Consider the following 63119-nt stretch of genomic DNA (forward strand, 5'->3'; position numbering starts at 1 on the left):
CTCACCCCTGCTTCTAGGAGCAGGCTGGGATTTCCATAACCATTAAAAACAAGCCTTTGTTATTAGCCCTGTGAATTATTTATCCTGTCATAATTAATGCAGGACTGTGAAGGGCCGTGGCAGAGCTCCCCTGGCAGCAAACACCAGCCCTGCTCACCACTGGGGCATTAAATATGCATTGGGGCTGAGAGATGGCTCCAGCTCCTGATCCCTGCCAGGCTGGCATCCAGCAAAGTGCCCTGGGCATGGACACTTCCCTTGGGAAGGGCTGGATGAGCTGGGGGTGGCAGGGGAGGGAGGCAGCACCAGGGAGCCCAGCTCATCTCCCCCTGCAGCTCACCCATGAGCAGAGACACCTTCCTGGGGTGGGATCTGAGCCATCCTCAGACACATCCCTGCCCTCAGGCTCTGCATTCGTCCTGGCCCCTCTGTTTTCAGGCCAGGTTTGGGGAGGATGAGCCCCTGCACCACTCCTTGCTGTTCAGAGATGTCAGCTGGGCTGCAGGGCTCCAGGGACACTGAGCCCAGAGGGAGATGCTCACCCTGCCTGGGCTCCCAGGGCCCTGCAGAGAAGGGGTGGGATCCTCTACCTTGGTGGCTTCACAGGTTTTAATCAATTGCCTGCAAAGGAGGGAGATGGGGAATAGCCTGCCTGATTAATAAAATAAGAGGAAATCAACAGCTGCTATGAAGCTGCTGAAGTCTTTTGCTCATTGCTCAGACCAGCCCTTAAGAAGCAAAGCAATTCCAGAGTCTGAGGTTTCTCAAACTCAGCAGGCTTTTAGGCAGAGAGCTGTGCTGGGAGCCTGGGGAGCAGATTCCATAGGCACAGGCATTACAGGACACCACAGGCACTCTGTAACAAACTCACTGCTCAGCAGGGTGGTGAAAAACAAACCAAATCCAGGCCTGGTGCAACAAGTCAAGGGATCAACACGTGGATGCTGATATTCCTTACCCCACCAAGAACCTCTCCCCTTAACTTCCCTCTGTCAGGCTGGGTCCTCCAGGGCACTCTCAGCACCCCAATCCTGCTTGGTTTACACTTTCTTTCCCTTTTTTCCCTTTTAGTTTAGAAAAAAGTTTACACTTTTTTTTCCTTTTTTCCCAAAACTGGATGACAGTGGCAGGGTCCAGAGAAAAGCTGGTCCCAAGTACAGCTAAATTGATTTAAATCCAATCTATGATACAGAGCACATAGATTTGATCAAGATGTATATATAATATAATATAATATAATATAATATAATATAATATAATATAATATAATATAATATAATATAATATAATATAATTAATATAATTAATATAATATAATTAATATAATATAAATATGATACAGAGCACATAGATTTGATCAAGATATATATATGTCTGTGCTCAGACATATATAACTGTAAGAGCAGCAGTTTTGCAGCCTGGCCCCATAAAATTGCTGCAAGCAGCCTTTCCCTGGTGCCTGAGACAGGATTATTCCAAAATATTCAATTAACTGACTCTGCCACACAGGTCTGAACCCACTGGCATGACTGGAGCTGCTCCCATCCCACCACTTAGGAGGTTTAAACCTAGGAGAGGAAAAAAGAAGCATTAAAACGTATTGTGTGGGCTAATCCTGGCCCAGCAGTGAAGTGCACTTAAAATGACCCTTCTCTCATTTGATGTTTCTCTTATTCGAGGATCTCTCTGGCTCCAACATCCATTTCTCTGTCAACAGCCCTCAGTGCATCTCTCCTGCTATCTTTAGGCTCAGTTTATTGATCCCTCATTCCTATCTATCCATCTCATTCTTTTGTGCTCATTCCTGCCTGTCACTCCATTTACTGCAGGACGCCTGTCCTGGTTTACAATGTGCAGCTCTTTTCAGCCCCTTTTTTCCACATTTCTCCTTTCCTGGTGAGGAGATCCATGAGGCAGGGACCTGCTGGGCAGCCTGCAGTGCCCACCCAGCTGGGAGATGAGCAGACAGAGCTGTTTGGTTTTGGTTTTTGTTTTCTGGGGGGTTTTTGTACTATTGCATTTGTATTTTTTTTTATTTTTCCTAGTAAAGAACTGTGCAGGAGCAACCCACTTTGGCAGGGCTGGAACATCCCCTCGACCTCTCCTGGGAGGGAGTTAAATATAAACCAAGCACCAGAGCTGTGGTGTCAGACCTTCTGGCCTGCAACTCCTGCTGTGACACTCCTTATCTGAGGAGATTAGTCAGAACTCTGTCCTAAAGCTGCCTCTGAATCCCAAACACCAGCCATAGCCTTGGAGATAAGGGCATCAGTGTCAGCAGCCTCAGTGCTGGATCACAGCAGAGCAAGGAGCAGGGAAAGGCAGGGGAATGGAAGGCAGAAAAAGGCTGAGAAAAGGGGGAGGATGAAGGTGCGCCCTCAGAGCTGCTCTGGTTTTGTTTTCACCTTTCATGTCTGGAAAGGTGAACTGGGGAAAAGAGAGGCCAAGAACAAAGCCCTGTCACTTAGCCTGGCTGGTTAACTCATTATCCCTAATGTGTGCCATGCTGTGGCAGGCAGGACAAGGTGAAGGAGAAGGGTTTTCTGTTTTCTGTCTCAGAGCAGGGAAATGAAGTCCCTCCCTGCTCAGCAGACAGCCTCCTTTCAGAGGGGTTGAGCTGAGGGATGTCCAGACTGTGCAGAGACCCCTCCCCAGGGCTTGGCAGGGCTGAGACCCTCGCAGAGGAAACCCAGCTTCCCTAAGGATGGTTTGTAACTGAAAAACACCCTGCTCTGCAAGCAGGGACACACACAGAGGGTGTGAAAACCAGCTGGGAGCCCAGTGCCCCAGTCTGAATGAGACTGAGGCCTCAGAAAATGTCAGGGAATCCCCAAATCCTGAAGTCACCAAGAGTACAACGAGGAGCAGTGAGAAGGGCTGAGGAGGAACAGGCAGCTCCATGAAAATGTGGCCATGGAAATAATGGAATTGCCAAACCTGACCCCCCTCTCAGTGGGAACAGGGCAATCATTACTGTTGAGAAGGATGAAAGTTTGACAAGAAAGTCTCACAGATATGTATGACTGGCAGAAAGATTTTTAAATGTTGAGTCTGATGAAGGAATAGAGATGGAATCAAGTTTTGATATAGAAGAAAAGAATTGCTGAGCCAGTCTCACTGGATAACCAAGGGTGTGCTAGTTAGAAGGGGTTTTTATGGCTTAGAGCAAAGGATAAACCCACCCCAAACAAGAAGATATTTTTACCAAGCAGAAAGAGAGCACAGGCAAACAAGGCAGCAAATGTTGCAAGTAGAAAAAAGGTCTCAGAATTTTCCACTGCAAGAAAACTGAAAAACAACTTCCAGCTTCAACTGTAATGTTCTGACTGTTAGTGATTGGAGAACAGTAAAATGAATATGGTAATTACAGTAGTTATGATAGGCTATAGATAATAGTTAAGGTATAGATTGGTTCTACTGTATGAAGATGCTCAGCAAAGGAAAGTATAAAATGCACTGTAACCTAAACCAAAGGGTGCCCAGGCCTGCCTGCAGCTGGAGCTGGCAGCTGTGGGCACAGCTCTGTCACCCACAACCCTGGATGCTGTAACATCTCAGATACAATAAACTGCATTTTGGAGAGCCCCTGGAGTCCCACATCCCTCATTCAGGCTCTTACACGTCCATCAGAGCTCAGGGGTTTGTTTGCACTGAGGACTGCCCTGAGGGATGTTATCCACCAGGGCACAGCACTGCAGCTGATCCTGAGTCCCAAAAGCTTTGTGCTGTACAAATCTCAGGGCTGAACCTCATGGCCCAAAGCAGCTGAGGGGCAGAAAAGCTGCTCCCTCCATTTCTCTGCCTGAACCACCACATTGCCCCCGTTTGGGCAAGCAACATGCAAAGACACTGATGCAAAAACCAGCTTCTGTCCTCCTGAAAAAGCCACAAAGGAGAGAGATGAGGGAACAGCCATCCATGGCAGACAGACACTGAAGAAGATTCATGCCCCCAGTAAAACCTCTTTCCACATTGTAGTCCCAGCAATTCAAATGGAAATTGTTTTTTACAGGAAAAGGACAAGAACAGGGAGGCTGCAAGGGCACATCCTTATTTAAGAAGTCCTGTTGGGTTCTGGGGAAGAGAAGGAAAAAGGGATGGGATGCTCTGGGTAAAACTGCAGTCCAGAGCTTCACAACCAGGAGTTCAGATTGCTCCCATGTTCTTGGCAAGCTGGTGGCATTTGAAGGTGCATGCTTGTACTTCCCAAGCAAGAGTATCCCCTCAGTGTTGAGTTTGTGAGGTCCCCAGGACGAGGTGAGAGATGAGGAACTAACTCCATGGTCTCAGAAGGCTGATATATTATATTATATTATATTATATTATATTATATTATATTATATTATATTATATTATATTATATTATATTATATTATATTATATTTATTACATTATATTTTATTACATTATATTACATTACATTATATTATATTACATTATATTATATTACATTATATTATTAAGAACACTATACTAAAACTATACTAAAGAAAGAGAAAGAATGCAGACAAGGCTTAACAAGAATGAATAATAAAAACTCCTGACTGACTCCTCAGAGTCTGACACAGCTGATGGTGATTGGTCATTCAGTAAAAACAATTGACATGAAACCAATCAAACATGCACCTGTTGGGAAAACAACCTCCAGACCACATTCCAAAGCAGCAAAACACAGGAGCAGCAATCTGATAATTATTGTTTTCATTTCTCTCTGAGGTTTCTCAGCTTCCCAGGAGAAGAATCCTGGCAAAGGGATTTTTCAGAGGATGTGACAGTGACACCCAGCCCTGCTTGGTGCTCTCTGACTGGCTCCCAGCCCCGAGGAACTGAGGCAGGGGGGTGATGGTGCCTGGGCCCAGTCCCTGTCCTGCAGGGATGCTCCAGCAGCCTGCACAGCCCTGGGCACTCCCCAGACCCCTCTCCCAGTGTCTCCCTGTCCCATCTCCAGCAGCAGCACAGGGCACAGGAGCCAGGTCCTGTCACAGACACATTTTCTGAAAAATCCTTTTGCCAGAATCTTTTCTCCTGAGAAGCTGGGAAGCTTCAGCTTCTCCATGTTTTGCTGCTTTGGAATTGGAGAATTGTTTACCCAGCATGTGAAATTGTTTCTACTTGATGACCAATGACAGGTCCAGCTGTGTTGGAACTCTGGTCAGTCACAAGATTTTATTATCATTCCATTCCTTTCCTTTCTAGCCTTCTGATGAAATCCTTTCTCTTTCTCTAGTGTAGTCATTTTCATATAATATATATCATAAAATAATAAATCAGCCTTCTGAAGCATGGAGTCAAGATTCTCATCTCTTCCCTCGTCCTGGGACCCCTGTGAGCACCACCAGAAGATCCTGCCTGACTCTGCAGACCCTGCTCCCTCCCCAGCCAGCACACAGCTCATTATTGCATTTCCCATTCCGAGCCTCTTGGCGCCTCCAGTGCTGCCATGGAAGGATCCACAGCCCCAGGAGTCTCACTTTCCCAGACATATGGGGGTTTTTGAAGGAGTTTTGAATGAGTTAGAGACAGGACCTCTGAGGTTTTTTGATGATGTGATTTATTTTCTTATCCTCTACATAGGCAGGAAGGGGTTTTTTTGTTGTTGTTGTTTGTACTATTGCATTTGTATTTTTTTTTATTTTTCCTAGTAAGGAACTGTTATTCCTATTCCCATATCTTTGCCTGAGAGCCACTTAATTTCAAAATTATAATAATTTGGAGGGAGGGGGTTTTCATTTTCCATTTCAAGGGAAGCTCCTGCCTTCCTTGGCAGGAGTGAGTTTGGCTCACATTGTTACAGCATGGTTCAGAGGGCCACAAGACCCTCAGTTACAAGACCTTTTAAGGAGTTATTGACTAATAACGCACTGCTAACAAGGATATTTATGTTTTTAACCTAATCCTTAAATATTTTGTTTTATGGAGCCATGCTACAAGTGTAAGCTTTCTTAGCCAATCATGTTCTGACACACAAACCTACAGAACTGCATTCTAAACTCCTTGTTTACCTCTGTCACTATTATTTTTTCTATACCTTAAACTCTAAAACTCTAAACTTTCCTTTACTTATCTTAACATGTCTCTGCTTGGAACTGTAAATCCACATTCTCACGTCTAGTACCTAAGTTTGGAAGACTTTTCCAAGGCTTCAGATCAAATCCTGTGTTTAAGTCCAAGGTTTGGCTTAAAAGTTCTGAGAGTTCCTTGCATTTCAGATTCCCACACAGCCCCAAAGTTCTGAGTTCCTTGCATTTTGAATTCCAACACAGACAGCTGTTTTGTGACCACCAGGAGACATGGGGACAGTCGGGAAGGGAAGGGAAGGGAAGGGAAGGGAAGGGAAGGGAAGGGAAGGGAAGGGAAGGGAAGGGAAGGGAAGGGAAGGGAAGGGAAGGGAAGGGAAGGGAAGGGAAGGGAAGGGAAGGGAAGGGAAGGGAAGGGAAGGGGACTCAGCCTTAATTCATCTGGTAATTTCTCTGAATTCACAGAGAACGTTAGCAGCATCAATGCAACTCATTTGCTGCACAGCCCAGTCATGGGCTGCCATGGCAGGAGGCAGTGCAGAGCATCCTGTGCTGGAGCCAGAGGGTGAGTCCAGTGGGTCAGTGCACAGAGCTCCACCAGCCCCTGGGGCACTCCCCAGTCCAGGTCAGAGCTGAGTTTGGAGCTGGCAGCTGAGAAATTTTCTGTGCTCAGGAGACAGCCCCACCTGTGCTGGTGAGCAGGGGGAGCACCTCAGCCTGAGGGGTGCCAGCAGCAGAGCCCCACCATGCTCCTGTCCAAGCCTGAGGCTGGGGAAGGGAACAGGAACAGCCTCCATGCAAACAGGTCTGTCAGGCTGAGCACCAGCTCTCTGTGTCTGACAGAAAGCAATCAAGCCAAGGCCAGCTTACAGGCAACCTTTGCCACTGCTTTGCAGTAGAAAGATTTCCATAAACTGCTGGTTTGGTTGTTCTTTTCATGAGCCATTTTGTCTCAATTTGTCTTTCCCTAAAGGTCATTCTCACAGACAGCAGCCCACTGGCACCCATCAGTCAGAGGCTCTGACAAGCCAGAGGATCTGTCAGACCACAGTTTGCCTCCCAGCTACATTCAAGGTTTTACATTCAACATTTTTAATTCCCCTAATGGAGCTTTCCCTCCAAGGCTAGCACACTGTCAGAAGGCAGGGAGGCAGGAGCTGGCACAGGAGAACTCTTAAAATGCACATTACTGCCAGGGAAATGCAGGCTGCCACAGCAGCAGAGCTCAAAGAAGCCATTGGGTAAGAGGGCACAGAACAGCCCCAAATTTGGGAGCATCCAGGTAAAGGTGAGATGCACAGGGATCCCAGCAGCTTGAAGAGGAGTCAGACTCTCTGTGTCCCAGGTGAGCAGGTTGGGAAAGCATCAGGAGATGGCAAAGCCTTGTCTGGAGCAGGACCTGTCTCTGTGTCACCTGCAGAGCTGGCAGAGACCCTGCCACAGGGTGTGGGCTCCTCCTCCTGCCCTGAGAATGGTGAAGGAACTCCACAAGAGACCTGTCCTGCTCCTGCCAGTCCCTCTGGAGGGCAGCACCCCAGCAGGGGCTGCAGCTGGATGGCCAAAAACCACACACATGGCAGCACCTGCTCCAAGAAGAGCTGTGTCAGCACACAGCATTAAATGTAATCATCATTTCCACTCCCTTTTGGTGAGGTGCTCTGTGGTACTTGCAGGGGTCCCCAGGACAGGGTGAGAGATGAGTGAATCTGACTCCATGTTCTTAGAAGGCTGACATAACATAACATAAACCTAACATAACATATATATCACATTACATTATAATTAGATTATATATTATATTATATTACATTATATTATATTATTAATACTATACTAAAACTATACTGTAGAATACAAAAACTATAGAATACAGAAAGGATACATACAGAAGTCTTAACAAGAATGATAATAAAAAGCTTGTGTCTCTCCAGAGACTTGACACAGCTGGCTGTGATTGGTCATTCAGTAAAAACAATTCACATTAAACCAATCAAACAATGACCAGTTGGTAAACAACCTCCAGACCACATTCCAAAGCAGCAAAACACAGGAGAAGCAATCTGATAATTATTGTTTTCATTTCTCTCTGAGGCTTCTGAACTTCCCAGGAGACGAAATCCTGGCAAAGGGATTTTTCAGAAAATGTGACAGTGCTGGAGGCAGGTGTGAGCCATGCCAGGGCTCAGGCAGCCCAGATTTATTTCACTGAGGGTGGGAAGGTGGCTCTGGGTACCTCAGGACAGCGACTTGGACCTGGTGGGAGGGACAATGGTCCCATAGTGGAGTTCAGCACATGCAGCTCAAAACCATGATATAAATAAATTATCTAAAAGCTGGGGTAGGGGGAACCCCCTAAGCCCCAGAAAAAGCTGCAGAGGCAGCATTGTGAGCTGAGTCTTGAAGATGTGGGCAGAGATGGTGCAGGACCCCCACATCTCAGGGATGCCGTGCACACCTGTGAGCTGAGCAGAATTCAGGGTACCAGGAGCATGGGGCAGGAACTGTCCCCTAGATGTGCAGGGAACAGGTTCAGTCCTGTGGCATCTGAACCTGCAGATCAGTGAAGAGTGAGATGAGCACAAATCCTGTTGAAGAATACATCAAACCTGTCCCAAGTGGATTCCAGGAGGAAGCAGAAGCCCCCATGGGGAGTGACACAGTGCTCCTGGCAAAGAGCTGAGGAGGGGGATGGCTTCTGGTCCCTTCTGCACCCCAGGGCACCTGGGGGAGCCCAGTGCCAGGGGCACAGGGGAAATCCTGGCTCTGACTGCAGCACTGCTGCTGGCATTTGTTAGGCATTGATTGCACAATCAATGGGCTGTCAGTGTTAGTAGCATTTTAACTGGAATTATAATAACAACGACTGTTTATTGCATTTTTGGTTATATTGTTAAAACTTTTAATTAGACTAACAATGAATTTTGGGCTTGGCATAAGACAGTGTGTTTGGGCTGACACATCTCTGTGCTGCCCTGCCTCAGGGGGATGAGCTCAGGGTCTCTGGCTGCAAGGAAAAGCTCAGCCCCACACCCACCTGGTGCAGGGTCCATCCCTGTCTGCTTCACCCCCTGCAGCCTTCCCCAGGCTGCTCCTGGGGACAGATGTGCCAGGCACCATCCTGAAAATGGGCACGAGCCTGACAGCCCCAAATTCTGCCCCAGTGTGGGGCTGCCCAGCCCTGGCAAAGCCCCTCTGAGTGCCCATGACAGCTTCACCTTCTCAGTCCAGAGGGTTTCCCAGCATGGAGGCACACAGGAGATTGGCCAACCAGCACAGAGCTGCTGAGCCCCAGGTCCCTCATCTCAAGGGGAGACTTCATCCAGCTTCCCCCAGCAGCCCAGATAAGCCAGGCATGTCTCTGTCTCCCAGATAGGCCAGGTATTTCTCCATCTCCCAAATAATCCAGGCATTTCCCCATCTCCCAAATAAACCAGGCATTTCCCCATCTCCCAAATAAGCCAGGCATTTCTCCATCTCCCAAATAATCCAGGCATTTCTCCATTCTCCCAAATAATCCAGGCATTTCTCCATTTCCCAAATAAACCAGGCATTTCTCCATCTCCCCTGCATGCCCTCCCTTGCCACTCCTCTGAGGCCCTGTCCCAGTGACTGGCAGCATCTCAGGGCTCCCAGGGTAAGAAGCAGCCGGTGCTCACAGCCCACCCAAGGGAGCAGCTCACCACAGCGTGCTCCCTTTTAATTTGCTTGTCCAAGCAATAAAGCAGAAATGAGGAATGGCAGCTAATTAAAAGTATCGATCCATGTGGCATTCAAAGCACCCGGACCAAGCCAGGGTGGGGCAGGGAAGGAGGGATGAGGAGCCTGGAGCAGAACTGGGCACAGCAGGGCTGCAGTCAGGTCTATCCCTGCTCCCTGGGATTTCCTACATGGGGAAAACTCTGCTCGAACAACCCTCTCCTACAGGGCTCCATCCCTGAGACACTGAGCCTTTTCCTTACCAGAGTGTAGGACTGTATCCCCTGTTGATGGAGTGACAAAATTATCCTTTGTCTCCTCAAAAAGGAAAAGAGCCCAGGAGTTTCTCTCCTCAATTAGGTGAAAAGACACCTCATAGCACCTGGGGGACTTCACCTCAAACTTAAGGACAGCCAGTTGGACAGGAGCCAAAAAAGTCCCACCTGAGCAATTCACTAGAAAAAGAAGAGAACAAAGGAACTGATTGCTGTGAGGTGTTTTACCAGCAGCAAAGACCTTTTGCACCTGGCTCGGTTTTTCCCTGTAAAGAGTTTTGTTATTTTGCCTTTTATTAAAACTTTCTGTTTCCAACACTACCACAGAAGCCATCCTGCTGATTTTATGCCTTCTAAGGTAGCTGAGCTATCTTGGGTGTGAAACAGATCTCCAAGAGCTTGTGAGACCTGGCTGGAGGAGACCCCTATTTCCCCAGAGGAATCTCCAAGGTTCCCACTCCCTCAGCTCCCTGTGCATGCTCATTTGACTTGCCCCATGTATTTTTAAGGCTGGCTGACAGCAGACCCAGAAATGGGGGGGAAGCACAGTCAGGATGTGTTTCTGCAGCGAGGCTCTCAAAGGTCACTGCCTGCAGAGCCCTCTGCCCTTCACATCAGGACAGAGCACACAGGAGATGTTTGTCTCTGTGGCTCAGGTATAGGCAGGACTCACAGCGTGCCTGGGGCCAGAAAATCCAGACAACTTCCAGCCCACCTGCTCTGCTCTGCTCACCATTGCACAAGGTGGTTTTTAAAACCAGTGTCTGTCACTCACACGGGAATGGGAGTGGGAAGATGGGGCCAGCACCAGGGTCTCAGGTGTCTGCTGTGCCCAGGTGTCTCTTAGCAGAGAGCTGGTGGGAATGGATTCAAACTGAGAGTAGGTTTAGATTAGCTATTAGCAAGAAATTTTTTTTGTGAGGGTGGTGAGGAACTGGCACCAGCGAAATTGTGGCTGCCCCATCCCTGGAAGTGCTCGAGTCCAGGCTGGATGGAGCTCTGAGCAACCTGGTCTAAGGGAAGGTGTCCCTGTTGGGTTGGAACCAGGTAATCTTGAAGGTCAATTCTACAGTTCTGTGAAGAGGAAGCTGCTGATGACAAGACAGGAGCTGGGGTTGACTAAGCCTGGCCAGCCTGGGTCTGTCTGGAGGGGAAGGTGGCGGCTGAATCCTCACTTCCCAAAGAGTAAAAACTTTGCATCTCAAGAGATGAGCCAAGTGAGGAGCATCCAGAGGGTGCTGTGCCAGAGACAGAGCTGGGAACAGGCTCAGGAGCATCCACAGCCACCCATGAGGTAAGAAACTGTCACTCTCTTCCTGCTCTGCATCACCCATCCCATTGTCTCCCCATCCCTCTGTGGGGCACAGCTACCAACAGCTCTGCTCATGGGATCATCAAAGAGCCAGAAACTCTGCCTGAAAGCTTCCTCCCTGTCCCCCTGACCTCACACAGCAAGCAGATGCCACCATGGTGTGGAAGATTGCAATGCAAGTTGTGTTCTATATCCATCTCTATGGCAGATTACCTTTGTCAAGTGGGCAGTTTGCCTTATCTCTCTCTCTGAATGACCACAATCACTCCTCCCTCAGGGGGACACCTGCTGATAACAGCTATGGAATGTCCCTGCATGGCTGATAAGAGCTGCAGCATCCCATTGGGAGATGTGAGCCCAGGGGGAGGAGCCAAGCATTCCTACCTGGATATAATCTGGAGATTCTGGAACACCAGCACAGCTTCTGCACTGGATTCCCCAGAGGAACAGCAGCTGCCTCTCCTTCCCCTGGATCTTCAGAGGCAGAATCCATCCTTCTCTACAGGATCCCTGCTCCAGCAGAGCCACCCTGACACTGCAGGAGGGCTGAGCCACAATTCCAATGGGACTGTGCCAACACCCTGACCCACAGGGTGTCAGGCTGGGTTCTGACTCTGGCAGTGTTGTTCTAGTGTGCTGCATAGTTTATTTTATCCTTTTGTTTTTCCCTTCCCTAATAAAGAACTGTTATTCCTGCTCCCATATTTTTGCCTGAGAGCCCCTTAATTTAAAATTTACAGCAATTCAGAGGGGTGGGGAGGGTTTACATTCTCCATTTCAGGGGAGGCTCCTGCCTTCCTTAGCAGACTCCTGTCTTTCCAAACCAAGACACATGGCCTGGAGTGCGAGGGGAGCAGAGTCCCCAAGTGCATCATCCCCATCCCAGGACTTAGAAGCAAAGAGGAACCTGCAGGAAAGGACTCCTGCTCTGAATATGCTCCAAAAGCTTCTCAGAGAAGTGACAAAGTACCTTCTCATTTTCAAAACTGCCCTGGCAGCCTCCTCGGTGAGGTTTGCACCCAGATTGTGGGCAGGGACCCTGGGGGGGTCTCCATCCCCTGCCTGTGGTGTTTTCAGTGCTCCCTCTGAGCTCTGGGGACTGCAGGCACAGCTCAGGCTCCTGCTCTGCTTCCTCTCCTGCATTCCCCAGCCAGCAGCCTGCTCCACCAGGCCATGGCACATCCTCCTGCCTTGCCAAGCACCCAGGCAGCTCTTCCCAGAGCACAGCTGTCACCCTGATCTTTTAAGATTTTCTAAGCCTTCTGATGTTTACATTCTTGTAACAAACTTCCTCACACACTTTCTGTAAATAACTCATTGTTTTGCTTTCTTTTCTGGAGGAGGAGAAATTTGATGGACTGTTGGTTGTCCAGTGTCATTGGAGAGGTGGCACTGTCACCCTCCAATCCGCTGTCTCTTTTGAAAATCTATAAGTCAGAAAATGAACTTCCCTTTTCTTCACCTTGAGAGCAGCAGTGTGTGCACTTATGTTGTTTTGTGTCCTACAGTGACAGCCAGACACAGAGAGGGCCAGTGGCCACTTCACAGCTGCCTGCCCCCATCCCACCCCACACCTGGGCATCACAGCACTGCAGGGGATCAAAGATCCTGCTGAGGAACCCACCCAGGCAAGCAGGAGAGGGATTCACTCTCTGTGACAGGCTTTATCTGGCTCCCAGAAGGATAAACCTAAATCCTCTCCTGTGTTTCCCCTCCACTCTCCAGCCCAGAAGATGAAATGTGACCAAGACCAAAAGGCAATGTTTAGGACCAGGCAGAGCTGGGCTGAGGAGAGCACCAGGGAGAGCTCCATGATGGGCCAAGGAAACCTTCACCCTCAGGAGCCCCAGACTGGTGGGTCAGGGGGAGATGGGCTCTTGGGAAGGCACCCCAGGATCTTCCATTCCATCCCTCTAAGGGAGGTGGTTGAGATGGCTTCACCTCCTGCTCACCCATCACCCTGAGCTGCTGTCATGGCAACACATGCTTGGATTCAGGAAGGAACAGGTACTTCAGCTTGTTTACCCAAGAAGGAGGCAGCATCCTGGTATTGAGAGCAGGAGAGAAGGAGGGGAGTGAGCCAGCAGGGAGCTCACAGAGCTGGGCCTGCTTGGTGTGCAGGCTGCAGCCTCCTGCCTCCCACAGGAGGGGTGCAGCTCCATCCACTCTGCTCCTGCTGCTCATGGCTGGCAGATGTGCTCATGGGGGTGGTGACAGTGCCCACCCCTCACTGGGACCCCGCATGGACAGGGGCTGATAGAGGGTTTAACTGCACAGGGCAAAACTGGGACGTGCTGGGCACTCAGCACCAGCCTTGCCCTCCAGAGGACACCACACCTCAGAAAGGTCCTTTAGTGCTCAAAGAAAAGCCAGATTGCAGCCCCCCCAGGGCTCTGCAGGGGCTCCTGCTTCTCCAGGCATTCCTTTCCCAAGAGCAGCCCCAGCACATGGCACATCCAGCACCACCCAAGGACCACGAGAACAAGCTGAGGGCAGAGCCTCTCCTTTGGAGCCTCCCTCTCCCTGCAGGAGAAGCAGGCAGTGCTTTGATCTCAGAGCTCCTGAGCCCAGAGGAGCCTGAGCAGGATATTTCCCTTGCAGGAACCAGCTGCACGGGGGGCTGGTGACCACCTCCACGTGCCAGCCCCTTGGGAAGGGGTGGAATCTCACTTGCAGCAGCCTCTGCATTCAGAGCCTCGCTCCTGGGAGAGCAGCTCCAGCACCAGCAGCAGTGCTGGCTCCCCTGGGTGCAGAGGAGGCAGGAGCTGCAGGAAGAAAAGCTGTCTAGGAAGCTCTAAAAGAAGCCCATGCTGGAGTTGCCTCCAAACTTTCCTGATTTTCAAGAGATTTGGGTGCAACCAGCCCATAGGAAAGCCACAGCATGGTCAGGATGACAGAGCAAGATGGGAGCTTGCCCCTGAGCTTCACACCATCCCCCTGGCACACGGATCTTCTCACCAGGCTGGGCCTGCTGTGCTTCAGGCTTCAGGCCAGACCCTCTTTGCAATCCCCAAATCCACTGCTCCAAGCCTGGTTTGCAGCTGCTGACCTCACTGAGCTCTGGAGAAGGGGCAAAGCCAGATGGCCTCTGGTGCTGCAGCCCTGCTGCCCACAGCCTAAGCAGAGATTATTGTGGGGTTTGCTCACTGTCACCAAGGGGCCTCCTCATGAACACCTTAAGAACAACAAGCAGGCAGCTGGGAGGCAGCAGTTATCACTGTGGTGTCCTGGCAGGCTCCCTCCTTTTCCCCAGCTGTGAAATGGGCACCTGCACGCCCAGAGGGCAGTGAGAGCTTTTTCTGGTATCATCCAGTGACATCCATTTAATTCCTGGAAGTGATGCTCACCCCAGTATGTCACAATGCAGTTATGGGTGATCCACCTGAGCATCCCAGGCCTTTTCCTGCAGCTCTGGTGCAGGCAGGCCAGTCTGAAGATGCATCCTTTGATAGGAAACATCTGCTGCAGATGTCAGGGGGTGGATGGGTGGCTGCCTGGTGAAGTACATGTTTTCCCCTGGCATGACCTCTCCCAAAGCCAATATATTTGCTCCATATTTGATGTCTCCCATCCACAACACACAGCTGAGAAACCCCCCTATACAACAGAAGCTGTCTTTGGAGAGAGCCAAAAGGAGGAAATGATTAATAATATATGGACAAGGCAGCTCAGAGCTCTGTGTCTCTGCAGGGAGCTGAGCAGACCCTTCCAGTGGGCTTTTCCTCCTGGATGCCTTTGCCAGCTCTCTGCTCCCCATCTCCAGGAGAGCCTTAGGGAAACCACCTGTAAAATGGGCAGCAGCCAAAGCTGGATCTCAAAGCTGAGCCCCATGTCTGCTCTGCTGGGAATTGAGGCAGCCTGCAAGTGCAGCTGTGCCACTGTGTGCTTCCCTCCAACATCTGCCTGTCCTGCTCACTGAAAAAAACCATGGAGCTGCTGCTAATTTCATTAGCAGGCCCGTCAAGCGGTTCATCAATCCATGATTTCCTGGCTTGCCGCCCTGAGGAAACAAGCGGGATCTGCTCTGAATTCACAAAGCCATCCCCTGGGGTCATTTGTCTGAAGGCTTAAAATTTCCCGAGTGCATTATTATCTCGGATTAAAACTGGGGGAGGGAGGGGCCTTGATTGGTTTTTCTGCCCATCCCCGGGGGTAAAGCAGAGCTCCCTCAGCCTCCAGCAGCTCCCGAGCCGCGGCAGGAGCTGCTCTGCTCCATCCGTGCCCCTGCTCCTACCCGGGCGGGGGTAAAGATGGGGCAGAGCCCAGGGGCAGGGGCATGGACGGGACAGAGCCCAGGGGCAGGGGCATGGACGGGACAGAGCCCAGGGGCAGGGGCACACACGGGACAGAGCCACTGGCGCAGGGCAGTGGAGGGGACATCGAGAAACAGCCGTAGTGGCATTGCCAAAGGCTTCGCTCTCCGCCCCCTGGCTCTCTGCGAGCCCGCACCGAGGGTGCCGCAGGCAGGGTCCCGCACAGGGCGTCCCCTCGCCCGCATGGAGCGTCCCGCCCGCAAGGACGGTCCCGCCTGGACGGTCCTGCTGCCCGCAAGGAGAGTCCCGCACAGAGTCCCCCCTCCCGCCCGAGGATGTCGCACTGAGGATGCCCCATCCTGCACGGGGATGTCGCACTGATGAGGGTCCCTTGTGTCGCACTGAAGGCTCCCTGTGTCGCACTGAGCGTCCCCCCATCCCGCCCTGAGGATGTCGCACTGAGGGTCCCCCCTCCCGCACGGGGATGTCGCACTGAGGGTTCCCCCCATCCCTCCCTGAGGATGTCGCACTGAAGGTCCCCCCCATCCCGCACGGCGATGTCATACTGAGGGTCCCCTCTGTCGTACTGAAGGTCCCCTATCCCGCACGGGGATGTAGCACTGAGGGTCCCCCCGCTCCTGGACTAGGCTGTCTCACTCAGGGTCCCCTCTGTTACACTGAGGATCCCCCCCTATTCCGCCCGGCGATGTCGCACTCAGTGTCCCCTCTGTGCCACTCCGTGTCCCCTCTGTCGCACTCAGTGTCCCCTCTGTGCCACTCCGTGTCCCCTCTGTCGCACTCCGTGTCCCCATCCCGCACGGTCGGGGCCCGGAGGTTCCCGCGCGGGCGCGGCGGTTCCGCGGCCCACAGCGCCCTCTGCCGCCCGCCCGCGGCACCGCAGCGCCGGCTGGGGAATGGGGAACGGGGAACGGGGAACGGAGAGCGGGGAACGGGGAACGGGGAACGGGAAACGAGAAATGGAGAGCGGGGAACGGGCGGTGCGGGAGGGAACAGGTGGAGAGGGAGGGAGAACGGGCGGTGCGGGGTAAAGGGCGGGCGCTGCAAAGTTCCAGCTGCAAATCCATGAGCGATCCTCCCAGGAAAGGGGAATTTGGAAGCCGTGGCTCATGGCATTATAAGGAGTAGGAACTGCAACTACCCCGATTTTAGCCAAGAGCATCTTGATCATAAAAGAAAAAAAAAAAAAAAACAACAACAAACCCAGAAATGCTATCGTTTAATTCAGAGATGATGAAAAACGTTTTTTCTTACTCCAACTTCTAATTTTGGTAATGTAACCATTCCTAATGCCACAATCCCAAAAAGCAAAGCTGTTTTGTTTTTTTTTTAATGGAAAACATTAATATGAAATTCAGAGAGGCAGTCTTATATTGGAGGGAAAGAAAGAACAAAGGAAACACCCTCCATTTTCCACTATGAACCCTTCTGGGTTGATATTTCCCTGTGTGTCCTCCCATCATTTTAACCAAACTCTTGGCTCAATTTGACCCAGAACACAAATTCCCTTCTGCACCAAATATTTCCCTGCTTGGAAACCAGCCCAAGTTCACAGGTCCATAACCAAGAACTGAGGTGTCACCCTCCAGTCCCAGCACTGCCCCATGCCCTGAGGCAGGGATGACACTGCTGCTTGCACTGGTGCTGCTGCTGCTTGCAGGGGTTTGGGGCTGTTCTTGCACTGTCTCCCTCTCCATCAATCTGCTCACACCATGGAGCACCCATGGCTGCAGCAGAGCCTGGCAGAGCTTTGCTGGCTCTCACAGTGGTGCCACATTTCCACCCTCACACATGTCCCTCTGGCTCTGCCACTCATCTCTCCTCCAGAAGGCAGGGGCCTCTGCAGCCTGCAAAGCCCCAAAACTCCCACTGAGTACAAGAAAACCCCCTGCCTAAGAAAATAAATGTGTTCTGTGCTCTCTCTGAGCTACCCACAGCCAAGCAAATATGGGCACAGTTGGCTCCCACCATGGCTTTATTCCTTAAAAACATGTCCCTTCAGTCAGACCTGTCCTGTCTGTCATTAGACAGAGAAGAGAGACACTCTCAGCCTGAGCCCTGCTCTCTGTGTGACTCTAGCACTGCCAGCACTGCTCCTCTGCATTGCACTGGTCATGCAAGGCACCCACAGCCCCAGTGGGACCCACGCTGCTTCCACAGCAGGAGGCTTGGGAACGCTGTCTGCAGGCAGGTGCAGTGCTCAGGGCACCAAACCACCTGCACCAGTGCCCCCTGGCAGCACCAAGCAACAGAAGAGAGAGGCAGCAGCTGCAGGCCCTGCCAGCTACACGACCAGGGCAGTGGCAGTGACCCAGATGAGCCTCTCTGTCTGCAGATGTCAGAGGCACAGTTTGGCCTGTCTCAGCTGAGTTTGGGAACCTTGTGGGTAAAGTTTCTAGGCAGTGTTTGCAGACACTCACTGAGGACTGATGACCTGGAGTGAGTTATAAAGGCTGAACCCAAAAGGCAATGAAAAAAGTGACAGGACAGAGGAGGAGCTGGGACAATGCCCTGATTTGGAGCCACCTCAGGGGCTGGCACCAAGGCAGTGCCACAGCAGCAGTGCTAAGGACCCGAGAAAAGGCCCTGGCAAGGCAGCCACAGGGTCTGTCTTGTGAAACAGCAAACACTGCCTCAGCACCAGGTCAGACATCATCCAGCTGACTCTGTTCCCCCTCACTGCATCCCACCACCAGGTGAAGCTTTCTCCTCATCCTCAAACAGACTGTCTGAGCTGTCAGAGAAGAAATCCTCCAGTTCCTCCTGCCTCATCCTGGACTCCAGAGCAGTGATGCGCTGCTTGAGCTTCATCTGGGCATCGTTGTACTCGGTCAGGAGCCGGCCAAAGCGGGTGTGCAGCGTGTCCAGGTTTGAGGCCACCCTGTCCAGCCTCTCCTCCACGCTCTTCCCTTCTGTGCTTTCCTCTGCAGCTGACTCATCCAGCAGCCCTTCCTTCATTAGGATCTCCCTGCCACGCTCCTCCAAGATCCTTTTGGCATCAGGGTACTCTGTGACTGCTTCCATGAGATCTTCCTTAGACAGGCAGAAGAGATCAGAGTAGCCCAAGCTGATGATGTTGGCCGTGCGCCTGTTGCCCATCTTGCTGCCTTTGATGTTGAGGATGCTGATCTCACCAAAGCAGCCCCCTGCAGTGAGCAGAGCATACTGTGTCGTGCCATCGTCCCCCACCACGGCCAGCTTGCCCTCCTTGATGATGTACATCTCCTTCCCAATGTCCCCCTTCCGGCACACGAAATCCCCCGGGCTGAACACCTGAGGGCGAAGCTTCAGCACCAGCTCCACCAGCAGCCCCGCCTCACAATTCTGGAAAATCCTCACCTTCTTCAGCGTCTCCAGGTGAACATTGATGGCAATCTCTGCCCTTAACTTATCAGGGAGGTTCTTGAGGACCTCCCGTTCGTCCACCGCCTTCTTGTTGGTCCACAGGTAGTCGAACCACTTGATGACTTTGGTTTCCAGCTCTTTGCTCACCTTGCGGAACTGCATGTAGTGTTTGACGGCATCGATCCTGGCCTGGAACTCCGCCCTGGTGGCGTTCATGTTGGAGATCATGGAGCCCACATTGCCCACGATGGTGGCGAAGATGAGGACGCCGATGAGGAAGTCGAAGATCACAAAGAGGTACTCTTCATCCCTCACAGGAGGAGGGGTCTCCCCAATGGTGGTCAGCGTCAGCGTGGACCAGTAGAGACAGTAGACGTACTCCCGGGTCAGAGAGCCGTACTCAGGCTCTGTGACGTTGGGGTACACCCAGCTGTCCTCCCCGAAGCCAATGGCCTTGGAGATGGCGTAGTAAATGCAGGCGTTCCAGTGGATGATGACCAGGATGTAGAGAACCAGGTTGCTGATGCGGAAGATGTTGGGGTGGCTGGTTCTGGTCTCGGTCCTGTCGAAGAACTCGAACATGCGGGAGAAGCGCAGCAGCCTGTTGAAACGCAGCTCAGGGCAGTGCAACCCCACCCAAAAATAGGCCAGGTCTGTGGGCAGGCTGGAGAGAACATCCAGCTTGAACTGCAGCGTGGGGATGTAGTTAGCCCGTAACTTCTTCAGGTCCTTGACCAGGAGGCCCTGTTCCAAGAACCCTAAAGAGAAGCAAATCATAGGATTATCTCGGTTGAAGTTTAATTTTTCTGCAGGTTTTGTGAGCACCTGAGCAATAGTATGCCATGGATTTGTATGCATAAATTCACAGGGTCACCCAAACATTACCAGTTCCTGCTCTACTCAGTTTGTTATCACTCAAGACCTTCATCTGGCAAAAGCCACCCAAAGATATGACTCAGGGATTTAGTCTCTTGCCACGAAGAAAAAGGAGCACAAAGGTTTTCATCCTCCAGATCATGAATTATTGCAGTTCTGACAGAAAATGTAGAGCCAAGTGCTGCCTTCCGAGAACATTAAATTCTACCATTTTTCCATGCAGATAATTCATTAGCTGAGCTGATGCAAAATCAGAGATACAGACCTTCAACTATGCCCGAATACTAATAGTAATGCAGGTAATTTTGTACAATTATTCAAAGGTGAAGTTGAAAGCTGGGAAGATTAATCTTTCATATTGAAACTTGCTCCATTTCTCAGATCTTCTAATTAGATTCTTTCTCTGGAGTCTGTTTCCTACTAGCGAACACCGAGGTAGGCAAAACCCTCCTTCTAATGGAGGTGTGGATTGGGCCTGTCCCTTGCAGCTCATCTGCACTTGTAAGGGATTAAAGGAAAGCTCCTGCTCACCTGTGTGCAGGCGGATCACTGTGTCCCCGAGGTAGAGAGCATCTGAGATGTAATCCAACACCAGCCACAGCACAAAATAGGTCTGTTGCAGGTCAGTGAAGCAAGCCCTGGTGGAGAAAGGTAATCAAACAGGGTGTGAGACCACAAATCCCCACATCTTCTCTATTACAGCTGAATGTTGGCTGATCCTGAAGTGCCCAACTCTGCAGCAGAGCTTGGCCACTGGACACCCCTCTTTTAGGAATTAAAACTCCCTGCTCTGAAAAATCTGCCCTCCCTTGATGGAGGTAAAGCAGCATCTTGAAACCACCTCCCAAATGACCCTGAAACCAAGGCCCTTTCCAGCTGGGCCAGAATTGACAGTGATGGGAAGAGTCTCTTTCCTTTCAGTGCCCAGCAGGGTCAGGTTGGTCCTGGTTGAGCCACAACCAGCAGGTGATCAGGAGGGTGAGAGGAGGCAGGAACCCTACAACCTCCCAGCTCACCTGGCCACGAGCAGGCACCAGTTGTAGAGGACAGGAACTGCAATCACAGCCAGCCAGTGGTAATAGCAGTCCCCCGCAGGGTCCACCACAAAGAACAGCCATTTCCTCCTGGAAATGTGGAAAACAGGGTGGGAACAAACCATGTGAGCCCCGTCCTTCATCCCCTGCACCACACTGCCTCCAGCAGAGCTGCAGCTTGGGGGCCAGCCTGTGAGCCAGGACCAGTCCCAGCAGTGCCAAATCCCAGCACTGTTCAGGTTCCTTTATTCCTAAAACTGAGCTGAGAATGCAGCAGAAGAGGAACCTGTGGGATGGTGAGGCAAAGCAGGTGGCCCACATGCCACAGCACCCCTGTGGCAGAGCCAGGAACAGATGTGTGGAAGGGGGGGGATCAGAAAAGTTCTCCTGATGTACATGACATTGCTTCTCCCAGGTGAGGCAGGGACCCGTGCCAGGCACATCTGAAGAGAAGAGTAATTGGAACAGGGAGCAAAGTGTGCTGCAGATCAGTGGCAGCTCCAGGAGGGGCTGCCCAAGCCCCAGAGCAGTGGCCCCGGGGGCAGCTGGCACGGCAGGGCTGCTCCTGTGCCTCCTGCAGGCTGCACAGCCCGGCCTGCAGCCTTTGAACTGCTCCCAAGTGTTTGATCCTGCTCGCCCTGGGACTCTGAGATAAGGAGCGTGCGCTCCACTTGCCAGATTCAATGGAGAAGCTGGGGAAGAGAAACTCTGTGGCTGGGTTGATAGGTTTGTAGCAGCCTGGTGGGGCAAAACAGCCTCTCCCTCCTTCCCTCTCTCCCAGCTTTTGAACACAAAACTCCCTCCAGTGATAGGAAAAAAACTCAACCCACTTGCCAACAGATTCCCCATGCCCACCCCGTTACTCTGGCAGCTTCAAAGGCAGAACCCCTGCTTGAAAGTCTCCTTTTCCTGGAGTACAGGCAGTGCCCAGAGTGTGGGCCCTGGCACTCAGCTCAAAGCCAGCCCCAGTCCCTCATGTTCACCCTCTGTGCACCCACAGACAAGTGGTGATCCAGCCTCCCCATTGAAAGGGCTTATTTTTAACCAGAAAGTGCAGCTTGAACATTTGCTTTTTGAGAAAGGGGCTCTGCTCCCTAGGACAGACAGCAGTGCCACAGGGGAAGGACTCACCTGCAGCCAGCACCCACAGCCACCAAAACCTCAGCAATGCTGTTCATGGTGTTGGTAGTTTCAGCTTTAAATCACCAGGCTGCCATGGCAGGGGGCCAGAATCACTTACTCTAGGCAGCAGAGCCAGGACTGGAAAAACAGAGTTAACCCAGGAAGATGGAATAATCATCTGCCTGTCCCCAAAGGCTTCGGAGCCATGGAGCTGCCACAGCCATGAGCAGCTCATGTGTGGCATTACCAGACTAGGGGCTCTTCTTACCTGTGGAAATGAGGGCCTAGAAAACCCCAGCAGCTCCCACGGGGTCCCCAGAACCCAGTGGCACTGAGCAGCCCTTTCCCAGCACACCTCAGCTCCTTCTGGGCATGAACAAGCTCCCTTCAGCCTCACAGGGCAGAACAGCCTTTTCTTCCATTACTGGTAAAGACCCATATACAAGGCTCAGGTTATTTTTCTCCTACAGAAAACAATTATTTCTTGGTGTTTTAATTACCATGTATAATGGTAGGGTCCAGGGCAGTCTGTGAGCTTTGCCCTCTAATTAGCCAGCAGAAGAAAAGCCAGGTTATTGCTTCTCACCAGGAGTGTGAGCTGAGGAGATGAAAGGGCTGGATTTGAAAGAGCTTTTTCACAAAGCTGCTCTTTGTGGGGACACAGGCAGCAAACACACTGCCTTCATGCTGCAGATGATGAATGAGACTGGCAAATCCCAGGTTTGTGGCTCCTGGCTGGGATGCAGTGGCTGCTGGGTGGAGCCCAGCCCCTCACATGCACAAGGTGCATCTTATTACAGACCCAGGGCTGGCTCCAAAAACAACCCTAGTGTGGGACTGGTATGAACTGGGGAGGTCTGATGTGTTTCCCACCAGGGCATGGACGAGGAGAGAGAAGATCCCATGGCTGAAGGACAGGCCAGGTCTGAAATTTTCACAGGGACAGTCCACCAGCTCCTGTGTGTCAGCAAAACAGCCCAGCAGAGCCAGGCTGGCTGCCAAGACAGGGGCTGGAGAGGGCAGGAGGGACCCTTCCCACCACCCCACCCCAGATCCTTCTTTCCCACCCCCATGGGAGCCCTGAGCTCCACACACAACTGATCCCCAGCCAAGGATGGCAGGGACCACAGCAAAGGGACCCTACTTTTTGTTTAACTTCTCAGTCTCCTCATCCTCAAGCTCATCAGCAGCTCCTGCAGGCACTGTCAGGAGCTCAGGGCCTTGGAAACGCTCCAGGAAGGGGTCTGGCCTCTGCTGCTCCTCGTGCAGGCTCTTGTTGGCCCAGTCCCTGAGCACCAGCACCAGCCGGACTATCCTGCACGGGGAGACAGGCACACCAGGGGTTAACACACAGCAAGGACAGAGAAAAGCTTCAACAGAGGCTTCATCAGGGGAGCTGCAGCTGGGGAGAAAACACTCACAGCTCCCTCCCAGTGTGGTGGTGCTCACAGGGGTCCAGGGAAGAGATGAGAATCTTGACTCCATGGTTCAGAGGGCTGATTTATTATTTTATGATATATATTATATTAAAATAAAATTATATACTAAAACTATACTAAAAGAATAGAAGAAAGGATTTCATCAGAAGGCTAGCAAGGAATAGAAAAGAATAATAATAAAATCTTGTGACTGACCAGAGAGTCCGAGACAGCTGACTGTGATTGGCCATTAATTAGAAACAACCACATGAGCCCAATCCCAGATGCACCTGTTGCATTCCACAGCAGCAGATAATTGTTAGTTACATTTTGTTCCTGAGGCTTCTCAGCTTCTCAGGAGAAAAAATCCTAACAAAAGGATTTTTCATAAAACATGTCTGTGACACTCAAGCACTAGAATTTGTGGTTTATCCCTTTTAGTGATGATGTGGGACCAAAAATATACAAGCAATAGAGGCCACCCTGATAGAGTCCCACGACTTCTACCCCACTCCCACAGTAATGTGAGGGATCTGTGGGGCACTGAGGCAGAGGGAGGCTGCCTGCAGGGACAGGAGCCTCTGAGCCCTGTGGGGGTGAAGCCATCCCACACCAAAACCCTCTCCGGGGCACAAAGAGCAGCATTCACAGATGCTCATCCATCAATTCCAGACAGCAGAAGAGGATCCTCACCCCACAGAGCAAAGGGCTGTGCACAAAGGGCTCACCCACCCCAGGGGCACACGCCAGTACCTGGCCAAGGCTCCCTGGCCCTGGAAAGCATGGTCAGCCCTCTGCTCCCCCCCATGCAGGCTGGCTCCTCTCTGCAGCTCCGAGCTGGTGCCATCCTGGGTTGAGCAGGTCCTGCTGTGGGAAAAAGGGGATTATTGTACTAATGAACCCCAGGATAATGAGTATTGACTCCACGATTGTGGAAGGCTGGGTAAATGTTTCATTAAGTTATACTATATTAACACCATACTATACCATAGAGAGAAAAACCTGTGACCCTTACAGACAGTCACGACACAGTTTTGACCTAATTGGTTAATAAATTAAAACAATATCACTAATTAAGAAATCCCTTTTTAAATAATCTCCATAACACATTCCACATGTGTCAAACAACAGATGTAGCAAGTGAAGATAAGAATTGTTTTTCTTATGAGTTTTCCCACATCCTTCCCCAGGAAATCCTGGTCAAGTCTGTGTCTCTGTCTCTGTTATGTGATCCCACAGGGGATCACACCCACTCTGTGCCACCACACACAGAGGCTCACTGGAGGAAACTGGCAGCAGGGATTGGGCACCACAGCCCTGCCCTGTGCAGGTGTTCACAGGGGTCCCAGGATGAGGGAAGAGATGAGGATCTTGACTCCATGTTTCAAAAGGATGATATATTATATTATATTATATTATATTATATTATATTATATTATATTATATTATATTATATTATATTATATTATATTATATTATATTATATTATATTATATCTATACTAAAAGAAGAGAAGAAAGGATTTCATCAGAAGGCTAGCTAAGAATAGAAAGGAATGATAATAAAATCTTGTGACTGACCAGAGAGTCCGAGCTAGCTGACTGTGATTGGCCATTAATTAGAAACAACCACATGAGCCCAATCCCAGATGCACCTGTTGCATTCCACAGCAGCAGATAATCATTGTTTACATTTTGTTCCTGAGGCCTCTCAGCTTCTCAGGAGAAAAAATCCTAAGGAAAGGCTTTTTCAGAGAATGTGTCTGTGCCAGTACCCATGCCAGGCCTTTCCCTCCCCTCCCCAAAGCAGGGAGCAGCTGACCTGGTGCTGAGCCCTGTCCCCTCCGTGCCACCCTCGGGCTGGTGGTTGGCTGGGGAGCTGTGCACACCATTGCTCCTGGCTGGCATCCTCAGGGAGAGGGCACCAGGGGCACACACCCTGCCCCAGAGACCTGCAACAAGCACAGAACAGCAACAGGAAACACATGCAGGACACATCACGGGTTTGAACACAGGAATCCAGCACAGAGTGGGAAGAGAGGGTCCCACACCATGGCAGGGTCCCACACCATCTTCCCCAGGAGTCCTCCAAGCGATCCCACAGCTGCCTGGAGCCATGAGAGATGCTCTCCTCATCGTTCAGGCTCCTCATTCATTGCCAGAGGAACACCTCTGTTTCCTTCTCTTCCCTGGTTCTGCCCACCTCTCCTTTGCCTTTCCTGCTCTCCTTGCCCTCTGTTACCTGGCCTTGCCTGCCCCTCCCCTTCCCATTCCTTGCCTTGTGCACTCCTCCTTTTCCCCACCCTGCCTGCCCCTCCTTTGCCTCGCCTTTCCCACTCCAACCCCTCCTTTTACCCTGCTTGCTTTCCCCTCCCTTGCCTTGCCTTTACTTGCCTTGTGCTTCCTACCCCTCCCTTGCCTTGCCTGCCTCCTCCTCCTTTGCCTTGCTTTGGGTTGCCTTGCCTGGCTTCTCTATGCTTTGCCTTGTCTTGTCTTTCCTTTGTTTGTCTTGTCTCCTTTCCTTTCCTTGTCTTTTCTTTCCTTTCCTCTCCTTGTCTCCTTTCCTTGCCTTTCCTTTCCTTTCCTCTCCTTGTCTACTTTCCTTATCTCCTTTCCTTTCCCTTCCCTAGGGCACCAGTGCCACCACCACCATCTGTTTATGAGCCTGGTGTCCCCCGGAGCCTGGAGCGCTGCTGCCTCAGGAGGGCTGGCAGGGTCACATCCCTGCCCCAGGAGCTCCCTCGGGCTTTTCAGACACGAAGGCAGGGCAGGAGCAGCAGAGGTACGGGCACGGTGACAGGGGGACAGTGCCCACCCCGTGTGGCTGTCACCGCCCCGCAGCAGCCCCCGTGCCCTGAGCAGCAAGGCACACTGTGAGGAGCTGGCAGCCGTGTCTGGGGATGGAAGGGGAGGAGGGAAATGTGCTGCTCGGGGATGTTCCATTCCCTATGCACGTGTTCCCTTCTCCCCCCAGCCATCACCTCCTGAGGGCTGGAGGGACCCCAACAACTCCAGGACAGTGCCCACTGGAGATCCAGCCATGCTGAGCTGCTGTGTGTCCTGGACATCCCAGCCATGCTGAGCTGCTCTGTGGTCCTGGACATCCCAGCCATGCTGAGCTGCTCTGTGTCCTGGACATCCCAGCCATGCTGAGCTGCTCTGTGTCCTGGACATCCCAGCCATGCTGAGCTGCTCTGTGTCCCAGAGATCCCAGCCATGCTGAGCTGCTGTGTGTCCCAGAGATCCCAGCCATGCTGAGCTGCTCTGTGTCCTGGCTCTCAGTGCAGCCAGGGACAGGCACAGGCAGCAGCCCCAGCTGGGCTCAGGTGCTGCCACACCAGGGGATGCACCCAGATTGCTGCCCAGGGTTCTGCTCCCACTCCCCTCCCAGCCCCTGCCCTGGGGAAGAGCAAACTGCTGATTCTATCCCTGCTTCAGAGGTGTGCCACAGCTGCTGCTAGGATGGAAAACTGGGAAAAGCAGACATATTTAACACACTCACACCCACTTACCTCTTCACCTGCTGGCAGAGCAGAGGACCAAAGTGCTGCTCTGGAGTCCCAGCAAAGAGCTGCAGAGTTTGAAGGTGATCATGAACTGCACCTTTCACCAATTTCTGCCCTCTTATTTTGCTCAGGAAGTCATTCTAGTGCCCAGTTAGCAAGAAATCTGCATCCCCAAGGCAGTCAGGAAGAGGTCAGCTTTTCTCCTCTCTCTCAGGATGTAACCATTAGCAGTGGCTGAGGATCCATCCCTGACAGGCACACGGAGTCCTGCACCTTGTGCAGGGCTGATCTGAAAGCACCAGCACCTGGAGTCTCTTTTATCTTTGCTATCAAAGGTTTACCTTTTCCTTTCCCCTTCAAAGCCTTGAATTCCACTTGTTCTGATCTCCCTGAGCACCCACGCAGCAGGCAGTCCAAAGGAACAAACAGAATTTCCCAGCCTTGGCTGGGGCTCCTGGGCGAGCACCCAGCAGCACAGGATGTCACCCTGCTCTTGTCCCCACATCACAGACTCCAGGTGACAGCCCACCAGGAGCACTGGCAGCAACGTGCCTCTATTCCAATTCTCTTTTTGCTCCCTGCCTGCAGCTGCCTCCAAAAGGAACCTGGGAGCTCCAGAGCTGCTCCCTCGAGCACCATCGTGCACAAAACACTTTATTTGCTGTGCAGTTGTCGTGGCAGTGGCCCTTGGGGACACCCAGCCCTGCCACGTGTGCTGCCTTGGGACAAAGCAGCCAGGAGGAGGAGGAAAGGAAGAGAAAAAAAGGAAATAAAAGCATCACTCTCCAACAGGGACAGCATTAACCAGAAGCTTTTCTACTCAGGACTCCCCCTCAGCCAGGGCAGCTGAGACACCCCTGAGGAGGTGACAGTCCTGCTGCCAAGGGAATAAACTTTACCTGTTCCCACTGACTGGGACATCAGCACCAGACTCCACAGAAAATAAACACATCCAGAACACAAAGAGTTTATTAAAATATGCATTTTGGGGTCAGTGTTTCCAGAATTACACCAGCATTTATGCCTTACATAGAAGTCATATTTTCCCACAACCTGCCCATGAGAACACATCCAGCTTGGCCACCTCTCCTCCAAACACCTTCCAGCCACACTTTGAAGGTGGTGTGCCTTCCCAAAGTCATCCCTCCCCAGCCCAAAATAAACCCCAAACGCAAGCTTCCTCCACAACACATTAACACCTCTCAAAGGAGAGAAAACAGACAATTCACCCCATCTCCTGGCCCCACTCACACCCCCTTACACAGAACAGCTGTGCAAGGTCCTCTGGTGACCCTGCCACAGGAGCCACCCACCCTGCACATCCCCCTGCCACAGCACAGCACCCAGCACACCACCCTGGCTCTGGTGTGCAGTGAATGCCAGCACTGTCCTGTCCTCAGCTCAGCAATCAGCCCCAGGTGCAGAGCTGCCATTTCTTGGGGACAGATATTCATCAGTCCCTGCCAGATTCACAGTCACGGCCGCTTGGTGCGGTGTCAAGCAGAAAACACCTGAGCACTGATGTCTGTAAATAAGCTATTGGGACATCTGGATGACATGGAGATCCAGCTATAATTAGGTACAGGTGACACAGAGAGGTCCTGTTAAGCCTTGCCAAAACCTGCCCCCAGGGCCTGCGTGCACAACTCCAGCAGATGTGCTGGATGAATGACCAAAAACATCTCAAAGTCACCTCAGAACCAAGTGTTAATAAACTCTGGAGAAGGGAACAAACAGGAAAGCTGTTAAACTGAGCTTGTTCACAGCTAAAGAGCATCTGGGTCAGGAATTTCCCTCACCATGTTCTTCCATCATGACCAAAGTTGCAGGTTGGCAGCAAGACCTGGGAGAGACACTCCTCCACTCCTCTCTGCCATGGGAGCCTAACAAATATCTATTTTCCCTGCCCTGTTTGGTGCTATTGCTGTTTGCTCTGAGGTTTTATAATCCAGAGAGTCACCATGGGTAGGTTTCCCATGTAAATCTCTCTGGGAAAGAGCCAAGCCCCTGGATAAGCCCAGATGTCAGCAAGGCTCTCACATGTGAACATCTGCAAACCTGCAGTGGCTGCAGGGATGGGAGCTCCTGGCCCCTCCACTCCAGTCCTGCAAGGGGGGCTGTGGCACAGGAGAGACTGGCAGCATCACCTCCACCAACCAGCAGTTGCACAAGGAAGAAAAGAAAACCCAGCAGAAGTTTAGAAACCCTCAGTCACTCCACAGAAGGTGAGGAATAGACCACAGCAGTTAGCTGAGAACTTTTATGGGGTCAGGGTTGAGATCCCCAAGGTGGGACATGGCCAGGCTGTGACTGTAACTGGACTCCACACCCACAAACACCCAGCTCCTCAGGGTTGCATCTCCTCTGGCAGCCTGAGGGCAACTGCACAGGGCAGACACCTCCTGTGCCAGCCACCAGCTCTTCTGAGACCTCAGCTCTTCACAGCAGCTTCTCACACCCTCACTGTCACCAAGGCCTGAAGGACACACATTCTTGAGGGCCCACAGTGCAGAAAGCAGTCCTAAGCAAGAAAAATGAGTTTCACTGCTGGCAGAGTACACGAGAAATGCTCCTCTGCCTGCCCTCACCCACCCTGCCAGGCGAGCAGGAGAGGTTGGGCATGGGCTGTCATCTTCTGAGCCAGAGCCAGGTGTTGATGAGGCAAGCAGAGATCATCACCGAGTACACCAGGGCCTCCTTCTGCCTCCAGGCGTGGCACTGCTCCTCCAGCACACGCAGCCTCCCCGAGATCCTGGCCAGCTGCAAGGGAAGCAGAGGGCACTGTCAGCACCCAGAGGGGCACTGTCACCTCCCCTGGCACAGCAAGGGAGGCACAGGGGGAGCTCTGCTCCTTCAGTGTAGGAGTGGCAGGGCTAGGACGGTCAGGATGGACAGAGGCAGGGATCTCTGTAGCCAGGACTTGGAATTTGGGGTTCATTGCAAAGGGCCTGGGTGCAGGGCCCTGCTGGGAGCTCCAGCCACAGCTCAGAGCAGGACTGAGAGGAGAGAGAGGGAAAGAGAGTGGGAAAGAGAAAGAAGGCAGGAGCGTGGTAAAGAGGATGAGAGAGAGCAAAAGAGTAAAAGAGAGAGAAGTTCCCATTCCAAAACCATAAATCTTCTTCTGTGTTGAATATTCCAATTCTCACTAACCAATCTAGTACAATATACAAATCCTATAGTGTTTACATACAGCCTATAAGAATCATTACATTACCATACTGTGTTACATTTTAAACCCTAAAAACTCCTCTTTGGGCCCCTTCTGCCAAGCTGGCAGGGTCTGCTCTGACCCTTGGGCCTGTCTGCAAGCAGAGGGTGTTGTTCCATCAAAAGGGGATCACCTTCAGCTGGCCATGCCATTGTTTTCCAGGTGTTCAGTAGCTGAGGTATCTCAAACCTTGCTTTCATTTCAATCTCACTTATAGTTTCCATATTCTCAAAATCTTTTGCCAGGCAATCATATCTATAAGGCTTTCCTCTTTCATCTTCCCCAACACTTCAGGTCCTCCTTCTCTAAAGCAGAAGCTCCCTTTGTGTGGGAGGAGAGGCAGCAGCACCTCGGGTCTGCAGCAGATGCTTCAGGAGGATTCTTCCCCACCAGAGAGCATCTGAGCCCCTCTCAGTGCCACCAGATGGGTCTGGCTGGGTCCTGCAGCCCCTCGGGGTAGGAGCTCCATGGATAACACACATGTGAGCTCTCTCCTGAAGGCAGGACCAGGCTGACAGCAGCAGCCCACAAGGACTGAGCAGCTGCCCCAGCAGCCTCCTCACCCTTCCCCTGTGGCTTTCCCAGCAAGCATTTGCAGCCCTTTCCCCCATCTCACCTGCCTTCTCATTGCTGCCACCTCTGTCACCCCCGCCTCCTCCGAGGTGCTCTCTGCAGCTGGGACAGGCTCCTGGGAGCTGGGAAGGAAAGCAGAGATGCAGGGGGGCCAGAACTGCTCGTGGGGTGCAGCTGACCCCCACAAATGCAGTGCTGCCACAGGAAGCTGAGCCATGCAGTGTCACTGTGATATTTTCTGAAAAATCCCTTTGCCAGGATTTCTTCTCCTGGGAAGCTGAGAGGCCTCAGAAAAGAATGAAAACAGTAATTATCTGATTGCTTGGGAATGTGGTCTGGAGATGGTTTCCCAGCAAGTGCATTTTCGATTAATTCCATGTGAATTGTTTTTAATTAAGACCAATCACAGCCAGCTGTGTCAGACTCTGAGGAGTCAGTCACGAGCTTTCATTACCATTCTTTTCTAACCTTCTGATGTATCCTTTTCTCTTTCTTTAGTATAGTTTTAGTATATAATTTCTAATACAATATATAATATAATATAATATAATATAATATAATATAATATAATATAATATAATATAATATAATATAATATAATATAATAATGATTGTATGATATGATACATGATATAATAAATTATATAAGAATATAATAAATTATATATTATAATATATAGTATAATAATATATTATAATATAATGAATAGTATAATAAATATATAATAATGAATATAATATCATATCATATATCAGCCTTCTGAGAACTTGGAGTCAAATTCTCATCTCTCATCTCACAACACCACAATGCAGGGAGTGTGTGCCCAGGCTGGGCTGCACCAGGAGAAGGCAAACAGCCCCTGCACAGCATGCACCCATCTCTCCTGAACCCCCCCATGCACATTAGTACCCCTCCAGCATGCACCCAAAGGGGCCAGACGGACAGACAGACAGACAGCACGTGCCAGGACAGGTAACAGGAAACACAGGTTTGTATTTCTTTAGAGGTGCAACAGAGAGAGAACATTTCTACTAAGCATCCATCCTCTGTAGTGCCAGGAGTTCACTGGGGGCTGGATAAAACATCTTTAGAGCCAGCCAGGTAAGCAGGTGTGACAGGACAGTGCTGAAATGGAGGGGTGATCCTGTCTGCATCAGCAGGTGAGGAAGCTGCCATCAGCTGGAGGGAACTATCACTTTTTGCTCTTGTAGCACATTTTACCTGCAATTTGAAACATAAACAAGCAACCCAAATGTTCAGCACTTTCTTCCCTCCCTGGAAACACAGGGGCCCCCACTGGAATGAGCTGCTGCACTGGCAGAGGCAGCACAGACCACTGATTTCCAGGGCAGCCCCTGGAGGCACAGCCTCACTGCAGGGTCCACACCACTGATTCATAAAATAAAGCAGATCCAAAGTGAGAAAAATATAAATTCCTGTCATCCTAGGCTAGCCAGGATGACAGGAAGTCAGCTATTCTATCACCAAAACTCCCCTGTGCACACCAATAACTCACACAGGCACTCAGTGATCCCCTAGGGGTTACCAAGCCCCTAACCCCACTCCTTGGAGCCCTGGGGAGGAAAGGGTGTTTATCTCTGCAACATGATGCTGATCTCGCTGAAGACAAGCCAGAAGAGCATGTGGAGATCCACTGAATCCCTGTCTGAAACTCCATTTGTGAGATAATACCTGCACAAAATGTAGCTGCAGTGTAAAATGACAGTCACAACAGAAAGAAAATGCAATTTTCCCCAGTGGAGAACCATGAAAAAAGGACACATCCTGCAGCTTTTCACTCAAAATCCCAGTTGATACAGGTAGACACCCTTTAAAGTAGAGACTAGAAATTGCCTTCTGGTGACTCATACCCTTCAAGAGGTCACTGTCAGCCAGATATTCCAGCTCTGTCTGAGACCAGACTTTGCTAAAATTTCAGGACAAACAAGTCAGCAGAGTCTTGTTGGTTTTTTTACTGTTGCACAGGGGTACAAAGCTGTCATACTGAAGGGATGTAAAGCACTAAGAAGAGGTGTTTGAGGGTGGCTGCTTTCAAAGGGAGATCAGTGCCTGGGGAGAAGCCCCAGAGCGACCCCACTGCATCACAGCAGCTCTGCAGGCCACCATGGCCTGCATGCCCTCCACTGCCACAGGGAGGAGGGAAAAGGTCTTTTGCAGCCACTAACCAGATCTCTTGGCCATTAAGAAATTAAAATGATGTTTGAAGACAGCCTCAGCCTCCAGTTTTGAAGAGCAGACACATTGCTTTGGATGCTCAGCAAGCAGCAGGGGAGGGAAGGCAGGATGTGCCCCCGATGATGGATGTGATGATGGATGCTGCTTCTCCTCCCTTTCTGCCTGGAGGCTTTGCTCAAGGAGAATGAGGAGTATTTAGATGTTCCTCCAGGTGCTCAGCAGCCTTAGAGCAGTGGGGACACCTTAAGGCTGCAAGGATGTCTTTGAGCAAAGAGAATTCACTGCAGCAGCACAGATGAGGGTGGTGGAGATGGTTCCTCCAGCACATCTGCAGGGACTGAGGCCACTGCACACCTGCTCCAGGGAGCACAGAGGGACACCACAGCCTGGCCAGGGCACTGGCTGGGGGATGAGTGCAGCCAGTTCAGGGAAAGGCTAATTAAGAGTGACCAAGACACAGCCAAAGGTGTGTCTTGTCTCAGAGACAGCACCTGGGTCAGGCCATCTGCTCTGGGTTTTCATTCCCTTCACACACCCCTCTCCAACAAGCTATAAAAGCACACAGAAAAATCAGTCCTTGCTTAGCAGCAACCCCCCAGCAATGCCAGAGCAGCACAGGGCACTCAGGGTGCCCAGGGACTGGTGTTAAGCTGAGCAGCAGAGTCAAGGCTGGGTTAGTGAGGCTCACCAAGGCCTGGCACCCAAGGCAGTCCAAGGCAGCCATGCAGGAGCATCCTGCAGCCCAGAGCTTACAGAGCTCGTGCCCCAGCAAGGCCCAGGCCAGTCCTTGCAGGGTGACACAGAGCTGGCTCAGGACACGTCACCTGCACGGCGCCGGGTCCCGCAGAGAGTCCTGGACACGCTGGAAGAGCACCTGGCCCAGCAGGTACATGGTCTGGAAGATGTTCTGCATGGAGTAGATCCTGCCTGCCTCTGTGAAGAGGGGCACTGGGGCACTGGGAGCAGGCAGGGGACAGGAGCCTGGCCTGGGTGCACAGAGAATCGTTGCTGTTACTCCCTGTCTCACACAGGGGGGCACAGCCTGGCACGAGGCACTGCCCCTCATCCCTTCAGCAGCTCTGGGCCATGCCACTGGCACCCAGATGGCATCAGCTGGGAGAACCCTCTCCAGCAGCCCTCAGGCCCAGAGGGACACTGGATCCCTCCAAAGCCAAGCACAGCTGTGTGCCTGCCATGCTGCTCTCCTGCCACCCAGGGCAGCTCTGGGCTTCAAGGGGGACAGCAGTCCCTGCTCCAGCACTAGCTCAGAGACAAATTCCCCACTGCAGAGACTCATGGCAGAGGCCTGGGGAGCAACACAGCTGCCTTCAAAGCTGCCCAGCACAAACATCTCTGGCAGCAAAGACCACATTCCTCTCATGGATGAGCAGGACCTGCCAGGCACTGCATTGCTCTGATTTGGATCCCCCCGGCCCCTCCCAGAACACCAAAACAGCCCCAAAACAGCCCAGTGAGAGGAGATGCTGCTCCCCACCCACCCTGGGTGCTCTGGGCCCGTGCTCACCCCTCGTGGTGCTGTCCTGGGCTGTGCAAGGCCAGCTGGGCACTGTCACTCGGGGCCCTGTCCCTCCGTGCCCTGCTGCTGTGGTGGCCCTGTGGGAATGGAACAGAACCACGTCAGCACAGGGCTGAGCCCAGCCTGGAGCCCAGCCTGGAGCCCCCATCAGCCCGGGGAGAGCACTCAGGGGCAGCTCTGCAGGAGCCCCAGCCTGGTGATGCCACTGCAGGTGGGGAGATGTGCCCAGAGCAGACAGAGGGTCCCCAGCAGGAGCCTGCTGAGCTGAACTCTAGCCAGATCCAAACCCCTGAACCTAACCCACCCAGGATCAGCTCTCCAGATTCAGGGAGGGTGAAGCACTTGAAGAGGCAGAACAGCAGCTCCAGCAGCCAAATAAATCAAGCCTTTGCCTGCCCATGCCTGGGACTTCTCTTTGAAAGGTTCGCACACAAGGTTAAAATCTGCTTTTGGCTCTGACCCCAGAACCCTTTACACTGCTGTAATGAACCAGCTCTGCCACATACTTCATCAAGAAGGAAAACAGGACTTAAAAAGCAGCAGCAGCAGCCAGTGGTGGGACTGCAGCTACCTTAGCCTGCCCCCTGCCCACAAAATGCAGCAGGAGATGTGGCTGGATCAAGGCCCCAGCACACAGGTGTGCACTGGCTCTGGGTCAGAAAGAGACCCCACCATCCCTACCCCCTCACTCCTAGGGCCTCCTGGAAGATGAATCCTGCCTTGGGGTGATAGCAGCTATCTGGAGAACCCCGAATTTGGGATTGCTCCCCTTCCCCTCCCCAGCAGCCCGGCCCTGCCCACACGGTACCGCTCGCTTGCGTCGCTGGGCGCTGGCTCTGCTGGCTGGGGGCAGGAAAGGGACGTCCCCAGAGGGCTCTGGGGACACGTGCACCACCACAGAGGGCACCTTCCTTGGCTGGGTCAGCAGCACTGGCCTCAAACCGGTGTCTGGTATCTCTGCAGGAAGGAGAGAGGGAAGAATTAAGCCAACATGAATGGCCTCAGGAGAAGGAAGAGAGATGCACCCAGTGGAGAGTCAAGCCTGTGTTTGGTGCCAGATGAACACCATGCCCTGGGGTTTTTGGGCAGCCCAGAGAGGAAGAGCCACTGCTTCAGGACAGCAAGGTTTCAGAGCTGTTTGTCAAAGACAGGGCCAAACACCCTGCATCCCAAAGCAGGGACCCTACCAAAGGCCAAGAGAGAACTGCAAGGGACGTGGAGGGAGATGCCTCCACATTTTGCTCCTCACCTACTGGAATTAAGGTGTAGGGGGATAGAATATAAGTAAATAAAAGTAATATAGAAAGTAATCTTACCCCCTAAAGAGTTGCAGCTGGGTTAATTACTAAATATTAGGAGCAGACCTGATTTTAATAGGCCACAGCTGTAGCCAATTGGAAGAGTGTTAAAAAAGAGTGGATTGGTTGGCTGAGGGGAACTGGAGTTAGTTGGCTGCTGTGAGGACAAGGAAGAGTCAGTGCCTAGAGGAGCTACCTACAAGAAACATCAAGGAGGTGCAAAACTCCAGTAATATGGAACACTTGCAGTGTAATGACAATAGAGCTCTTGCACTATAATGACAACATTAAGTCCCCTCCAGGCTTCTGCTGGTGACCTTTTGCCACCTCTTCCCAAGCCATCCACCATCCTACCCTGCATTCCTGAAGGGAACTGCCTGCATTATCTGCCCCCATCCTCTCCTTTAGCAAAGCACACAAAAAGGGGGGTTCATAAAAGGCTTCTACTCCCCAAGATGTTGTGCCCAGACAAAAGACAACCCAGGGCTTTACCTGCCAGAGAAATCCTCTCAGGGATGTGCATCCTAAAGGAGGCAGGGACATCCTCTGCCTCCTCTGCCACTGTCCCCCTGTCCCCAGGGCTGCAGCTCTCTGCCACCTTCAGCCTGCTGGGAACCTGCATCCTCTGGTTGATGGCCTCTGTGAAGAGCAGGTCACAGCGCGCCCGGTTCAGGTCCAGTCCCCACAGTGGCCACATCTGGGGGTGAAGAGGGAGGGATTACAAGGGACTGCACCCCTGGGAAGTCACAGCTGGGCTAATTACCAAAGAACAGCCTTGCCCTGAATGGGTCACAGCTGTGACTAATGAAGATAAGGGTGATAAAAGGGGTGGGCTGGCTGGTCAGGGAGAGCCTGGAGCAAGAGGAGCTTGAGGAAGAAGGAATAATCCGGAGAGATGCGAAGAAATAAAAAAAGGAAGAGAGCTGCTGCTACAAAAGATCTGCTGTGAGGTCAGTCTGGGTTTCATAAAATTAGAGCTTGCAGTCACAGTCAAACCAGGTAAAAGCCTCTGGTTATACCAAGGAAACATTTGCAGTCATATTCCAGCAGGAACAGCCAGCAGAGTCTGTCAGAGAAGCCAGCAGCAGGAGTTTGCTGTAGTCACTCAGGATGGCTAAGCTGTGAAGAATAATAAAAAAGGACCCTTTTCATGTTTTTAAATGAGAGTCTGTGCCTTGGCTCATTTCTACCCCTAAGCTCTGCTCCATCACACATCTTTGGAGGTGTCCTCAGGTGTCCTGGGGGGGTCACACAGAGCCAAAGAAAGCTGCAAAGTAGCAACAGGAGCAGCACTTCCAAAAATGACAACAGGGACAGCCCTACCTGCACAGGGACAACACAAGGTGCTGTAAGACAGCTAAAACACAGGCAGACACAAGCCAAAAGGCAGAAACAAGCCAAAAGGCAGACCCTGCAGGAGTGGCCTGGGACAAGGGGATGTCCCACAGTGCCCAGCTGGCAGGACAAGGTGTCCTGGGAGCCATGGATGAGCTTAGCACCCACTGCCTCAACTGAGAGCAAGGAAAGGGCTCAGCACACAGTTCAGTGCTAGCGGAAAAAATTCTTTTCCATCCAGAAGTAACGTTTTCTGGAGGGCTGGGGTCATATTTTTGTGTTCATACACACCTTTGAGGAAAAATGAGGTTTTCTGAAAGCAAAACACACTTTTTTGGTGATGGGCTTCCAGGTTACCACAGGAAAGGCTTTGGTACTCAGTTTTTCTCCACACACACGTTCACTGCAGTATCCCCAGGGCCATTCCCCCCCTGATCCAGCACTCCTTGGGTAACCCACATCCAGCAAGGATGGACTGTGCCCTGAGCAGAGCTGCCAGATGCTGAACCACCCTCGCAGAGGGGAAGGAAAACCACACATCCCCTTCCTCAGCATGGAATAGAGCCCCCAAACTTGGCTTTCTTCCAGATGGGGAACAGCACCAAGGAGGGACACAGCCCCCAGTTCTCCTGGGAGCAGCTGACAGCAGGACCAGGACATGGGATGTTGGATTATAATTTTTTTAATTAGAGATGGGGCAACTGAGAGGCATTAAAAGAAAAAAACTTTTATTCTGTTTCTAGTCTCATGTGAAGGGTGAGACAATACAGATATTATAATTTATTCTATTATAATCAGAAGTTAACTATTTCTTAATTACAATACACTGTAAGTTTTTCTTGTATGATGGGTAAATCTTTTTTCTCTCTGTTTTCTCTTGATGGTTTTTTAACACTAGATGTTATCACAGTGAGCTTTAAGAATTTCCTATAAATCCACTTCCCACAATGGGACATGGACACCACCTGGGGCATTGCAGCTCTTGTACACACAGTGGCCCCATGCCTCAGTTTCCCTTTTGCCAAGTCCCAGGGTTTTGAGAAGTGCTCTGGGGCCACAATGTCCCAACACTTTCACCAAACCACACAAGCAGAGGGCAATTAATGCACACTTTTGGGAGAGGAGCCCCAAATTTCACCTTCCTGGCTCCCAGCATATGCACTCTTTATTCTTTCCCAAAAAGCTGCAGCTGAGGAGAAAACCCCAACAAGCAAAAGGGGCTGAGGCTGGAAGAGCCCAGCCTAAATCCCAGTGCTGCCCAGGCACTCCAAACATGGATGCACAGCATCCTGCACCCTCCTTGCTGGCACCTTTTGATCTCAGTGTGCCCAAAAAGGTCCTTTTTTGCTTCTAGAAAAAATTCTCCACTGTAAGAGGGGCCAGCAGCAGCCAGGGCAGCCCATCACACCCCTCACTGCTGCTCCTCAGGGCCCTTTGGACCCCCTGCAACCCTTTAGGAAATCCCTGGGGAAGGACCATGGGATGTGTCCCCTGCAGCTGCCAGGCCTTGAGCTCTGGGTACAGGAGGGTGGCAGAACCAGCTCTGCACTGCCACAACCAGCACTTCCAGTGATCACTCACCTCCTCCTCTGCCATTAAAAACCTTTTAATTACACAGGGATTTGCCCAGCACCAGGAGTGGTGATTCCCTGCTTGCAGACAGAATCCCTGTCCCGCACTGGGTCTGTCCTGGGGACACAGTGGGGGCCCCACACCATCCCCACCACCCTGGCCAGCCCCAACCCATGGGTCTCATCACACACACACTCCCCAAACCCCAAAGAAACTGTTTTTTCTTCTCCCAAAAGCCCAAAGAAACTGGATTTTTGCAGGCACCCCCTACTCAGAAACAGGAGAGTAATTCCTGGGATGGTCCCAGAATGTGTCAGCCCCACAGGAGAAACCTGCCTCAGAGCCCAGGGCAGGGTACAGAGCCATGGAGAGCACCAGGATTCTCCTTCCCATCTGTGGTGCTGCAGAGGAGCCTGTGCTGCATTCCCAGCCTATTCTCTGGGAAACCAGCTTATATTAATAACAGTAAATCTGGAGAGGGCAGAGCTGTTCATTTTCTAATCACCTGTGAAACCACTGCAGCTCCCAAGGAACAGAGGGATGGGAGGGGGTGAGAAGCAGGATCTGAGACTAAGCTATTAAGAAAGGGAAAAAAAAAAATCAGCTGTCTAAACTCATAAGAACAAAACGCTTAAGTGGCTGGATTTCCTCCTTTAACTTTCTTTAGGGCTTTTTCGAGCTCTTGCCAAGCACCCCCCACTCGCCTGGAGAGGCTCAGCCTCTGCTTTGGCACTTCTCCTTGGATTTGCAGCAACAGGGAATTTCCGGCTCACTAAACCAGAGTGGCTTTAAGTCCTGCGAGCCAGGAAAACCTGCCCTGGGGAGGGAAACCCCACAACCTCCCTCCCTCTGTCCCTCTCCAGCCCGGGACACCCCAAACCAGGCAGGCCTGGTGCAGCACACCCCATTGGGGTGGGGAGCTGGAGGGGGCAGGGGGTTTGCTCCCAGCTCTGCCCTGTGGCTCGGGGCACCCCTGTGTCCCAGACATCTTTCATGAAAAATCCTTTCCTTAGGATTTGTCCTCCTGAGCAGCTGAGAGGCCTCAGGAACAAAATGTAAACAATGGTTATCTGCTGCTGTGGAATGCAACAGGTGCATCTGGGATTGGCTCATGTGATTGTTTCTAACTAATGGCCAATCACAGTCAGCCGGCTCGGGCTCTCTGTCTGAGACAGAAGCCTCTGTTATCATTCTTTCTTTTTCTATTCTTAGCTAACCTTCTGATGAGATCCTTTCTTCTATTCTTTTAGTATCGTTTTAATATAATATATATCATAAAATAATAAATCAAGCCTTCTGAAACATGGAGTCAAATCCTCGTCTCTTCCCTCATCCTAAAACCCCTGTGAACACGGACACACTCTTGTCCCAGCAGAGAGGGACACGGCAGGGCAAATCAGCCGGCTCGGGTCTCACCCTGTCCCGGCAGAGAGGGACACGGGCACTCACTCGGGGTGAGCCCTCTGCCCCGGCACGGCTCCGGGGACACACGGCACAGGGGACACACGGCACAGGGGGGGGTCCCTCGCCCTCCCGGCCCTGGGGACATCCCGGCCCTGGCCCGGGGTCGCTGCAGCGGCCCGCAGAGCTCCGTGCGAGCGGACAAGGGGACACTGCGGGCCGGGGAGGGACACGGGACACTTACTGTGTGTCGCTGACCGACGCAACTTGTCGGACCTGTAAACAGCCGGGACGGGCCGGGGCGGGGACGGCAGGGAAAGCCCGGCCCGGCCCCCCGGTAATGAGCCCAACCTCGGGTATCCAACCGGGCCCCTCTCGGTAATGAGCCCCGCCCCCCGGTAATGAGCCCAGCCTCCGGTATCCAACCCGGCCCCTCCCGGTAATGAGCCCCGCCCCCGGTAATGAGCCCAACCTCCGGTATCCAACCCGGCCCCTCCCGGTAATGAGCCCCGCCCCCGGTAATGAGCCCAACCTCCGGTATCCAACCCGGCCCCTCCCGGTAATGAGCCCCGCCCCCCGGTAATGAGCCCCGCCCCCGGTAATGAGCCCAACCTCCGGTATCCAACCCGGCCCCTCTCGGTAATGAGCCCAGCCCCCCGGTAATGAGCCCGGCCTCCGGTAATGAGCCCGGCCCCCCCGGTATCCAGCCCTGCCCCCGGTGTCCAGCCCTGTCCCCCCGGTGTCCAGCCCGGGCCCCCCTGATGTCCAGCCCGGCCCCCCCGGTATCCAGCCCGGCCCCCGGTGTCCAGCCCGGCCCCCCCGGTATCCAGCCCTGCCCCCGGTATCCAGCCCTGCCCCCGGTATCCAGCCCTGCCCCCGGTGTCCAGCCCGGCCCCCCCGGTATCCAGCCCTGCCCCGGTATCCAGCCCTGTCCCCCCGGTGTCCAGCCGCTCCCTCCTCGCTTAAAGCCGCAGCCGGTGATTAACACGTTGCGACTCATTGTGGTGCCACCTCCCCCGGGAGCCCTGCTGTCCCCAGCCCTGCTCAGCCGCGTGGTAGAACACAGGCATTGCTGTCGCCAGGGGCAGAAGCAAAGCCAGGACCTTCCCCGTGTCCCCAGCCCCGCTCCCCGCAGCCCCCGGCCCAGCACAGCCCCGGGCCGCCCTGTGCCCGAGCTAATCTCTGCCCTCCGCAGCGCTGAATGATCCCCTCGGGATTAACGGCAGTTTAAACACTTCTGAATGGGGACAGGGTCCAAGACCTGACCGTAAAATCTGGGTTTGAAAGGACTTAAAATAAATCCCCCGCTGCCCTAGTCTTGCTATTTAAAGGGGATTATCTAAGGGGTTTAGGAGCGCAGAGAGGACGACAGGACAACCTGTGCACCTCAATCCCCTGAAAGACCCTCAGAAAACCTTTCTGCACCTCACCTGCCGGCAGCTCGGGGCTCACAGGACAGACACCCTTCAGGTTTCTCAGAGGGTGCACCACATGGCCAGGTGAAGTTCAGGGCTCCAGTTGGATGTTTGGGGTTCACTCCTGAACACTCCCATCCTCACTGGGGACAGTCCAGCAGCCGTGGCAGGGGTTATTGGTGTCACTGTCCCCCACAACACCCTTTGTGGGAAAAAGCCACCTTGTGCCACTCAGACAGTGAGGGTTTTTTAATAAATACCTTTTTTTTTTTTTTTTTTTTTTTTGCACAGAAATATACCAAGTTTTACAGAATACAAACTGCAGGGATAATGACCGAGCATCAAAGACAGAGGATGCAGAGCACCCTTGTGTCTCCCTCTGCTGTTCTCTAGCTCTGGCCCTGAGCTGTCAGCTCTCCCCATAACCCCACCCTGCTAAGGCTGGGGAGGGGACAGATGAGGTGCCAGCATGTCCTGCCCCAGGAGCAGCCAGGCTGGGCAAGCCCCAGCTCTGGGCTGAGGGCACCAGCTGGAGGGCATCACTGGGGCCAGGCAGGATGCAGGCCACTGATGGATGGACAATAGCCTTTTGGTGCTGGTGGAGAGGCTGCTGCTGGGTGAACAGTGGGTGGTGGCAGTGCTGGGAGCTTCTGGGCTGCTTCTGGGGGGTTGGAGCACAACCCTTGGATTAATCCATCAGACGTGACTGGGGAAGGACAGCCCCGTTGCCTGGACCCTACAGGCAGCTGCCCAGGGAAAGGGGACACTGATCCCACAGCAAAGCACCCTGCTCTGCCCTGCCCTGGCAACACAACCACCTGAGCAGGGCTTGGCCCTGCTCCTGACTGTCAAGGCATGGTCTTGCGGCTCCTGTCCCTGTGAGCAGGACTTCCAGGCCACAGCCCTGGACACTCAGCCCACCTGAGAGGTCAGGAGGAGAGTGGGGTCCCTCATTCCACCGTACCTGCTCTGGAGGACAAAGAGCCCCAAAGAGAGGGGCCAGGCAAGGCAGAGAGGTTTGGGGCAGGGAGAGGAGGTTTGGCCTGTCTGCAGGCTCTCACCTCTGGGGCAGACACCAGACAGGCCACGCTCCAGGAGAGAGTTGAATCCCCATCACTAAAAGACATGAGAACCACAGTTGGCTCGGGGTCAGAGAGGACCCCCTTGGCCAGCTCTGCAACAGCCACACCTCCAGCTGCTCAGCACCCACAGGGGAGAGCAGAGAGCATCAGGAAAAGGCCCTGCTACTCCAAAGTCACTTACCTCAAGTACAAGACCACCATGAGCCCTTTCTCCCTTTCCAAAGAGATCCAGGAGATCAGAGAGCACCTTCAAGCTGCTCCTCCCTGATCTCCACACAGCAAATATCCCTACAGGCACCACAGTGTGGCCCGGGCTCCCCACTCCCACTCGGCAACAAATCCACATGGGGGAATCACCATCTCCCCACAGAGCTGGCCCCACCAACTGCAGGAATGGACAAAAATTTGCCACACCAATCCTGCATCTCCATCACCTAATCAGAGCCCTGAGCAGATCAGGGCCCAGAACATGGGGTGAGGCTGAGCAGCAGCCCAGGGAGGCAGCAAGGCTGCTCTAAACATGGGAAATGTTATGTCTGTTTGAGGGGGAAGTGAGGAAATCAAATGCACCATGGGGAGAGCCCCACATTGAGCCAGGAACAAGCTGCTGCTCTGCTCTGGCTGCTGCAGCACTTACGTGAGTGGGGAGTGAGGGGCAGGAGACGGCTCCAGAGCCATCCCACAGCCAGCCCTGCCTCACCCCACCTGGGGACAGCCATTTTTGGTTAGGAGGGTAAGGCTATTGTGTGATGGCACCAGATTGTACAAGTGAGATGGGGGCCTGACGAACGCCTGAAGGGGGTGCCAGGCACGGCGAAGGGAGGGTGGCTGGGTGAGTGTGAGAGTGTGCAGAGGCAGCAGGGAGGCACACCCGCTATTTGCCCGCGGCGGGGGCCGTGGCCACGATCTCCTCGTACTTGGGCGGGGGCTCATTGTAGGAGACGCTGGTCTCCTCGCCGCTGCTGCTGCTCTCCGGGTGGCCCGTCACCTCCTCGTAGGAGGGCGGGGGTGTGGCGCTGGACAGTCTGGAGAGGACGGAGACGGAATGCTCGGGCGGGCACAGAGCGCCGTCAGCCTGGGCGGTGCCCCCGGCCCGGGCATCCCCGGCCCCGCGGCTGCTGGCTTCCCGCTGGTACTGGGTCTCCCCCTGGCTCTGCGAGCGCTCCCGGTACACCATGACCCTGGGCAGGCTGCGGCCCGTCCGGCTGGCCAGGTAACGGTTCTGGGCGTAGGAGGGGCGGTGGCGGGTGGCCTTCTGCAGCTGGCACCTCCAGATGATGAAGAGGGCGATGACTATGAGGAGAGCCACTCCCAAGAGGGGCACCACCACGTACATAGCGTCAGAGCGCTCCGTGCTGTGCCCGGGGTCCTTGACAGAGTACACAGAGCTGGTGTAGCCTTTCCAGAACTCCATCTGTGACGGGAACAGGGAAACAACCATCACGTGCTGCAGGTGGGAGAAGGACCCCAGCCACCACCAGCAATAACCACTGCTTTCCCCAGGCCCACAGAAGGGGCAGCATTTTGGATGTCCCCCACCCTTTCGACCTGAGGTGCTGTGGGACCAACACAGAAGGTCCTGGGAACATCCCTCAATATCCCACAGCAAGCAGGGAAAAATGTATTCCACTCCAAGCCCAGCCTAGAGAATCATGGACAACAGCAGAGATTTGCCACACGTGCCATGGGAACACCAGCTCAACCTGCAGCTGTGGGCAGGGAGTCCTGGCAAAAGCAATGCCTGGGAAGGGAAAGTCATGCTGGGAAGTGAGGCCACAACATGCTGCCTGCAGCCAGAAGAGGACAAAAGGGACAGGAGAGGCTGTTCCCCTTGTGCTTTCCCTCTGTCTCCAGCCTGCTGAGTGTGAGCCCTCCCACATGCCCTGGGACACACATGCAGGACACACGCACCGTCTTCTCCTTGTTCTCAAACACCTCCTTGACCTCCTCATAGCTGCAGACCTCCTCGATGCACTCCCGCTCGATGGTGCCCTGCCGGATCTCCTCCAGGAAGCCATTGGCTCTGGGAAAGCGTTTCAGGAGCGAGTGGGCATTCCTGGCCCCCAAGAACACTGCAACACACAAGGCACAGACATTCTGAGCAGGGACAGGTACCCATACCCCATCGCTGGCCTCTGCCCAGCCAAGCTTTCCAACCCAGCTTCCTGACACCACACGCATCCCCAACACCAAAAACCAGGGCTACAGTCAGGTAGGACAGCAGGTAGGAGAGCCAGAGGTCCACAGGACTCTTGGGGTCTGCCCAGAGACATGGCACCAGGACCCACCCTGTCAAGGCTGAGGTACTAGAGACCACAAGCAGCAGCTGCAGGCACACAGAGCAACTGAGGAAGAGAGAAAAGACTCCAAAAATATTTCTTTCCAACCTTCTGCCCCAATGGATTTCATCTTTCTGCCCCTTTGTTGCAGGGCAAGGGAGATCCCACCAGGGGAGCAAGCCCCACAGGGCTGGGACACAGAGCTCTGCCAGGACACGGGGCCAGCACTGAGAGGGACTCAGAGGCCACAGTTCACCACGACAGCCTGCTGGGAGCTGGTGTCCCTGCTGCCAGCTGCTAAGGGTCGTGCAAGCTCATCAAGGACTCTGTTCAGACCCCAGAGAAACCACTGTCTTCTCCCAGGCCCAGGACAACAAGTGCAATCATCCCCAAAACACAGGGACAGCACAGGGGGATATGAGTCAGGGGCCTGAGCAGCCTCTCCTCACACAGCAGCACATTCTTATCCCCACTGTGTTTTGATGCAGAGGCCTCACAAACTTTCCGCTGCTCCCAGAACCTGGGAGACTCCTCAAGTCTTCTCACAGCACATGCACTCCTGGAGCCAGGAGCAGGAACAGCACCTTCCTGCCTGCAGGAGAGACATCAAAGCCTCTCTCCATATCCTGCAGGAGGGACACCTCCAGGGGGTGCAGGAGGCCAGCACCTGCCAGGACCTGCAGCAGCACAGGAGGCAAAGCTGTTTGCTCAGAGAGCAGAAACTTCACACAGAACATGATCCTTCCAGGATCCAAACACGCATTTCATGACTGTTTCCACAAGGCAGTTCAACACACTCAGCTCTAGGCCGCTTCCAGCTCTTCCCACCAAGCCACAAAATCCTGCTGCTTCCCTTGGGAAGATGAATCAGTTCAGCTGGGTGATCCACAGGAACCTATTTACCTCCTTCACCATCAGGCTGTTTTCCACTGGATCAACAAGGTGAACCCATTCACACAGCAGCAGGAGTATCAGAGGAGGCAGGGGGACACAATCTCCCATCTGACCAGCTTGGTGCTAACAAAATACTGGCTTCACAAGCAAAACAGTCAGTGAAAAGCCACCAACTTCTTTCCTTAGGAGCCTTTTGCCAGGGAGAAAGGCAAGATTCCTTCTGCTTTACCTTCCGTGTATCCTGCTGCTGAAACAATACAGCAAGGTATTTGTGGGAGTATTTGGAAATATCAACAGGGACAAGATCATGGTGTAAGAAACAACCACTACTGTGCTACACCAGCCTGGGCTTGGAGGCACTGAGCTGCTTTTGTGCTGTGTAGGTGCATTTCCCCCTCGTGATTTATTAATGCCTTGCTTCTGTGAGAGTTTGCAGAGGGCTGAACCACTGAGGTGTGAATGAAGAGCAGCATGAATGATGTGAGTCACAGATCTTCCCTCAGAATTGACTTTATTATGCAAACCATTTTTTTTTTTACAAGGACAACCGAAAAAGCATTTTCAAGAGGCACAGAAGGCATCTTGCAGAAGGGCAGGGATCAGCTTGCCTTGGCTTTCACAGTTGTGGAGGGCTATGCTGGCTGGAGAGGAACAGGCTGGCAGGCTGACCTTGTCTTGAGCCTTTCCAGAAGGAGATGAAATTTTACAAAGACAACATTCACTCTGCAAATGTCCTGTACTTTGCTGGAGAAGTCTGGCCTCACCTCCTTTGCCTCCCACCTTGATCAGGCCGTGGTATAAACTCTCCCCTCCTTGGCACTTGAGCCTGAGACTTGGATTTCAACTTCCTCAGCAATCTTAGAGCAACAGGCTTGGCTGCAGATCTCACTGTCAGGGTTTTCCATCCCTGCAGAAAGCAGTCACTGGACCCCTTCCCTGCTTTGCCATGCTGAGCTGGCCACTAAGGTAGGAAATAAAAACAGACACACAGGCAGGCAGGTATCAAAAGCACTGTCCTAACTGCAAGCATGCTGTGACAGAGGTGTGTGTTTTTCCCCACATGCAATTTCCCTCGGGGACATAGAAATGGTAGGAGAGCAGAAACTGAGTCACTGCTCCCTTCCCTTGAAAGTGCAAAGTGGCTCAGGACCAGAGCAGGAAAAGCAGTGGCCCTCAGGAAACGAGCCTGTCATCTCTACTGGATCCCCAGCTGACATGAAGAGCAGCCAGCCAGGCAGGTGCTGTCCCCAAACAAACCAGGGGGCTGAGGGGACCTGACAATGCCCAGCAGGCTCAGTGCTGATCCCCTGTGCCTCTCCAAGCCTCCCCACACCAGCTGGAGAACCGGTGCTCAGGAAAGATCAGAGCTTTTAGGCAGGGGAAGCAGGAGCACGGGCTGGGTTCACCTCAGCCCTGCTGGCTTTCCTGAGGTGCTGCTGGCCCCTGGTGGACACCACGCCATGTCTCAGCTGCCCTGCTTGGGGGGCTGCTTCTCTGGGGAAGGACTATGCCTTCCTTGCCTCCAGGGATGGCAGGGAGCTTGTGGTGGAGAACCTGCCCATCACCACATCCACCCCCTGCACATCAGGGTCACCGTGAAGGGGACACTGCCACCACAGGGGACACCTTCCACCACCAGGACATGCTGGTGAGCCAGCACCTGAGCTCGGGGAAGGAGAAAAGGCGGCAGTGGAGGAAGGCAGGGACCCAGCTGGGCACCCTCCTCATTAACTGAAGATTAAAGCAGCCTTTTAAAAACACTGCCTGCAGATCTCTGCTCCCTCCCGCACCAGCAGAGCACAGATAATGAAAGAAGGCATACCTGTCATCCCTGGGGTCCTCCTCCCCAGCGTGGCTACTGCCTCCACCTTCACAGCTGGCTCTGGTGGCACTCGGAGCAAATCCTGAGATCCCAGTCAGATCTCTCCATCTCCCCTTCACCACTGCTGTCCTCCTTATGCTCCCATCACACCTGGGCACGCAGCCTTCGTGCAGGCTGCCCAGGAGAGCCAGAGGGAGGCTTGAGCCCAGCTCTGGACAGGCCCCACACCTCTCTGCAGCCTTGCCAGGCTCAGCCCATCTTTAGTGCTGGCCCAGCAGTGTTCTGGGTGTGGCACAGCAAGCTCGGGGTGGGGCTGAGCTCGGCAGCGTGCACAGAACGCAGAGCCCCGGTGCCACCGGGCACACAGGGCAGTGTGGCCCCCAGGGTGGGCATGGGCATGAGGAGCACTGCTGATGAGAGATGTCAGAGCAGACAGGCAGCCCAGAGAGCCCTGGGGAGGCCTGTCCTGCACAGCAAGCATCACACAGAGACAGAAATGCTGCAGAGGTCAGACCTTCAGCACCTCCTCTCGACTCCCACCTTGCAGAGGGGAGAGAGAAGCACAAGTCAGGCCAGACCTCAGACCTCACCCAGGGCCAACAGCTGATGGGAGCTGCTCCCCAGAGAGGATAACACCCCCCAAAATGCACAGGCACCCCTTTGTTGAGAGGTGGCTGTCAAACATCCCCCTTCTCTCCAGCACCACCGGCACCTCTCCGCCTTGCCTGGGACCACTTACTTGCCATGCTGCCTCACTCGGCCAAGGGGGGCTCCTGCCTACCTGCAGGGAAGAAAACAGAGAGTCACTGACAGCTTAAATTTCCAACCCAGTTTCAAAGCCCAAGCCTCCATCACCCAGGATCAGATTCATGCAGAAAGCATGGTGCTGAGTGGTGGACCCACCACAGATCCCAGCCCAGCAGTGCCCCTGCAGAGAGCCAAACACTCCAGCTGCCTCCCTGCTCCTCACCTGCCTGGGGTGGCTGGAGGGGCTCAGGGCACCCTCAGCTCCTAGGGAGAAGCAGGGCCCTTGCAGACTGGATGAAGGAAAAACTGGATGAGGGATAGGCTCCATTTCTCACCAGCAGATGAGATGACCTGCATGTCACAGACTGCTGGGAGCAGCCTGGTGCTCTTCCCTTCCACAAGAGATTGATGGATACAGGTGAAGCAATCATCTTATTTTTAGAGCAACTTCACAGACGTGCCAGTTCTCACTTCTGCAACTCCTACCCACAATCTGGTGGTTGGGCCAAGCTAAGGGCAGCAGCAAGAGTGACAGAGCTGCCTGCACACCCAGGACAACAGCTCTCCAGCTGGACAAGCAATTTTTGTGCTTCAAAAGCAAGACTGAACTAAACAAAACCCCACAGAAGTTCCATGAAGCCCTGCAGAAGCAGAGGATACCTGCTTGTTTTCCATGCTTTGTCTTCTCCCTGTGCTCAATGCCCCACAGATCAGAGTGCCCTGGCTGACTATTGCTGTGACACTTGCTGTGGCAAAGCCACAACTCTGTCAGGAGTCAGAGCGGACAGGACTGCCCAGCTCCTGCAGGGATTTATTGCAGGTGAAGGAGCAGGCATGGTTAGAAACAGCAGGAACTAAACCACATGCTGGTCTCAGGCCCAGGACTTCAGATATCCAGTTATCCCCAAAGCACTTGGATCTGCTGTGCTGGAGTGAGGTGAGGGACAGCACAGAGCTGTTCTCAGGGGGGCTGGAAACACACTTCTCCTTTCACATGAAAGGCAGGAACAGCCAGAAGGGCTGATGCTGCATGCCAGCACACCTCACAACAGCCACCTTCCAGTAAATGCAGCACCTGTCCCTGCCAGCATCAGGTTTGCTGTGCTTTCCAAGGCTCCTACACCTCCAAGTGCCAAGAGGGCATGCAAGCCTGGAGCTGTGTCCAGAGAGAGAAAGCAGCTTCTTCCCAACACTTTGGGAAGCTCAGATTGCAAACCTCAGTCTGGAGTGGAAGCAGGAGTGCGGGAAAGCAGCAGAGTACCAGAAGGGAGGGATCTGCTGCCTCCAGTGCCCCACAGCCCAACCCCACTTCTCTGAGCCCTGCTGGGGGATGTGAGAGGCCTCTGGATCCATGAATTCCCCCACAGGCTCTGAGCAGGGACCACCTGACCCACTTCTGCTTTCATCAGTTTTTACAAAGAGACCCAAAGCCCCAGGATTAAAGAAAGCACGGCACAGAGCACATGCCACAGTTTCCACACAAACCCTCCTTGTTACAGGCATCCTCCCCCTCTGATGGACAGGAGAACAAAGACACAGAAAGAAGGATATTCTCACGTCACACAACAGACCACAAATTTAATGCCGTTTCATTTAATTTACACTCTTTTACTTTCTTCCACGTATCTGTGTCAATGCACCCAGTGCCACAATCAGGGAGCTGCACACAAGCCTCCAAGCACAAACAATGCCGGTGAGAAGGGCAGACGTCCCAGCCGCTTATTTTTATTTCCACATGCAAATTCCTGGCCACCTCCCCTGGCTCCAGCGAGCAGGAAAAGCTGGAGCAGCGCACACACTGACGCCAAGGGGAGCAGCATCCCTCCTGCCCCCACGCAAGCCGAGAGAAGCCTGAAGCTGGAGGCTGACCTAGCAGACGCCCACCCATTCCCGATGCCCCCCCTCCGGCTTCCCATCCTCTATAAATACCCCATCGATAGGAGGTTGCTAAGGCAACCGTGAGGAGGCGCGAGGGATGCAGCCATGGGAGTGAGGATGCTGCAGTCGCACATTTGTGTCTCCCCCAGGCTCCCCCCATCTCCGCCCCCGCTCCCGTCACTGCTGCCAAAGGAGGAAATCGTGCCGGGAAAACACGGAGCGTGCCTGGAGCCGGCTCCCCGCGGACCCCGAGGGGACACGGGGGTCCACACTGGGAGGTGGCACCTCCTCGACAGCCTGGGGGTGGCCCAGTCCCCCCGAGCCCCCCGTGCCGCGCCACGGCGCGCAGGGAGGGTGCTGACAGTGGCAGCATCACGTAGCCGCGGTGCCAGCTGGATGCCAGCAATATTGGGGCTGTTCCGTGCCAAGATCCACGGCGAGGAGAAGAGGCTACGGCCGGCTACGCTTGACAGGGCAGGAAGCCTCGCCCTCCCAAAACAGCCGTCACACCCCACCCTGCTCCCTGGCTGCTGTCACGCTGCCCTGGCAGTGCCACTCCGGCCCCTCTGTGCCCAAACCCAGCTCCCAATGATCCCCACTGCGCTCGGCTCCCAGAGCCACCCCACGGCTGGGACCCCCAGCTCATCTGTCACCCCACGGCTGGGACCCCCAGCTCACCTGTCACCCTGCAGCAGGGACCCCCAGCCTAACTGTCACCCTGCAGCAGGGACCCCCAGCCCACCTGCCCAGGTGTGAAGGGGCTTTCCAGTCCTCCCTCAGCCTTCGGTGCCACCCCACAGCAGAGCCCTCAAGCCTAAGTGTCACCCCACAGCTGAGATCCCCAGCTGACCTGTGACCCCACAACAGGGACCCTCAGTTTACCTGCCACCCCATGGCAGAGCCCCTCTGCCTACCTGTCACACCACAGCGGGGTCCCCCTCCTTCCTCACCTGTCACCCCATAGCAGGGCTCCCTAGCTCACCTGCCACCCCATAGCAGGGCTCCCTAGCTCACCTGCCACCCCATAGCGGGGTCCCCTAGCTCACCTGCCATCCCATGGTGGGGCTCCCTAGTTCAGCCGGCACCCTATAGTGGGGTCCCCTTCCTCACTTGCCACCCTATAGCGGGGTCCCCTAGCTCACCTGCCACCCTATAGCGGGGTCCCCTAGCTCACCTGCCACCCTACAACAGGGACCCCCATGTCCCCTGTCACCCCACAGCGGGGTCCTCCAGCCCCACCTCCCCGGCTGTGCGGGGTCCTTCCAGCCCCACCCTCCGCCCCACCGACACGTCCTCCTCGTCTCCGCCGCTCTCTGTTCGCCGCGCGCCCAGACACGCCGCGCCAGTCCCAGCGCTCCCGGCTCCCCTCTCCGCGGTACCAGCCCCTTCATCCCCGCTCCAGCCCCGCAGCCGCGGTCCCAGGGCTCAGCTGTCCTCCCCCCAGCCCCGCGGCCGCACCCCGCGCCCCGCCGGTACCTCATGGCGGCCCCGCGCCCGCCGCAGCCTCTCCCTCCCGCCGACGGGCAGGGGAGGGGAGGCCCCGCCCCCGACACGCCCCCTCCCGCCCCTCGACCAATCGCGTCCTTCCGCGGCCCGCGCGCGCCGCCTTCCTCTTGCAATGGGGATGCGGGGCGGGAGGGTGGGCGGGACCACGCGCTCCTCCCTCTGCTCGGGACGGATCGGCAGCCAATCAGAGCGGGCTGCAGCTGCCGGGCGGTGCCGCGATGGTCGCTGGGAGCTGTAGTCCTGAGCTCCGCCGTGGTTTCGCGGAGAGCGGGCGCGGCCCGGGGGCGGCCCCGGGGGTTGGCCGGAGCTCCGGGCGGGTATGGCCCCGCTGCCGCACGCAGCGCTGTCTGCCTTCCCCTGCCTGTTGCCTCACGCCGGACTGCTGGGGTCGGGGCTGCCAGCATTCCGCGGGTGCCCCGCGGTCATATCCCCTGCCGCCTCCTCCTCTTCATCATCCCTCTCTTCTTCTTCCTCCTCCTCATCCTCCTCCTCGCTGCCCGAGTCCTCATAAAAGAAGAGGGTGGCCTGCACCGGGAAGTTCTCCAGCAGCTTCTCCCCCACGCTGTACAGGTGGTCAAAGGCCTTGGACTTGGGCCAGAGGAGCCTGTGTGGGGAGAGCCGGAGTGAGCCCCCGCCCGCCGCGCCCTCGCGCCCGCCCGCGGCCCCGGGGCCAGGGCACGTACCTGACCGGGTGCTGGAAGAACGCCAGCGCTTTGCTGGGACCGCCGTGCCCCTCCGCTGCCCGAGCCTGGGGAGACACAGCCGGGTGGTACCGGGCTCCCGCTGCCCGGGCTGGCACCGGGGTGCCACACACACAGCGACTCCCCCCTCCCCTGCCCCCGAGCTGAAGGGCTCGCAGCACCGCAGGGAAGCTGGCATCTACCCCCACACCCTCCTGACGGGCTTTTTGCCAGTGTAATCTCTGCCCCGTGCTCCAGAGCGGGTGCCCAGGCATGCCGCTAACGCCCTGAGGAATGCCCGCCCGGCTGGGAACAGGCGGCCCCCTCAGGGCTGCTGTGGCCGTGTCCCCTCAGAGGCTCCGCCGGTGCTCCAGGGGAGCTGGGCACGGCACGGCCCTGGGACAAAGGACTCCGTGGGACAAAGTGACTGAGAGGGTGGTTGTGTGCCAGCAGGGACCCCACGGGCATGGGGACAGTGCCAAACTCACAGCGTCCATCTCCTCCCGCCGTGGCGCGGGTCCCTCCTGGGCTCGGGGCAGCCACGGTCTCCAGAGAGGAAGGGCTCTAGGGGAGAGACAGAGAAAGCAGCTTCAGTGCCACAGCCACCCACCCTGGCCCGCTCCCTTTGCCTTGCTCGGGTGAGGCAGCCCCACAGCATCACCCTCCCGGCCAGCCCTGCCCGGGTGCCAGCACCTCTGTGCCACCCACGGCCGCTGGCATCAGAGTGTCCCCAGCTCCGCAGCCTTCACCCAAACCCAGCTGGCGCTTTCCCATCCCACCTTCCTCACCCTCCTGCCCGCCCCATTCCCCCCAGTACCTTGCCCCTTGCTCCAGCCCCGGGGGTGGGCAGGCACTGGGCACCGGCACCCGGAGCCCGTGGGCAGTCAGGCAACAGGCAGCAGCTTGCATGGTGGCAGGAGATGCTGTTCCTTGTGACACTGCAGACCCTCGGTGGGGACACATTTATAGCTCTGCCTCGGCCGGTGACTCACAAATTCTTTGGGGCTGTGGGGACAGCGGTGTGAAATTCGTCCCAGTTGTGTAAACAGAGGGCCGAGGGGAGGCTGGGGGCGGAGGGACTGCGATCTCTGGTGGAAAAGCAAAACACAAAAGGGAAAATTTGGACACCATTTGTGAGAAAATCCCCGGGGGGGAACAGGGGAGGGTAGAGACAATTAACAAGGATGATTAAGTGCTCTTTGTAGCCATTTGCATAAGGGAGGCAAGGGAGATGGGAAAGGGATGGGAAATGGTGGGGCAGATGGGTATGGGATTGGGACAGTGCAGTGGGCATGGGATGGGACTGTGTGTTGGGCATGCCATGGGCACAGTGTGCTGGGCTTGTGTTGGGGACAGCACAAAGGGCATCACAAGGACAGTAATGGGCTACAGTGGTGACAAGCACAGAGCCACCAGGAGGCAACTGATGGCTTGAGAGAGGCTCAAGAGCAGACAGGGAGGGAGGACACGTGGCAGGGATGGACCCCAGGCGCTATCAGGGCAATGGTCTTGCTCAGGCACCCATGGCCCATCACCTCAGGGAGCTGCCAGATCCCATTTCCACAGATAGGAGAGCAAGCACTTGCCAGTGTTCCCTGCCCTCTCCTTTGAGTTTTTGAGATGTGGACCACAGCAGGAGGGACAGAAAAGCTCCTCAATGTGAGGGTGCAAGGCTGATGCAGCCCCTGGCCCCAGCAGGGCCACTCATCCTGTCCCTGCCCACTGCTCCTGCCCAAGCACTCAAAGAAAAGTGCCACTGGCAGCTCCTAGGAGAGTTTCAATTTGGGACAAGGAAAGAAAATAGCAAATGGTCCCTGCTGTAGCTCTGCTATCAGCATCCAAACACCGCTGTGCAAACGCCGGCCGGACCCTGCTCAGCTCTGAGCACAATTTGTCACCAGAGGCCCTGCCTGCCCCTCTCCATCTGTGGCAGCCGGTGAGCAGGAGGGGGCACGGGGCCAGCACAGCTCTCATTACCTTCCCCATTTGCTCCTCATTTGGGCCAGCAGTCTTACAACAACAAACCCCGTGGAGGACAAGCAGGGCCAGGAAGAGTAAACCAAAAGTTCAGGCTGGCTCTGAGGAGTGGGGAGCTCAACCTGCTGGTGTTTCACTGCCCCTCGAACCCCAATACAGGCAGCACAGCCCAGAGTGGACACAGGGATGGTGGCACAGTCACCTGCCAGCCACTAAGGCTGTCCAGAAGGATGACAGCAAGCCTCAAACCTGAACCCATTAGGTGAACCTACCCCAATAATTCATAGACAACCAGCAAAGCGTTGGGCATCCCAGCTCCCCAATCCTTCCCGACACCCAAAGGGTTTAATTCTGATCTGCAATAAGCCTCTGATCCAGGAGATTTGCAGGTGGATTGTGCAAAGCTGTAGCTGAACAATTGCAGCCCCTGATCCCCTGGGCTGGGGCCCTGGCTGCTCACCCTGCCCCGAGCCGCCGCCTCCAGTCCTGGCTGACCCCTGGCTGCAGCCACCCTGGGTCCCACCCTGCACCTCCAGCCACCTCTGTAAGTACCTCAGAGCCCCCTCCCTCACCTTCTGCTGGCACCCTGAGCACCCAGGTTTTTCTTCTCTAGGTGTGGGAGGTCTTGGTGAGAGCACAGGAGAGCAGACAGAAAGCTGGCAAACTTTGGTGCCGAGCATTTGAGGTGGCAGCGGGGGGGACAGGAGCAGGGGCAGGCCCCGGGTGGTGGCAGCACGCTCAGCCAGGAGCGCTCCCAGGGGGAGCGAGGCCACTGGCCGCGGTGCCGGGCTCAGCCCGGTTTCGCAAGGCACCACAGAAGGAGGAATTTTTAAACAAAGCAGAGGGAAAACAAACCAACCCTCTCCACCACCTGTGCCAACCTCCCCCGGCCTGTGTACAGGGCTGTGGGCGGGAGGTGGCACTGACACAAAATCCCAGAGGAGCTGCACCCCGAACTGCTCACCCCTCCACAGGACAGGTCACCCCTCCACAGGACAGGTCACCCTGCTTGGCTGGCATGCTTCCACAAAGCATCCCAAAGGAGATGCCAGCCCTGATGTAATTCTGCCCTCTGCGGGCCTCCAGGCTCTGCTGAGGATGCAGGTGTCACTGTCACATGCATCCCTCTCCATCCTTGTCCCCAGCAGCACAGAAAGGCTGATATCCACGGTTCAATCTCAGCTGGCCGTGTCCCTTTGTGCCAAAGGAGCCTCAGCTGCTCTGGGTGGGTCGTGGGTGGCTGCAGATGCCTCGGGTGAGCCCCATGCAGATGGGACAAGGTGCCATCCCTTTTTTTTCAGCTGGGGGAGCTTTGGCTTCACCACCTGCAGTCACCTCCATCAGGTCCCAAATAGCACAGTGCAGCCGTAGCTTTTTGGCTTCCTCAGCTCGAGGCGTCACAGAAGACAAGGGACCTGGAGGAAGGCAGTGGGCTCTTTCCCCACAGCAGCAGCTGGCTCTCCATCCCTGCCCGCGGCGTCAGTGCAGGGGAGGGCTTTGGCGTCCGTCCTGGGCAGCGCTGCTCTGCCTCTGGAGCCTGCCTGGGGAGATAGCGGGGGTGAAAGGGCGCCTGGCGCTCCTCCACGGGCTCGGGTCAATCGTTAATCGGGAGGGATTGCTTTCCGCTCCCGCAGGTAACTCCCCGCGGCTCCCACCCCGCACAAAACCGGCACCCCCGGCAGCGGGGTGGAGCTGCAGAGCTGCGAGCGGAGCCTCTCGCCGGGCCATGGGAACGTGAGTAAACGGGAGGGACCTGGGCGACAAGCTGCGAGCCTCGGCCAGCGACAGAGGTGACAAGCAGCCCCCACCATGGTGTCCATGGGGCTCCAGCTGCTGGGCTACACCGTGGCCTTCCTGGGCTACATCGGCACGCTGACGACCACGCTGCTGCCCAGCTGGAAAACCAGCTCCTACATCGGCTCCAGCATCGTGACAGCCATCAGCTTCACCAAAGGGCTGTGGATGGAGTGCGCCACGTACAGCACGGGCATCACCCAGTGCGACATCTACAGCTCCCTGCTCAACCTGCCCGCCGACATCCAGGCGGCCCAGGCGCTCATGGTGAGCTCCTGCGCCGTGTCCTCGCTGGCCTGCCTGCTCTCCGTCTTCGGCATGAGGTGCACCGTGTTCAGCCAGGGCTCGCCGGGCAAGGACCGCTTGGCGGTGGTGGGCGGCGTGGTCTTCGTCCTCGGGGGGCTGCTGTGCTTCATCCCGCTGGTGTGGAACATCCACGTGGTGCTGCGGGATTTCCGCAACCCCGTCATCCCCGACAGCATGAAGTTCGAGCTCGGGGAGGCTCTTTACCTCGGCATCATCTCCTCCCTCCTCTCCCTCGTCGGCGGCTTCATCCTCTGCACCTCCTGCCCTGCCCGGGGCGCCACCACCGCCTACTCCAGCGCCTACCAGCCCCAGCTGCTGGCGAGCAAGAGCCCCCAGTCCTCTGCCAGCCAGGTGCAGAAGACCAAGAGTGAAGTCAATTCCTACAACCTGACAGGATACGTGTAGTGGCTGCAGGGGGAACCAGGCTGGCACCTCTCCCGGCTCCCAGGGTGTCCGGGCTGGCACCGAGGGGGCGCGGTAAGAGCAGAGGGCACGGGCATCGCCGTGTGCTTGGGGGGGCTGACCCCGCTCTCTCCCCGGCATTCTGAGAGCCTTGTGACTGCTCGGAGATCCCAGCTGGTGGCTTACACTGCTGAAGGACCCTGAATCCGGCTCCTGGTCTTTACTCCGTGCAGCTCCTGGCACGGCGGGAGCCCAGCCCACAGCCCCAATGAACCTGCCTGCAAAGGGGAGAGGGCTTGTGGCCGCAGGGAGAGGCCCGCTGGCCATGGAGGCATCGCAGCAGGGTCAAGGGCATGTGCGTGGGTCTGGAGGTGCTGCTGGGGGTGGGGGGGTGAGTGCTGGTTGCAAACCGATGTCGCAATAAATACGTCTTTCTAGCCACACTGTATCCGAGCTTTTCTCCGGCACCGAGGGGCTGCGAAGGGGGCCAAGATGTGAAAGGTGCCCCTGGCCCTTGCTCTGGCCTGCCTCCCCCAGCCCACGGCTGATGGCTCTGTCACCCGGGAGCCCCAGCATGTGGGAGCCCTGCTGGGGGGGAGGAGGGCCACTCCCTGGCACAGTTTGTCCCTGGGCACCACGCTGGGACGTTGCCATGCACCACTACTGCCAAGGTGCCAGCAGGGACATGCAGGGCTCCCTGTGGGATAATAGCAGGCAGCACCTTCCCTCTGTCCCCCCAGCCCTTCTTGCCCCTGGGAGTGCAGGTGTGATGAGGCTGGGGTGCCCACAGGGGGATTCATTGCCCCTGTGTGTGGCACACCCCAGTCCACAGGAGGTGGGCAGCCCTGGCATTCCCACATCCCCATCCCAGGGAGCACTGGCACTGTGGGCAAACATGGTCCCAAGGACCAGGGGCAGCTCCTGGCTATGGTGGAGTCTGAGCAGCCCAGCTCAGCTACAGAGAGGCCTCACAGGCAGGTCCTGAGCCCTGAGGTCCTTGGAGGGTCTGTTTTGGGAGAAAATGCCACCAGTGAGACACTGGAAAGCTGCAAGGGATGGGCAGGCAGGAGCTAAGGGTGTGGAGAGACAGGCTGTGTGCTGCAGGCCTGCACAGGAACATCCACACAGGCTGCTGGTGGCACTGGGGGTGCTGGCACAGGCCAGGCCATGGCAGGAGAGGAGGGGCAGGCAGCCCAACCCCACAGCCCACCAGGCTGATCCATCTGCTGTACCACTGCCCCAGGTGAGAGAACCCCTGCTCTGCTGTGCCACTGCACAGGGCCACCCAGAGACCACCCCAGGGAGCAGCAGGCCTTGGTCTACCTGCTGACCCCTCATAAAGCAATTTAGATTAGGCCATGGAGAGGAGGGGACCATGTTCTGCACTCGAACGTCACCACCGTCACCCTTGCACCAGTGAAATTGTGTTTGCTGTGGGGTTAGCACACTCCTGATAACGTTGGGTCACGCTTTCTCCCCTCCTCAGAGGCCAAGGAGCTACACAGGGACCCAACCCAGGGTGACACTTGCTGAAGGGACCAAGATGGATCTCCAGGCAAAGGCCAGTGACCCCATTTCCATGGCCAAGGGACAAAGCACAAAGCACAGCATCAACCCTGGAGCAGCTGAGTTATTTATTCCTGCCCTGGGGAAAAGAGTGCCCTGGGGCATGCAAGAGGCTTAACCTGCTGCTGCAGCCCCCCAGGAGATGCTGCAAGTTCTGAGGGTCCTTTGGCCATAAATGGTTTTTTTCTGGGCAGCTGGTGGAGAGAGTGGGAGAGAAAATAGTTGGCACAAAATGTCACACCTTAAAGAGGAGGAATTCCTGGGCACTGGGTCCTTGCCCCTCGCCTCCCACCCCTGTCTGCAGGCAGAGGCTGTGCTAATTAAACAAAGGGGCATTTGAAACACTCAGAGCTTGATTGGTGCTGGGCTTATTAATGCTTTAATTCAGGGAGCAGAAGGGAAGCTTCCCCCAGAAGGAGAAAGGCAGCTGGCACAGGCAGAGTTCAGAGCTGGGGTACAGAAACACCATCACACTGCAACAGGCACCAGTTCCCCAGGCCCCTGGGCCACCACCCTGCCACAGGGGAGCCCCTGCATTAAGCACTGGGTGGGTTCAGGGAAGGGAACGTTTTTCCCCTCCAGCTTTCCTGGCCTTCAATGTGAATGAACCCAAAGATGTGAAACCTGGCTACAGGGCAAGGCAGGGTGACACAGATTTTCCACCTGGGAAGGAGGATAGGGAAGGGGAGGGGAGGACACTGGGTGCACAGCTGTGGTGGCAATGGTTATCTCTGCATCATGCAATAGCCATGTTCTCATTATTGATAAAGCAGGTTCTTGAGGGCAGTCTGGATGTGGCCCAGCCTAGGGACAGGAAGAACAGGAGCCCAGACTGCCCCAGGGGCAGCTCTGCTGATGGACAGTGTGAGGGAAGGGATGGAGCCCAGCCAGCCAGCACAGAACCAGCCCCTCAGAAGGCTCCTGCCCCTCACCAGCTCCGTGGCAAAAGCTGAGGGTGCTCCAGAATTCCTGCAGGAAAGGCCCAGGGGAGCACAGCCAAGTTCAGGACAAGATGGGGGAAGCAGGGCTGGGCAGAGGGCTGGGTGGGGAAGGGCTCTCTCCATCTCAAGCCCACACCTCACAGGCTGGTGTGGTGGAGTGGGGAGCCTTGCAGCCCTCTCTGGAGGGCCAGGCTGCAGTGACTAATCCCCTGCCATAAGGAAATTAGTCCTTTCCCTCTTTCCCATCTGGATGATGCCTCGATGGAAGGAATGGGGCAATAAAATAATGTGCCCTTATCTTCAAAAGTGATAGAGGCACTATAAACACCCAGGATCAGGGACTGCAACCTCATCAGCTGGTCATGACAAATGTGCAGAAAGTCACAACTTCTTCCAAAGAGGGAGCAACCCAGCCCATCTGCAAGAGCCCTGCATCCAGCCCTTGCCCACCAAGCCTCTTCTCATGCAGAGCACTGGCAGGGATGCCCAGGTGAAAAAGGGCACAGGTTTGCCCTAGAGCCACCAGGATCACACACCTCCTGCCTCCCTGGAGCCCTCCAGGCAGGCAGAGCTCCTTCTGGCATTCTCAACCTGCTGCTCATCTCTGCCTGGCACAGCTGACCTGGAGCAGCAGCAAATAATCCATGCAAGCTCTCTGGGGAATATCAGGCCATGTGCTGGGAGGGCCCATCTCTGCCCACAGCCCCCAGGAATTGCTCAGATAGGAGGGAAGGGAGGGGGAAGGAGGTTCAGGCCAGGTTCCTGATGGGCTGAGGCACTTGGAAAGGAGCAGCACATTCCTCCACCCTCTGCCCAGCCACAGCACACTCCCAGCTGCCTCCCACGCCATGTCAGAGCCCTCCTGGCCCCTCAGCAAGCCAGGGTCGATGTGGAACATTGCCCATGGCTCTGCAGCAGCCTCTCAGGAGCAGCAGAGGATACACAGCTGAAAGGGGCTGCCCTGGACACCCCAAATCCTGACTGCCAGGCTGGGCTCAAGTCACATACGGACAGGAGTGGGAGAGGCATTCCCTGCCCCAGCCATGCTCCTGAGCCCAGCAAAGAGCCTCATGGGTTCACCTCTGCTATCTGTGGTGCTCAGCTGGCAGTTGCACTCACATTTCACCTCCTGGGGCCGTGGGGATGGTCCTGTCTGGAGTCAGGGCACACAGCACGGGCTGTTGGTGCCCAGCTCTTCTGTCCTGCTTGCACTGGAGGTGAGGAACAAGCCCCTCTTTGGAAAACACCTCCTATCAGGGGAAAAACTGCTGCACAAACTCATGGCTGTCCACAGCCTCCTAGGTGAGACCTGTTTAAGGGCACCTTACAGGATCTTTCAGTCTTGAAGGAAAGATATGAGGGCAGAATGAACTCCATGACACTGCAGGGGACAGAGGCCTTTGGAGATTGCTAGAAAGCACCTTCCTGTTTGAACAACAGCTCAGAAATCTATCAGGAGGGTTATAAAAGGTGTTTATCTCAGAAAAGCTGATACCCATTGAGAGGACACGGATGTTTGATCTTCCAGGCGTTGCATTAACATCACAATCAGATTGTTCCATAATAATTGGAGTCCAATCTCTACTGGAGGAGCTTCAATTAGTGACCTCAGCAAGCCTCATGTACCTGCAATCTGTAGCAGCAAAAAAAAAGGCTTTGTAGTAGAACCCAAACCAATTCAGTGAGCAAGGCATACTTTTATAGTGTAAAACATAAGGTCTTCCACAGATTTTAAAGAAGTATTGGGAAAAACATACTCCATCTCCAAAATCTGCCAAAATCTGATTTGGAGAACTGGTTTAGAGAATTGCAGATAAATTGTGACAGACAGAGAGAGGAAGACCAGAGGATCCCAAACGCCTTTGCATGAACAAACAGAGCTGCAACCACCTTAGCAAGTCTAGAGAGTCAGCCCAAGCAATCCCTGCCATCCTGGCACCTCCAAGCCTGAGGGCACCAACATTTTGGCAGCTGCTAACAAAGGTTCATGCCTAGAAGATGCTCAGACCCCAGGCACAGCTGAGCCCCTCCAGGCTCCCTGCTAAGCACCACAAGTCTGGAAGGAACAGATCTTCCCATAAGCACAGAAACCAGTCAGCTTTGGGGCTGCCTTCTATCTCCACTCAGGATATCAGGGTGTGCTTTGAATGAAGGTTTTCCCTCACTGGCAAGCTAATCTTTCCCCAAGTCAGGTGTCTTTTTTCACAGAACTTACAACACCCACTATTTCTGGGACGTCCAGCCTGCTAAAAAGGGCTGAGAGCAGAACAAGACTCACGTCAGAAGCAGCATGATTGCCTTGAACTTGCTTTCCCAGAAAAGCTGTCTCTCTAGGTTTCTCAGGTCACTGGAGCAAAGTCCCACAGCACCAGCTCTACCTGGCAGGTGCTCCCAAGATTTCTCCAACAGATGCATTTTCATTACCCAAATTTTTAGCCTTTTCCTTTTGAGGCTGTGGGCACAATTTCAGCCTTCAGTATTTTTCAGGGCATAGAAAAGCCCAGAGACTCTGCAGACATTCCAGAGCTAAGGGATGACCTCAGCTATCCCTGGAAGCACCACTGTGATGCTGACATGCCCTCTGAACAATTCCAGCACACTTTCACAGGAATGAGGGCACTGCCCTTTGTCTCTGGTTCTTCCCCACTGCCCCAGGAGCCAGGCACACATCTCACCCACCACTGGAGCCTCTGATCCTCCCACGACTGAACACCTCCTCCTCGGCCTGCTGCCCTTCCCAAACACCCTTTATTTTAACGTTTCCAGATGGTGAACTGGCAGGATGTCTCACGCCAGGCCTGGCTGCTGGCTGGGGCATGGCTCACTCCACCTCCATGCTGCTGGGGAGGTGGCAGGGGAGAGATATCACAGAGAAAAACAATTAGCTCCTTGTTTCAAGGCAAGGAGAGCAGGCTTTGGGTCCAGGGACATCCTTGGCAAGGGAAAGGACCCCCCTGTTGCAAGGCAAAGCCCCTGGAAGTGGCTCCCAGAGCAAAGTCCCCATAGCCCAGCCAGGGAGCTGCCAGGATCCTGCTAGCACACAATAAATTTCCACCTGCCTGGGCAGACCTGTGCCTGTAGCTGACACCCCAGGGCCTGCTGACAAACAAGGGTCTTGCTGGGGGTTATGGCCTCCTTCCCAAAGCTCAGGGAGCCCCATCTCCCTGCTGTGCTGGGTGACCAGAGTGCCAAGGGCTTATTCCTGCCTTGGGGTTCTGCAGCTGAAAACTGTTTTACCTCACAGTCACAGGTGCAGCTAATCCACACAACTTCAGTACTGAGTAAAATCCTCATGGGGAATAAGCAGTGCAAAACACAGTGTAAAGGCAGCCCAGTCCTATGTGAGGAGACAAGTTTACCCTCAGCTGTCCCTGAGTGCAGCTGCCCTTTCCCATGGGAGATCTTTGCAAAGCAGAGGGAGGCTGCCCAGGAAATGCAAGACTAAAGCTCCCAGCTCAGTGAGGGGATGAAGAGAGCCACAGTGCCTTCAGCAGAGTGAGCTGAGGAGAAACACACCACTGCTCTTCCCTGGCTCCTTGCACCCCTGCCTGCTCCTGCACACCCCCATGCAATGCTGGGACCAAGGGCAGGACAGGCTGGGTCCCCCCAAGTCCTGCCAGGGCTGCTGGGTGCAGCCACAGGAATTCATGGGGCACAGCACGGTGCTGGCACAGCGGGCACTGGGAGGAGAAGGCTTTACCAACCTTCCTTATCTCTGAAGATGCCTTTCTGACCTCCTCACCTCCAATATGTGTTTATCTCCACTACACAACTTAATCCCCCAAACTACTCTGGCAGCAACTCCTGGCACAGGCATCCTCAAGAGAGTTTTGAAAGA

General features: G+C 54.5%; 4 protein-coding genes across 9 annotated transcripts; 1 reads left to right on the forward strand and 3 right to left on the reverse strand.

Annotated features, from left to right (window-relative positions):
• Positions 1-18247: 18247 nt before the first annotated feature.
• CNGA2 (cyclic nucleotide gated channel subunit alpha 2) lies at positions 18248-25288 on the reverse strand. The gene is made up of 6 exons (XM_054641352.2): positions 25188-25288; positions 24120-24233; positions 23093-23263; positions 20809-20916; positions 20324-20430; positions 18248-19674 (listed from the first exon to the last, which is right to left on the reverse strand). Exons 1-6 carry the CDS (start codon positions 25271-25273, stop codon positions 18248-18250), a joined length of 2013 nt encoding a protein of 670 aa, XP_054497327.2. The 5' UTR covers positions 25274-25288.
• Positions 25289-27838: 2550 nt separating this feature from the next.
• On the reverse strand, positions 27839-40333 carry LOC129125990 (mitochondrial fission factor homolog A-like). The gene is made up of 8 exons (XM_077185920.1): positions 40237-40333; positions 36177-36381; positions 35195-35343; positions 34375-34463; positions 33674-33835; positions 30696-30774; positions 29551-29631; positions 27839-29392 (listed from the first exon to the last, which is right to left on the reverse strand). Exons 2-8 carry the CDS (start codon positions 36379-36381, stop codon positions 29324-29326), a joined length of 834 nt encoding a protein of 277 aa, XP_077042035.1. The 5' UTR covers positions 40237-40333; the 3' UTR covers positions 27839-29323.
• Positions 40334-41668: 1335 nt separating this feature from the next.
• Positions 41669-51708, reverse strand: PRRG3 (proline rich and Gla domain 3). Of its 6 annotated transcripts, none has more exons than XM_077185923.1 (5): positions 50852-51345; positions 48455-50819; positions 48224-48265; positions 44401-44561; positions 41669-43903 (listed from the first exon to the last, which is right to left on the reverse strand). In XM_077185923.1, exons 3-5 carry the CDS (start codon positions 48228-48230, stop codon positions 43364-43366), a joined length of 708 nt encoding a protein of 235 aa, XP_077042038.1. In that variant the 5' UTR covers positions 48231-48265; positions 48455-50819; positions 50852-51345; the 3' UTR covers positions 41669-43363. The 6 variants fall into 6 exon arrangements, 4 of the variants coding, with proteins under 4 accessions (XP_077042038.1, XP_077042036.1, XP_054497656.2 ...); XR_013184244.1 differs by lacking the exons at positions 41669-43903; positions 44401-44561 and adding exons at positions 46157-46343; positions 46443-46623; positions 47485-48024 and having other exon boundaries at positions 48455-51537; XM_077185921.1 differs by lacking the exons at positions 48455-50819; positions 50852-51345 and adding an exon at positions 51586-51708.
• Positions 51709-55654: 3946 nt separating this feature from the next.
• Positions 55655-57182, forward strand: CLDN2 (claudin 2). The gene has a single exon (XM_054641671.2). It carries the CDS (start codon positions 56082-56084, stop codon positions 56775-56777), a length of 696 nt encoding a protein of 231 aa, XP_054497646.1. The 5' UTR covers positions 55655-56081; the 3' UTR covers positions 56778-57182.
• The last annotated feature ends 5937 nt before the right edge of the window (positions 57183-63119 follow it).

Source organism: Agelaius phoeniceus, chromosome 14, assembly GCF_051311805.1.
Source record: "Agelaius phoeniceus isolate bAgePho1 chromosome 14, bAgePho1.hap1, whole genome shotgun sequence".
Lineage (NCBI taxonomy): Eukaryota > Metazoa > Chordata > Aves > Passeriformes > Icteridae > Agelaius > Agelaius phoeniceus.

Bases quoted from the DNA above. Each gene is read 5' to 3' on its own strand.
- CNGA2 (XM_054641352.2), bottom strand. From the start codon at position 25,273: ATGCCAGCCAGGAGCAATGGTGTGCACAGCTCCCCAGCCAACCACCAG. The intron at 24,234-25,187 runs GTCAGCTGCTCC...TTTTTCCCACAG, and splicing joins GGGACAGGGCTCAGCACCAG to CAGGACCTGCTCAACCCAGG. The intron at 20,917-23,092 runs GTAGGGTCCCTT...CCACATTTCCAG, and splicing joins ACTGAGAAGTTAAACAAAAA to GAGGAAATGGCTGTTCTTTG.
- LOC129125990 (XM_077185920.1), bottom strand. From the start codon at position 36,381: ATGTGGCCACTGTGGGGACTGGACCTGAACCGGGCGCGCTGTGACCTG. The intron at 35,344-36,176 runs GTAAAGCCCTGG...TCCTTCCTGCAG, and splicing joins TGAGAGGATTTCTCTGGCAG to AGATACCAGACACCGGTTTG. The intron at 29,393-29,550 runs GTGATGATCTCT...TTTCTTGCTTAG, and splicing joins AGGAGGCCCTGGTGTACTCG to GACTGCTTTCTGCACTGTGG.
- PRRG3 (XM_077185921.1), bottom strand. The intron at 43,904-44,400 runs GTGCGTGTGTCC...TTCCCGTCACAG, and splicing joins TTGAGAACAAGGAGAAGACG to ATGGAGTTCTGGAAAGGCTA.
- CLDN2 (XM_054641671.2), top strand. From the start codon at position 56,082: ATGGTGTCCATGGGGCTCCAGCTGCTGGGCTACACCGTGGCCTTCCTG.